We start from the raw sequence: 72,089 nt of genomic DNA on the forward strand, positions 1-72,089 counted from the left end.
CCATGCTTTGGAATGTGATGCTTGAACCAGATGAGATGAGAGCATGAAAATAACAGTGATGGGGGTGTGAAGTAATCCCTGGTAAGTCTGTGAGAGTAATCCCTTGGTGCACTTGGTAACCACTGAATTACATCTTGAGTTGGTGTCGGATCTGGAAGGCTATGAAGCTGTGATAGGAAATGTTTAGACTGAAAGAAGTAGTTCTGCTGCAGAGATGAAGGAATTGTCCACTGAAAATTGGAAATTAGGCTATCAACTTTGACTTGATAGTCCATTTGAAGAATTTCCAACACAGTAAGACCAATTTGAGAAGAAATAGGACCATTTGGGAGCCAGTAGTCCAACCATAAGCTTGTGCAAACCCCTAAGCCAACTTTATGCCTTAGCAGACCCCTTGCCATTCCCCTCAACTTGAGTAGCCTTCTCCAAAAACCAGAACTAAGTGCGGTAGCTTTGACAGACCAAAAACATTTGGACTTAATGAGATATCTATGAACCCAAGCAACCCTAAGAGAGTCTTTCATGTTACATAACCTCCAAATGTGTTTAAGACTTGAAATTCTATTAGACAACTCCAAGCAAGGAAAAGGTTTTGGTGCAACTGATTTGTGCTTGAAAAGGTGTTTTTGCTTATGATTCTCAATGGCTGGTGTTGGATAGTGTATGAAAATGCTAGTGTTTGAAAATATAACCCTGTTTGAAAATGCTGGTGTTGGTCCTCGAGCAATTAAAATGCTGCTGTCAATTTATTATAACCCTGTTTGAAAATGCTGTCTTTTTTTTTTTTTTTTTTGGCTTACTAATAAGGTTTTCTCTTCCGCCTTTCATCTATGTAAGTTAGTTATTTCTTTTTCGCTGCGATGATTATGACTCTTGATTTTGCCTAATATGGTAGATTTTGATGCTTGTTGATTTGTGCGGTTATTTATTTGTTCATAATTGTCATTGGCAGGTTTGTTTGTATTAGTAGTGTATGTTTGGTCGCCATTAAAGTGTTTAGTATTTACTGGTAGATTTTGATGCTTATTGATTTGTGCTTGGAAAAGTTATTTATTTGTTCATATTGTCATTGGCGTATTAGTGTATGTTTGGTCGCCATTAAAGTGTTCAGTATTTATTGGAGTATTTAGGGTTGGAACTACACATTATGTAGAAGAGCTAAGCTTGCATCTCTTAAGCTGAGAAATGGTTTATTTATTTATTTATTTATTTATTTATTTATTATTATTATTTTTCTAATTCTATTATATTTTTCTTAATTATACTCTAATTCTTTCCGGGCACTCTTTCCTAAGCCCGGAATCCATGCTTCTTAATTAAAAAAATCGTAGCACTAATTTTGATTTTTACTTTTTTCTCTTTGATTTTTCCCCCGACTTATGGAGGTTACAACTCTGTTTTTTCAGGTGAAATTTTCTTTTAATTTTCTATTTTTCTAGACATATATTATTTCTGCTTATCACATATTGTTATTAATTTGGAATCATGGGCTTATTGAAGTAAAATTCCTTGTCTATTGTATAATTTTGTTTTTGTTTTGTAGGACATAGTTTGAAAGTACAATTGATTTTGTTCATGTACAAGTTATATTATTTCTTTTAATTTTTTAAAACTGGACTAATTTGATTTGGAGTCTCTTTCATCCCCCCACCCCCCATAGAGTCTACAATCTTCTTCTTTTTTTTTTCTTTTTTTTTTTGTGAATTTTTTCTTTTAATTTTTCACACATATATTATTATATTTTTTGTGTTGCATAAAGGTGTTTTAATTTATACAAACGCAACATAAAAGTACATTTCTTTTCTGCTTTAATTATGTTGTTGCTTTTATATGGTTTTGTGTTACTTGAACCAATAATTTTGTTTTTTATTTTAAGGTTTTAGTTTTAACGACACACTTTGATTGTGATGGATTGAATTTTCATAAGCTCCCATCATATTATATTTTGTTAATTTCTATTGTATTATACTTTATGTATATATGCTCCCTCCCTCCCTCCCTCTTAAATATATAGTATTTATTCTATAGGCATAAAAAATTATTTAGCTTAATTAAATAAATGCAAGTAATTTATTCTTGAGCCAAAAATACCATAAAAATATATATTAAAAAAGTTACTATGCAAGTAATTTTTACTATAATCCAAAAGGTAAAGTTTATGTGCTACTGTTGCGATTTCATTATCCCACTAAATAATATTTAGTTTAGGGTGAAGTGCAAAAAAAACCCCTACATTTTAAAAATGCGTAAATAACACTTCTTATGTTCAAATTTCACCTATGTAGTATGAAAAGTAAGCAAACAAGAGTAAACAAGGACTTATAGCCATTAAATAAAGCGAGATAGGCAAAAATACACAATGACCCTCAATATTCTATTTACAAAAAAGAAAAAAACATAAATAGAAGTTGAAATTACTTAAAAGGACTTGCACAAAATTAGAGAGTAAAATCAAATAAAATATTATGTAAAAAATTAATAAATAATATATATATATATATATATATATATATATATATATCATGTAAAAAATATATATCTCCAAATCCAATAAATAAATTTTATTATTATCTTAATTTATCTAAAAATAAGATGAAATATAATGAAAAATATATATTATATAAATTCAAGTGCCAAATCATATTCCTATGAATAATTACTGAATAGTAATATAAATAAATATAAAAATATTATATATTTTTTGTAAGGAATAAACTATTTTATTTTATATAGATGACAAATCTTTAATGTTTGACCAACTATTTCATTATTAAAAAAGTATATAATAAGTATAAACATTTAAGTGCATATATGTCCTATTGACATTTAGTTATATTATTTTTTTGGTAAATTAATATTTAATTATTTGATCACCTGAATATGGAAAAATAAATTATTAATATAAAATGTAAATCACTTTTATGTTTTAGAAAATCTTATTGTATAAATACACACTGACTCAACATCTAAGACATGGATATGTAAAGAGCCTCTCACACTAAGAAATAAGTAAATTTTTTGAAGAAAGATAAATTTAATTAATTAAATATTTATTATTATTAGTATTAAAGAAATACAATTTACATACGTGGGAGAGAGCTGTTAGAAAGAGACCGAGAATGAGAAGAAGAAAATACATACAAACAGAAATTATAGAGAAAGAAAAAATAAATATATAAATAGAGTATTTATAGAGAGAAAAATAATGAATTTAGGATATTATATATAGAAATGAGGGAGAAATGAATGAGAGACAATTTTGGGAGTCCAAAAGAGTAGTATTGGTATTAAAGAGTATTTTTTGGTCACATGACACTCACATGTCACACACTTTTTTTTTTTCTTTTTTTTCCTAGTTGGGACACACACACGCCTCCACTAAGATTTGAACCCCTGACTTCCCTTTGAGAAGTAGAAGTCTTGTACCGCTAGGCCACAGGTCTGTTGGTTCACATGTCACTTTTTGGGGTTAGAAGTTCTTATTTACTCATTTTTGATACTACAAATGTGGAATTTGAATATAAAATGTGTTATTTGCACACTTTTCAAATTACTTGATGTAACAAAAGGGATACATGTTCACAAGTTAGTTTGAATCCACAAACTATAAGAAAATTCATAAATTCATAAATATTATTGATAAAAGGTTGATTGAATACTATGCTCTCGCAGTACACTATATTTATAATAAATAAAACCCCAAAACTTTAAAGAAAACTAATAACAAAAAAAAATAATAATTGGTTTAAGTTAACTAAAAATATAAAGAAACTACATAAAATAAAATTCTCCCTTAAAAATATATAAAATAAAAAACCTAATTAATACCGTCAAACTATCCTACATCATTAATCTACTTTATTTTTAATATTCTTCGAATTTGTTGGCATCATTTTTCGAATTTGTTGTAATATTTATAGTTTATGTGAAAATTTTAATTAATAGTTCTTCTTGAAATCAATTTTTCTGCTAAAAAAAAAAAAAAAAAAAAAAAAAAAAAAAAAAAAAACCCAAAAAAAGAAGTAATCATACCATCGTAATCACACCATAAATGTTAAATTAAGTCAAATTACACTAAGTCACAAACTCATACTCTATTATTCTAGCTATTCAATTAAGCACTCAACATTGACAGATGGGTAAGTTTAAGTTATATCCACCAATATCACTTTTACCATTAAATTATATTGTGGTAAAAAAGCCTATTAAATTTACCTAGACCAAGAAAAAGAAAAAAATGAAAAAAAGAAAGAAAAATAAAAATAAAAGTAATATTAAAGTTTCACGTTCAAAGCCAAAAAAATAGTTAGAACTATTTTTTATATTTTGTTGGAATATTTTTTAAGAAATTAATAAATTTTTTTCATATGTGAACTTAATACTTAATAGGTTTTACTTTATACCTTAGTATTTTATGTTGTTGACCCTTTATGATCTACAATTATGTTTAATGGTTTAAAATATAAATTTTAACATTTATCTAAAACTACTATATATATCATAGGTGAGAATTATTTAAATGATAAATTTTAATAGTTTTAATTATCCAAAAATAGAAATTATTACCCTTTAGACTTTAATCTTTATTCTTAGAATCCTATTGGTAGCTAATAAATGTATAAGAGGACAACACAGTTGGCTTCATAAATATTTGAAATTTCAATTACTCAAATAAGTTGCAAATTAATTATTTGTAAAACATAATTTATTTTAAAATTTATGTTTAAAATAACTTTTAACCACGTGTAGCTCATGTGTCTTTTACTAATGTGTGTATATATATTTTTTGGTTGGGTCTCTATGTGGTTATTGAGAACTTATTGTTTTTTCAGCACACTCATAACTTATTGTTATTCAAAAGTTATAGAAAAATAACTTTTGAATAATATTGAACTTTGCTTATAAAGCAATGTGATGAATTAATTGGCATGTTTGGTATGGGTTTTGTTTTTAGAATTTCTGTTTTTGTCGTATACGGTAGTCGTGGACAGTGAAAAAACGTGTTTGGTAAAAATTATTTTATCTTACACAGTGTCAAAACATTTTGTGACAGTGGCCTAAAATTGAAACACTAATTTGATCTTTTTATATATTTTTCGTATTGTAGCATTTGGTACTGTAACAATTAACAACAACAATAATTTTTTTAAAAAATATCTCTTAAATGGCATTTTTAACAAACTATTATATTTTTCAAACTTATATTACTTTTTTACAAAATACGTTTTCAAGTTTTTATTTTAAAAAATCTTACAACAAATAAATGTTACCACATATTTTTTATTATTATTCAAAACACGTGGATAGGCGAGTGTTATAAACTCTTTTTTGTGGTGGCCATTGAATTAGAAACATATATGTCATCCATGTGTTTGAACGTCATGTTTGCCACGAAAGGAATAAATTCACCCATTTTCTTATTTGCAAAAATATCATTCACTTTGCTCTCGCCCAACGCCTCGTCAACCGGACTGAAGAAACTACCGGATCTAGCGCCGGAAATTTGTTTGGGGCTACTGCTCATTCACGGTATTCGCCGGATTGATTGGCTGTTAACCGCCATTAACGGATAAACACTCTGTTAACAATGGTTATCAGTTATTGCTTTTGGGTTGGTTACTATTTAGTTTAGATTGGGTTGGTACTTGGGTTGGGCCTGGTCCCTTTGTTTGCCTCAATTGGGCTTCTTTTCCCTTTAAAGGGATATTTGGCCAATTGGCCCACACTATAATTATTAAGTACTAATTTTAAAATTCCTAAAAAAAAAAACAATATCATTCACAATGTCTTAACCAACAACATCATTCAGCATGTCTTAGATCTGTCCCTATAGATTAAACACAACATTAAATTACCAAGTGGACTCTAATAGATTATTTGTTACACATCTTTGTTCTTAATATGATATGTTACATTAATTGCATTGTGAACACAGTTAATTAATTATCATTGTGACAACCCAACAAATGCGACTTTCATTTCGCATTTACCATGTTATTTTTATTCTTACTCCGTATTATTATTATTATTATTATTTTTATTCTTACCATGTTATTTTTATTCTTACTCCGTATTATTATTATTATTATTTTTTCTAAAGTATTTAGGGTTGGTGATCTTAGATTACTTTTATAGCAGGAAGACTTACTGCAATTGTTTATACAAGGTGCTCTTTTACATGAAGAACAATTAAAAAAACAAATTTACTTTTTCACTTTTTTTATTTCCTTGATACTATTACAGATCTGAAAATTGGGTTATTTTCTATAAAAATACACCTGAATTAACGGATTATGTTGGAGGAAATTCAAAGAATGTTGTTACCGTAGCTAGAATGAGTTAATGGCAGTCTTGAAACATATAAGAACGGCAAAGCTGGAACATGAACCAACTACCGAAAAGGGTCTCTCTCTAGGATTAAACAAGATCTCAAAATTAATTTTGCCAAATTTCGAACTCACAATCCAAAATTCGAATTCAGCATCAGGATTTTGATTCTGAAATCCAAAAATCGAATTCACAATGTCCACATACAAACACACACAGGTTTGACATGAATTTGAAAGCAAACACTACCACACTGTGAAAAAAAAAACTATGTAAATCATTACTTCAGTCTCGTGGGGGCCCTTTTTTTTTTTTTTTTTTTTTGGCGTTCGACAAACAAAGTTATCAAGAATCTATCATTGAGAATAAAGTGTTGGTTTTTTGAAACGGAACTTACAATGCTCGAGAATGAACTAAGAACAAATTTGAATCTAATAAGTTAAAGAGAAAATGGTTGAGGATTCGAATCTGTTTAGACTTCTAATAAAAAAAAAAAAAAAAGCAAATATTTTGCCTTCTTCTAATAAGGCGGGAAAGAAACATGATTTTGATGCCCTAAATGACCGAATCTAGTCAAAAAGCACCACGAGCCACTAGCTAAAGCTTAACGAGTTTTAGTTATGGTTGAGTCATTTTCGAAGAATGAGTCTGATCCTTGAGTCGGAACAATGTAATAGTCTCAAAAAGGTTTATAAAACTGTCTTCCATCATGATTTTTCTCGTAATTAAGAGACTGAGAGCATGAGAAGACATTTTATTTTTCTAACTGTGTACGAAAAAATTATTACATGATTCAGAATCATGTGGTCCCAGCCAATCACATGTTAACACACAAATGTGTCACCTTTATTATTATTACTGTTGTTTAAAATATGATTCTAACATATTTTAACAAATTCTCTCTTTGAAACTAGAATTTCCAGGGCAGTCAGTTCCTTCTCCCTATGAATCCAACGATTACACCAAAGATTCATACACCTTGCATTGCATAAACACATTTGATGAACACGTTGAAAGTGAATTCACATTCAGTAGCGTTCACAGATTCGAGTTGTGGATTCGAATCTGTTTTGTTCTAACACTAATTATTTCATATCTTAGTAAAAATAATTATGTGGAACCCATTAATTAGGAAGTCCAAAATTCTTATTAATTCACACCACACTAATCGGTTTATTGATACTTCTCATGTAGTTGTTGGGTTTAGATTTGTTTCAAATATTGAACATGGGGTAGTACGTACATATTTTGTATGATTCTGAGCCTATATATACCTGATGTGTTGGTTTATAGCATGGAGATTAATTTTTGGAGAAAAGTTGGAGCCGTGGCTCCATGTTATATATATATATATATATATATATATATATATATTCTAATTGTTGGACTAATATATATAATGTGTATGCGAATGGAATAAGAGATAGAGGGAAGATAGTGTGTGTAACTCAATCAATTGTGTAATGCCCATCAGTTGGCTGGTTCAGATACATGCGAATGTCTGTGTGACAGCAAAACAAATACAGACCACGCTTGAAAGGGTGGTTTCTGCTGCATATCCTAAGAGATTTTATACGAAGTGTCAGAAAATTTCACTTGTGCAGCTTCAGTATCCCCCATTCATAGATCTTTTAGCTAATGTTATGTCTAATAGGTCCGAATTCGTGCCTTAAATTTGGAATTAGAGGAAGTTCAGTTCAAAATTGGTACTAAATTTTTTTCCAATCCAAGGACCACATGGTCTTGGAACATTGAAACCATGTAAATTACAGTCTTTTGGACTCGAAGATACAAAAGAACAAAAAAATAAGAATACATGGACCCAGCCTATCATAACTCCACACGCAATAAATAGTCTGAATAATACATTTACTTGTACATCGAATTATGGGGAATCATGTAATTTTTTTTTATATCTAACCTTTTAAAAATGCAATGCCACTACAAATTATCCCCAGTATCATAAATTAAAGAACCAATCAATTTGAATGAGGTTACTCTTCCTCCTTTAGCCATAACAAACCACACCATCTTCTTCATCAACATAATAAAGACTGATTATTCACCACACTTAAGCACATCATAATATTTCAAAAGATGCCACTCATTCAAGCATTTGAAGCAGGAATCAACATCCCTTTTGTTTGATTCCACGGAAGGAGGAAATAATTAGATACTACTATCATTTTATCTCTATATCAAAGGTCAGCAAAGGCAAAATGAAATCTACCAAAAAAAAAAAAAAAATGAAGAAGATATTGAAGACAGTGAAACTATATTGTCAAGAATTCGAAAAAATAAACAAACACCAATAAATATGCTGGTTCACGCCAATGGATTGGTTTATCAAACCAACGTTCCGCAAGACAAATCTTGTATGATGTGATTATATAATGGAATGCACCACACCTCATAACTATAATAACACGTGAACATGTGAATGTCCATACTCACAATGTCCATCCCAAAAAAAATTAGTTTATATGGTGTCAGAGATCCCTTAAAAATGTGCAATAGCAGGTTCTCTTTGGACACTACAATACCTTAAAAGCATAACTGTGTCAATCCCGAAAAAAAAGAGTTTATATTACAAGTGTTTGTGTGAAAGTTTGAGTATGGATATAACTCAGTTGTAATCTCCATATCTCCATCCATGTAGGACGCATTCAATATCAAATCAAGGCAGAATATCAAAGACATCACACAAATCAATGTTCAAGACATGGAGAACTACTCGTTCACATTTAGATTGCATGTTTAAGACAACAAAACAGGAGAGTAACAAGATAAAACTGTAGAGAAAAAATGTATCATATACTATAGTATAATTTATTTAAATATTATTTGTAAATATAATATTTATTATAATAATCTATATATATTTATATAGTTTAATATCAAGAAAATAAAACTATAAAAGAACCTGATAAAGTCGAGGCTAGAATTTAATTATATAGCCTTAAGACAGATACGTCCCGCTACGGTGCTAACGGACTCTTCGGCGTCTATCTCCCAAGATACAACGATTTTTCTTCCTTTGGTAGTAGCACTTCAAACCAATGGAATAGGCGAACCAGCTCGGTGAAGTACTCTCAGACTCGGATTCGGACTCGAAGTGAGTGACTAAGGTTCGAACCCAATTAGTTAGGGTTGAACCCAAACAGAATCCCTAAGATTTGAACCCAATTGGTTAGGGTCGAACCCAAACAGATTATAAAAGAAAAAGAGGGAGAAGTAAATTCAGAAGAGAGAAGATTTTGTTCTGAATTTGGTGTGTTTTGAAATGAATCCAAGGAGGGCTATTTATAGGCTTAATGGTGCCTATTCCAAATGGGTGCAACCATTGTGACGTTAGAAAGCCAAAACTGATTTAGGTTCAAAAGGTGCAACCTTTGGTTCAAACAAAAACTGTTTTATGGTTTTTAATTTGAATTTAAACTCAAAAGAGATTAATCCAATCTAGCCCAGTGTGCTCCACCCGCAAGCCCAGTAGGCCCCGCCCCGGATTGGGTCGGGCGGGCGGTGCGCGTGTGTGGTAGTTGGTTCGGATTTAGGCTAGCTTAGGTCCTCCCCCTCTTAAAAACTTGGGTGCCCTTGGGTCCAAACCCAAATCCCATACTAGATATATATATACTCAAGGTTGCTTTGCTACTTTTTTGATGTGGGACAAGCATTTCCCACCTTATTCACACACATTTAGGCTTTATAAATCACTTACTTTGGAGCCAATTTCTCATTCACCCGGAAACGGATTTGAGAAAATAAATATACCACGTTCATCTCCTCGCAAAGAGGAACGCGCTCGTCAATAGATTCGCAAAAAATTCTTAGCGAATCTATTTAAAAATCCTTCCAAAGTTTGCGTTTTCTAATGCTGTTTCCAACAAAAACCAATATAGAAAACTTGAAAGGGTCGTTTCAGTTTACATATCATAAGGGATTTAAACAAATATCTTAAACACAGTATCAGGAAATTTCACTTGTGAAGCTTCAATATCCCCCATTCATGGACCTTTTAGCTAAATGTAAATTGGCACAACACAAAACCATTATAAGTTCTTGTGGATTTTCTTAACATTATTTTGAAAAAATGTGATGTGCACTTGAAATGGTTCTAGTGCTACATATATCATGACCGATGCATAAACAAATTGCATAATCAATTCCATTATCAAGAAACGTTGTATCTTACTTAGATGCTCCAGTCACTGATAGGAAAGTTTATAGTAAGAATAATAGATCACCTTCTGTCATCAATTAGCACAAGAGAGACACGGGAGGACTAATATAACAATAGAATGCAAAGAGCAATTAGCTTATAATCATGGGATACCAATCTAGATACAGAGGTAAAATGAACTCAGAAGGAAAAACAAAGTTGAAGATAATGAATTGTATTGTCAAGAATTAGAGAAAACAAACAAACACAAAATTATAACAAAAAGAAAAACAAATTGAGCGCATATATCTATTTATCAAAACAACATTCTGCCAGGAAAATAAATCTTGTATGAAATTGAATTTGACGACAACCATAGGAATAAAACAAATAAACAAATTAGAGCCAATAGATGTTAATATGCATCGAGGAAAACAATACCAGAAAAAACATTATTGAGTCCTGGAATCTGCATACATACATACTCCTAGTCTTATTTTTCTTTTTCACAATGTGGAGGAGGTGAGGTCAGGTCGAGTTTATTTTCTAAATCCGTGTGAAACTTCTCTCTTGTCCCAGTCTAAATTATTTGATAATTTGACCAAGCAGTATCCACTCAATAACATTACCAACTTAGTATATACAAGGATCCACTCAATAACATTACCAGCATACTAGTATATAAAAGGATCCATTCAATAACATTACCAACATACTAGTATATATAAGGATCCACTCAACAACAGTACCATTATACTAGTATATATATATATAAGGATCTTGCTCTATTTCAAGATAACAGTAAAATTAGTACTTCCGAAAGAAACAATGCATGGCGCCAACAGAAATCGTATGCATACATAATTGTACCATAGATTTGCTAGTATTGTAAGTTAGCAAAATAAAGAAAAGGGCTTCCTTCAAATTTTTTCATTGCTGAGCTGCAGGGACAATCCATAGAGAAGGCAGTTGAATGTCCAAGTCATAATGATAAATTGGAGTGATGCTGTTATCTTCAAAGTTGAAGACACCCAAATCATGAGTATCTTCGAGTAATTCAGCATTGGGACAAGTGAAGTAAATGCAATTCATGGCCAACCCGGGGAAATCAACGGGAGAGACAGAGATAGAGTCATTAAGACCGATGAACAATGCCCTGTCGGGGCCTAAGCTAGGTAGGAGTAGCCAGTCCATGTTAACAAAGTCTAGCTTATACACATCAAAAATAATTGTCTTCTTGGGACGTGAACTATCTTGAGTGATAATTTTAGGTTGGTAGTTGCCGTCATCATCTACATTGTGATTATAGTACCTAACAGCCATCAACAACTCCCCTGAAGACTCCACTAGATAACGATCAGGGTGCAAAGCTTGTCTTAGCCAGTGGTGGTCCCTTATTGTGGGGTGTAACAAAGGAGGCCAATGAGAAATGATGAGAGTATTCTTTGGAGAGGCAGGGTTGCGGAGATCCCAAAGCTTCTACAAATTCATGATGCAAGGCATAGAATTTTTGGTCCTTGCTGAAATATATGACATACCCCTTCTCCTTTTAAGGCAGTCCAAGCGGTGTCCCCAATTTTGCAAAATGCGAGTTTGTATTCCTAGTAGCCTTGGATGGCCATCACAGTGCAATCCGAATCAAAAGAAGAGTTGCTTTCATTAATGTGGTTAGCATTACGATTGATGATGTCTTCATGATGAAGGTGATGATGGGAAGGGAAAGGGGGCGGGGATGAGGATAACACGATTTTCTGAAAGAAAGGGGCCTCACTCAGATTTCGAGATGATATGGGCTTCTACTTTCTCCAAATGTTGAACTCCGTAACAACATTGTTTGTATTATCTATGGATGAAGAAGAAGAAGAAGAAGAAGCAGAGGTGTGCCCATGAGTACTGGAATTGTAGCGGAGACATGACATGATACAAGGGAGGGTTTGAATAGGAGGGAGAGGGAGGTAGAGGAGATAAGAGTGGATGAATGGGTTGAAAAGGTAGAGAGAGCAATTGCGAGGGTGGATGAATGCGAGCCAACCACGAGACGAACCGAAGCAGATGGCCTCGTCCGGAGGAAGTATTTCCCTTTGCCATGGAAGTATAAGCCTAACATTCTTCCTCATCTTCACAACTTTCTTCTCTCTAAAGCTAAAGAATTGGTAATAATTCCTCTCATCCTCCATTTTTACGAGCTTATACCTTTCACCGCCTTCAGCAACCAAACCAGAGCCGGCAGGAAGCATCAGACACGGTGCTGATCGAAGAGGGAGGGGTCCTCTTAGTGCCTCCTCTTCGTCAGCTACTCCTACATCTACATCTTCTGCTGCTGCTGCTGTTGCTTCAGCAGCAGAAAGAGAGAGAGAAGAGAAACAACGGTGAATCGAAGAAAATGACGCACCTGTTTTCAAGACTCCGACTGATCCGCCTCCAAGACGAGGGACAAAATCCTCCGAAGCTGATCGCACGGGACAGAGCAAAGCACCACCAACACCATCGCCGCCACATGTGCAGTGATGAAATCCGGCCGTATTCGAACAATTCCACCGTGTTTTTAGGATTAACCGGTGGCAAGATATTAGACTCCACTTCCGACCGCCAAAACAACCCCAACTACCCATCTCCCTCACCCACTCTAAATATATAAAACACAAAGTGAAAAAGATATTAGATTCCACTTTTTAACCTTTACATTTGAATCGTAACTAAAATGTCAATTCCAATTATAACTTTTCAAAAAAATAATTATAACTTTTTAAATGAGGCAACCGAAGATTTCTTTTCCTTATCCTTAATCTTTAACATTTTAAATCTCTTTTCACAAGACTGAAAAATAAAAAAAAATTTGAATAATTTTTTTACGAAATCAAAAAGAAAAAAAAATTATATTAAATAAATTGTCTCTTTTAATCTGACCAAAAAATAAAAAATAACCATTAAAAATTATTTCTTCTGACATTAAAAAAAATTCACAAAAACATATTTGTTGAAGAAAGTATCTCTTTGTATGAAGATCTAAAAAATACCGAAAAAGAAGAGGATTAAAAAATATATATTTATATTGAATAAATCATCTCTTTTGATAAGACCCAAAAAAATAAAATTATTTTTATGTAAAAAATTATTTCTTTTGACAGGACCCATAAAAAATTACAAAAAAAAAAATGTTTAACTTTGTTTAATAAATATCTCTTTTCGATTATACCAAAAAAAGAAAATCACTATGGAATAAATGATCTCTTTTGATTGTCAAAAATAAAATTATTAGTATGGAATAAATTATTTTCTTGGGACCTTCAGAAAAAATAAAAAGAAAGAAAAAAAAAATAGTAAAGAAGGTAGGGAAAAAAAAAAAAAAAAAGAGTTAAAATTGTATAAAGGGTAATTATGACATTATAATTTAAGGGGTGGTGCATTAATGAATTCAAAGACCTTTTTGTTATTTCCTTTAGAAGAAAAAAGAAAATCGAGTGCAATTGGACAAAAATGGAGTGCAAATATCGCCTCCCATTGAAAGATTCTTACAAAGTTAGAAGTGTAATTATGAAAAGATTACATTTAATTTGGTTGCCACAATCCAATTTCAATGAGATTTTGTTTATTTTTATTTTTTTTTTGGGTGGGGGATATTGAATCAATTTCGAAAAAAAAAAAAAACAAATTATATACCAATGATTATTCTTTTTTTCTTTTTTTCTTTTTTTCTTTTTTTTAAATATCTTCTATATATTGTATATTACAATTATTTGACATTTTTATTTAATTTTTATTTTTAATAGTATTGGTCAACTCAAATATAATCTATCATCATTTTTGTTGATATTGATGCTAAGGTTCGAATGCTACCACATCCAAAATTATTTGTATCATTTGAAAAGTGAAAAGCAAAAAAAAAAAAAAAAATGTTATCTTTTTATTATTACCTTTTTAAATTTTTTAAACTTGATAATATACATTTTAAAACTTAATAGGATATTTTTAAAAGTGACAATGCATTAATTGCATGTTAATTAAAAAAATTTAAAATAAAATGTGAACACCTAATATGAAGGGATGGAGTAATTGACATAAGTTTCCACACTTTGTCACATTAAGTGCATCCAATTTTTTGGCTCAAATTTTTGAGAGTTTGCTAAACTCTCAATCAATTAAAAATAACGATCCAAACTATTCTTAAAGTGAACCCATCAACTATTCAAAACTCAACATGAGACTCACATCAAAACTAGGGGTGACAAATTACGACAGGACGCTTAAACGACACGAATTTTGGATGAGGATCTTGGTCCAATCCAAACACAAGGTTAGACACCTAAACTATTGTTAAACAATACCCCTTAATCTGGTGTCATGTCAAATGCCACCATAAAGATGAGAACGTTGCAAATTTGGGCATGGATAGAAGAGAATGTTAGATATTTTTGTCACTCTTTACATTAAGACATCATAGATAATTAGATATTATCATTTAATTATTTAATAAGAATATTCTTATTACATCTCAAAAATGATGATGATACAGAATTGGTGTATTGAATTTTTGTTTCTCTTTTTTGTCAAATAGAGTAATCAAAAGATAAAAACTTTTAACTAGGCATGTATATTTTAGTAACAAAAATGACTTGAGTTGCTAAGCCAGTATTTTATTACTCCATCAGGTGGGGGTTGTGAAGATTTATCTGACCTGAAGCAAATTAAAATTGGTCTAAGTTGCACTTATAATACCTCGTAATTTTATATGGTTTGGACTGGGCCTTGATTTAATTCGTATACATATTTGGTTGGTTTTGGGCTTACTAGGCCCAACTAACTCCACTCAATGTGCAGTCCATTAGGCAATGTTACTTGCAATATGGACTTAATGATGAGAGGTCCGAACATTAATCCTATTGTTGTCACGGACCTCGTGACAACCACCCATCCTGGTATCTATGGATGATTGAAGATTATTGAATTCAAGAAAAATGATTACACTTGTGCAATAGATAACAATGTATCAAAACAACACAGAAAAGGATGAACACAGTTATTCAAGCAAAATCTCCACTGAGATGTACGAAACAGTCATATTTTCACACACTGTCAGGAAATCTTTTTAACATGAACTTAACATCTTAACATACAACATAGCGCAGGGCAATTACAAAGCATAACCAGTTCCACTATGGACCATATGTTCTCGGCGCCAGTTTAGAACAGAAAATAGGACGAACCGGGAACAGATGTGTGATTTTTACCAAGGTTGCACCCCGAAGGCACTCCAGATCCATCACCTGAGAGTGATCCACAAAAAGGTTCACCTGAAATCCAAGCCAATAATAAAAAAAAATGTTACAAACATCAGAGAGATAATAACCAAATGCCCCAACAGAAGAAAGCGTTGAATGGAAAGAGTAAACTACCCTGGGACCATATTGTGTAATGAACCACTGAGGTTTTGGAATTTGATGCTTCAAACATCGTCTTCTCAAGTCCAAGACGCCCAACAATCTTTGCAATAATATCTGCCCGTACAGAATCAGCTTGCTTGCAGACATCATCGGCATCAATCATTATCATGTCGGCTCCAGGCTCCAGGCTCCAGGCTCCAAGCATCTCCCGGCCATTCTGACCAAAAGATCAACATCCTCAACTATTTCTGAGGGCAAAAGGCAACAACCATCAGGTACATAAGCATGGACGTAGTCTGTTACTTTAGTCTTGTATTTCCCTCTCTTTTTTTTTTTTTTTCCTTTTTTTTTTTCCTCGTAAGTATTTTGTTCCCCTGAACAGGAAACCACGTGGACTTGAATGCATCTCTCTTCTCAGTTCTCTCTTAACAATCTATAGCAGTGAAGTCATCTTCCTTCTCCAGATTTCAAAGCATACATCCTCACAAAAGTATATCAAATTTGTTCCATAAAATTGCAAAAGATCTAATAACTTCTTGAGCACTTTTAAGTCATAAATTTAGGTGGCCCAAGTGTTTAATAAGCCCCATTTCCAATGCCCTAACTTGGTAAAGTGGCATCGGTTGCCCAATATTTTTTTTGTAAATTGATCAAGGTTTACACCCTACCAATTTTAAATGTACTGTAAATATTTAGGATTAAAAAAAAGAACATGACATGGAACTTTGAAATGTTCAAGAATTTTCGGGACAAGGACCTTCTACATCCCATTATACATGTGTTTTGTCTAATGCATGGCGCTCTAGAAGCTCTCCGAGCAACAATCAATCAATCACTCCATAGCATTTAAAACAACAATGTTAAAAGCACTGAATATGGTAATCACAAAAGGTAATCCCATCACGACACAAGACAATTTCAATTTCATCTGTGAGATGCAAACTCTAACTGCAGCTACTGTTTACGCTAGCACGCATGGCATTTCAGAAACATGTTCACCAAGTACCTGAATCACCTTTTTTACTCCACCTATAATTACAAAAATCTTTTCAGCATACTTCTACTAACAATAAAAAATGAATACAAAATACGACGAGCTCATCTGAGCATATCTACCTCATCCATGACCTAAAATAAGGATTAGGCACCATCTCAGAATGTTATCAATCCAATCATAAAAAAGGTTTAGGTTCCTACTTTCCCACACACTGGAAATCAAATTTCATCTGCAAACAAAATATTACAAAATTTTTTAATTTATGTCTCAGCAAGGTCAATTGAAAGATACAAGCAAGTTACGACTGTGAATACCATAATGAAAAGAAATTGGTTGCATACCAGAAGATCAAGGTGCTGGGACCACATAAGCCCCAAATGCTCGGTCACCATTGGCGGGGATATCAGACCTGTTGAACTTCACTGCAAATTGGGGCTTGGCTTTCAGGCCACCACTCTTAATCAACCGCACAGAGTTTCTTCAGGAACTCCAAGTGATCCCACGTTAATCTCATCTGTATCAAATCCCAATTGCTTACATTCCTGGAGCAACGATATTTTAAAAGAAAAAAAAACCAATTCAGTGCCAAGGGATTCCGCAAGTGTCACTAAGAAAAGATTATAACTTATCTTGTCACACCTCTATGTACTCTTTGAAAGCCGATGGACCTTTGCGAAGTAAATGTTCAGCCCAGTCACCCGTACTGACATATATATTGTGTTTGTGGGCCATATTAGTCACGTCTTTAACAAAATCTTTCTGCATCAAACTATGAGAGCCTCCGGTAAACTTCAACCCATCAACAAACTGTCCCATAGACTCAAAAATATCCTGTAAAACATAACTAGTATAGTTAGAAGAACCAATCAACTATGTATCCTTTCTCAACCGTCTTAAGAGTGTAACATAAATTTAGCTCTCATAAACCATCTTTTTAAAACCCATATCTTAAGCCCAATAATAGTAAGCTTTGCTTGTGAAACATAACATGACTATCTTATACCAGATAGGAAACAGTGTAGCATTTAGTAAGTGATATATTAGCTAACTGCACGAATAACTAAAGAAATATGGAAACAAACATAATATTAACCATAATAATTAACGTTAGGTAGATAAATAATTTGCAGCAAATTAAAATAACTTATTAACAAGAAGCTCCAAATATGGATGGAGTACAACACGAACTTGGAGAACACAGTAGAAATCTCCTTGATATGCAATCTGTTTTAATTGAACAGTCATTTTAAGAGCATAGTGTCATGTTCCGATTCCCAACGACGCCATGAGCATAGAAGACATGCATGCTAGTTGGCTAAGAACATTCATTGACTGGGAATAGTTCCAGGGAAGGGGTGTGCAGGACTACAGGATGGTACCTCTTCAGAGTTTAGGCAGGTCGACTCGGTTCAGTTCGAAGTGCTTGTCGCTAGTCGCGAACTTGACTATGAAGAAGGGAGTTGGCCATCCCTACACAAACTGGTCGGGAGCTGAAGCCGTTCCCTTGACGAGGCCATGGCAGGCCGAAACCAGTCAGCATGTATCCTTAGGAGGGCAGGTCTTGGTGGCTGACCAGGGTGCTTGCGTGAGTTGAAACAACACCTTTGTGCCGCACGGGCCGTGCCGCTGCGCCAAATCTCTAGGCCCGTGACAAATGGTATCAGAGCAGGACTTAGGGAAAAGCACAAAGGGGTGCCCCCTTGTCGATCCGGGGGTCTTGAGAATGAAGTGGGTGCACTAAAGCGTCGGTGGGCAATCAATACTATTGGAGGCGAGCCTCCATCTCCCCATGAAGATGCGTCCTTTGAAACCGGAGGGCCGCGCGCACCAAAGTTCTTGCAAGTTCAAGAGGCGTGCAAACCGTTGTGAAGGGCGGGTATCAAGTCAGCCGGAGGGCCCTTGTTTGCTCGGGGTGTCGCGGAGGCGACATAACGTGGGGTTGCGTCCCGAAGAAGTGGGCATCCCTTTAGCCCGAAACCCTATCATTGGGCGAGTGCAGCCAGGGGTTGTACAAAGAAGCGATGGTGGGCAGGCGAGCATTCCACTTGGAGGAGAGAGACTTTGGAATGTTGGACGCAGCGGAGTCAACACCACACTGCGACGAGGGCGTCGCAGGATTGGGTGGGGGAGAATGTCACGTTCCGATTCCTAACGACGCCATGAGCATAGAAGATACGCATGCTGGTTGGCTAAGAACATTCATTGACTGGGAATGGTTCCAGGGAAGGGGCATGCAGGACCACAGGATGGTACCTCTTCAGAGTTCAGGCAGGTCGACTCGGTTCAGTTCGAGGTGCTTGTCGCTAGTCGTGGACTTGACTATGAAGAAGGGAGTTGGCCATCCCTGCACAAACTGGTCGGGAGCTGGAGCCGTTCCCTTGACGAGGCCATGGGAGGCCGAAACTAGTTAGCACGTATCCTTAGGAGGGCAGGTCTTGGTGGCTGACCATGGCGCTTGCGCGAGCTGAAGCAACGCCTTGGTGCCGCACGGGCCATGCCGCTGCGCCAAATCTCTAGGCCCGTGATAATAGGCTAACCATTTAGCAGACAAGGACAATGTTCCAAATTTTAGAACACAATAAAATACTATTAAAAATAAAAAAAATAAAAAAAAAACAAAGAAAAATAAATAAAAAGATAAAATAATTCAGATAACCAAAGAAAAGCATCCAATTGATATGAAGATTATATCAACTGATAAAATTTTGGAGAATGCCCCTTTCTTTTCTCACAAGAAAAAAATATAGCTTTGTAGTTTGGGCCCTTAAAACTCGTCAGTCTGTGCAATTATTAGTACACACTGAATGCCTTTTCAGGAAGCAAAACAAGTTTGTGTAAAGATTCCTTCTAGTAGGAATCCAAACAACTATTGGAAAAAGAACAATTTCATTCATGTTAATATTAAGCTTCATACATTTAAATTTTTCTAACTCAAGATTCTTTCTAAAATCTATAGCAGATATCACGACGACCATTTGAAATGAACAACTCTACTGAATTCCACCGAAGGATGATAAATTCACCAATGAGCAACACAATTTCGCTCTTATTGACCATCTATTTCCCAAAACATATCTTATTTTATCTGCATTGTTCAGATGTTAAACTTTTATTTATTGGTCTCTTCTTTTAAACTCCACCAGCTAGTTGTCAAGAACCTAATTACTTCATTTATTTATTTATTTATTTTCCATTCTTACATCTAATAGCGCTTTGATCATTTTAGATATTTGTCTAACAAAAAATATGATAATATGAGGTTTGACTGAGATTATGAGCTTAGATAAAGAGGAATGGCGAAACAACATTCATGTAGTTCACCACAAGCAGTTGAGAAAAGCTTTTTGTTGAGTTTAGTAGCTCTCCAAAGATAATATTGCAAGTTTATATCTTCCTACTAATGGAAATAAAAAATAAAAAAAAGTCTATCCACCTTACAAGTTCATGCTCTCTTTGTAAAAGGTGTTACCAACTGCAGGATTAATTTGGATTGTACATTCTTGGATCACATGTCCTACCACACTCATCAGCTAAATTTGTATTCTAAAATTTCTGCACAAGATTGGAACTTCTGGATCCCCTTCTCCCGAAAATACACTCACTCTATGAAGTATTACTCAAATTCATCAATATACATCAGTACATCATGAAGGATATCTGGTGGAATCCGCAAACACACACAATGTGTGTGTATTATGTGTCCATGCATCATTATTATTACAACATAGTTATCATGTCTACTTGTCTGCACACTGAATACCTGATAGAGTTTAAAGCCAGATTTTATAATATTAATACAAAGCAATGCATGATTTAAGGAAGATATTATTGGACATTAAATAAGCCGAGCTAAAAAGAGACCTTAAAGTGGACAAAGTCGGTTGACCGCTGAACAAGAAAAGATAGAAAACATTAATTGAGGAGAAGCTTAGAGGAAGACTTCCTATCATAGTTAGTCATTTTGGAACCAAGATCACTGACTACACCTGTAAAGAGGATCTATTTAATTCATTAAGATAAGATACAAGGACCAGGGAAAAAAAATGAAACGGGCTGCAAAGGTCACAGAAAATAATCAATACCTGATAGTTTATGATCCAATGGAATATAGCTTTCAAGCTGAATCAAAAAATAAAATTCATCCAACTCACCCCAAGACTACTACATGGTTTTAACCGTCAGAATGTTAACAAACAGGCACACGGCAGAATGAACAAAGTTTTCTTTTCCTACACCCCGAGTGAGCTGGAGTATCTATATAACATATTATCACCAACAAAGAGTGTTTGCCCACTTTGGAAAATTCCTTTGTGTAGGAAGATGTTAAGAAAGCCAGTTGCGAGTATCCAGTTAGCAAAATATGTACTCAGTATGTCTTTCATTTTCTTTTTCTAGGCACACCTTTCAAGTCCAAAAAGAGATGTGATTGGCACATATCATATTCAGCCCAACCATGTTGTATCCAACTCAAGTACTTCAGATATTATGTAAAATCCTTTCAATTAGAAAGTACAATTTATTACTTTAGGAATAATCTTCAAAATTAATAAATCCAATTGACAAGCAGAAGATATCCTGATATTCAGCATTCTCCTGTAATAACTACAGAAAAAAAATGCATTATAAACCAAATTTTGAATATTAAACAGGGGCACAACAATATGATAACATTTTTGAGCAAATACTGGCAAACAATAATGCTAAGTTTGGATATTCTAGCTAAATTGAATATATCCTTTGGGCATTAGAGATTGCATTTCTGTGTGAAACCAATCGTCCCCACTGGACCAACCATTAGAGAAAATGGCAGGAAGCCGAAGAGTGGTGGTAGAAGAACTGAATTGTAAAAGAGCCTAACATTCATCCAGAGTTTCGGTTGTAAATATAAATCTCCAATTTTCTTCAATGTTCGGCAAATTTATGAACAATGTCACCTTCAAATGCCAAATGAAAAACACAACCAGGGAGCAATTTTAAGTTCCACTAGACATGAACATGCACCCTGAAATAGTAAAGATGACGCAGATGAAGTGCATCCAACAATTTGGATCACCGCTAGCTCAATTTGTTTCATATAAGACACAATTATTAAACAAAATCAATTTCTCAATTTTCAAATTAAGTCACACAATTAGATAATCGTCTGACAACATCTTATGCTGGCATTATTGCAAAATTGAGACCACTAACAATGACGAATCCATCTCAAATCTAGAAATAAAAACCCTAAAATTTAAGCTTGATAAAGGAATCTAAAGAAATGAATAATTAAAGAAAGTCAAGTAATTAAGAAACACATCAAACAAAAGCCATATATAGATATAGATATAGATATAGAGAGAGACCTGAATGAGGTTTTGGCTTAACAGGGTGTAATGGGGGCCTCTCATCTCAGTGACACCGAACCTTCTGGGCTTCTCGGGACGATCTTCGTCCTCGAAAAAGCTCTTCCATCTGTATGCCGACGACATCTTCTTTCTTCTTCACACAGAAATTACGAAGAGACACAATATTGCACACCGGAAGTAACTCGTTTTAGATGCACAACGATACATATAAATGGCAGCGTATATAAGCTCTGGTGTGGGCACCATTTTCAAGAAATGTTGGGCAGCTTCTAGAAATTGTTCCACTGTTCTACTCAGAAATAAGGGCGACCAACTAATGCACTTTTTTATGGGACATAGCCCATTCTAATTTTTTAGTACAGTGAATTTTGTTAGAAGCCTCAATAATATTAATAATGTTTTAAGATAATTTTTTTTAAATAAAAAAATAACTATAAAAAAGTAGTATTTTGATGGATAATATTTTTATTTGTGATATATTTACTACTGTCCGCGAGGAGTGGATATATATATATATATATTTATTGAAAAAGAGCCTTGCAGTATAAAAACTAAAGGATTATAGACGGGATATGAAGAGTCCACTGATGAGAAAGACCAATATTATCTCCGGAAATTTTCAAATATCCACTGCAAATAAGTGGTTTTTTTTTTTTTTTTTTTTTTTTTTTTTTAACTCCAAAACCATTTACTAACAGCATAGTATATCAAACAGAAACCTAGCTGGCAATGGGTTAGAGGTTAGACTTTGAGAATAGATTTAAATTCCACAACTCTTATTATATTTTTAGAGGGACTTTTCACATGGGAAGTCCTTTCAGAGCCTTCCCCAAAGCTTCAGTAAATACATGCAGTGTGTCTCATAGGAACCTATAGTAGCAACAACTGAATTAATCATGGTACTCGTCGTCTAGGATGAGAAGGGTCTTTTAGAAATAAAATTGTTACAATGTTTTTGTGTAGACTTAAAATCTCCACTTTAAAATATATATATATATATATATATCTTTAGGAGTGGAGGTATCTCTAAGTCGAATGCATTGATAATTTCTCTTGCATTGTTACTAAATCTAATCAATCTGTTGTTTTAGTACGATTACTGCATTGTATCCGGTAGTTAATTAAAATTGCATGATCAACAGTGAATCTCATTTATCAATTCAATCTCAACCACTGGATACAGTGCAAGACTCCTCCAGCGTTGGAGAAAATTCTTGTCCTTCATTATATTAACTATTAACTAATTTAATATAAAAGATGTGTAAGTTTTTTTATTTTATATTAAATTAGAAATTTTGAACCACAAAAGTTAAAAGATATAACAAAAAACTTGCTTGGTTTTTTATATAAAAATCTAAGATGAGTAGAGTTCTAAATTTCACCTGTGTAATGCCTTGTTTAAGAGCATCAAATTTTCTAACTACTTCTTTTTTCAATTTCAATTCCAACGACCAGATTAGCACTCCCAAACTCAAAGCATAAATTGCATTGGAATCGTCATACTTTGTTGCAATGCTTGTGAAAAATAATGGAATCCAAGTTTCTCCCAACTTTAACAGTTGGAGAGATTTGAAAAATAGTTGTGAAATGGCTACTATAATTGGGGTCAAAATCAACTTTTATCATTGAAGATTTGGGAAACACTGGAAATTTGTCTAAGCATCATGGTTAGCAAAATGAGAGCTGGCATTCCTATGAAACAAGAACTTGAGGTGGAGTGAAATTTATCATGTATGGAACTTTTTGTGTGTTTATAACATGAACATGGATTTGATCATATATCATCATATGTAGTGACAGTTTTCATTTTCTGACTCAGTTCTTCTGGTATTTATTGCCTTAAACAAATATAGTCCAAGTCCTAGAATTAGTGAAAAAGACCCTTCTTTAACTATAAATCAACAGAAGATACATGAAGTAACAGGAAAACATAACTTCCTCAAAAGCCTGAGTTGGATATTGAAATGCATGGTTGGGCAATATTTCAAACTTTAAGCTGCCCATGCATTCAAGCCAGTAGTCATCCAATCAATTCCGTCCCGTCCCTTGCCGGTGATGCCCTGCTTTCCTTCTCCCCCATGAAAGGAATCCAAATCAAAAGGCAAAGGCAAAAGCAGAATAAATAAAAAAGTTACCTAATGTCATGAAAACAAATTGGTGCAACTGCACTTAGTGTCTTACACTAATGCTATAGATAACACAGTAGAAAATCCCAGCTAAAATAGAATTTCAGGGGAAAGATTTCATCTTTGAATCAACGTGACGGTCACTTGGATGTTTTTAATAACTATAGTAGGGTACATAAAGGAACTTTGAGACCATTTGAATAAATTTTAAGGTATAGTTAAATCGAATTGTATTAAATAAGTTGCGAGTCAAAATCTACATTAGCGACTACCATACATTACCATTTTTGGTAGGGAGCAGCAAAATCAACATTAGAAATGAAAGGTTATCCTTCGCATTAAATCTACATGGTTTGCAATAACATCAAGAAGTTATTAACATCAATTAAAAGAGACCTCTCAGTTCATTAGAAATTCTATAATGATAGTGTAGTTTATGTCTTTGACTTCAATCATCCAGAGGGGTAATGGGGTGAAAGATCTCATGTAAGATTTACATGTCCTGCACGTCAAAATGATAGAGCTAGATTCTGAATTTCAAAAATTTATTACATGGTTTTGGATTTTTTGGTACGACCAATCACTAATTAAAGATGATGCAGATGAAACGTACCATGGAGGAGTAAAGATGATGCAGATGAAATGCATGCATTAATCTGGATCAACGCAAGCTCGTTTTGTTTCAAGTAAGACATAGTAGTAATTATTTAACTAAATCAATTTCTCCAATTTCGAATTAAATCATATATTCATAATCATCTGCCAACATCTTATGGTGGCATTTATTGCAAAAGTGAGACCACTAACAATGAGGAATCCATCTCAAACCTATAACTAAAATCCATAAACCTTAAACTTGAAATGGGAATCTAAAGAAATCAATAACCAAAGAGAGGCATTTCAAGGAATTCAGAACATATTTTGGTGGTGAAAACATAATCAATCTTTAATTTTTCTCTTTTAGCACAGCTTTCCAAATTTATTATATATATATATATATATTAACATTACTATGAATGTTTACCTTCAAAATTTAATTCTAGGAGCAAAAAAAATATTCTGTAAAATACTTACTTGGAAACTAATGCTGGCAAGTTTTGTTTATCATATGTGGAGGGAACGCAACAACAGGGTCTTCCGGAATCTGAGTGTAACTCCAGTAAAGACCTTTGGTGTAATTGTTAATTCAGTAAGGTATAAGTTATTCTCCATCAAAAAGTGTTCATATTCATGCATGCTAAAGAAATTGCAAAGAATTGAAACTGATAGGGAAAAATATAAACCTACCCTACCCTCGATAAGATTGATTAGATTTCATTATCAAGGATAATGAAATCAAATCTGATGTGGTTCAACAGGTAAGAATAATCCTACTATAACTGGAGGAGGTCAAAAGGATTAAATCATATCCCCGACAAATTTGGCAATAAATCTCCTATGATTTCGCACAAGCGGAAAATAAGATCAACCATCGACATCGATGGAAAGATTTTGATTCCAATCGACAGCCATAAATAGGGCATCAAGCCATTAAAGAAGGTACGACGTAAAAACTATTATTAATCCCTGCCTTCTTTTTAGACCTTCGTGACTAATTTGATCGTCGGAGAGCTCTTGGCAGGCACCACACCGGTGCCGTCAAGATTCGTCGATCTTCTCCTCTCTTCCTTGCAGGAAAACAGTATCGTATCGGACTGCGCAAATTTCAGCCTCAACAGAAACCTTCCTAGCTCGTTCTATGAACCATCCCATTCGAACCTCTTCTTCTCATTTCCACAAACCCTACCCACACCCCAACTACAACCACCATAGCCATTGCTATAGCGAAACAACCACCCAGAATAGAGACATTTTGGGAAGCATGTTGATGAATTCCCGCCCATGATTATGGACTGGGTTTTGAGTTTTATGTTATTCACATTGGGCCAATATTTTGGACAATATGGACTTGGATTACTTTTTGTTTATTTTCTTTGGACTCGTTTTCTTTTTCTTTTGCTTTTGTTTTGACAAAGGGGCACATGGCCCAACCCTGAAAAATACCCCTTGTATACTTGTATTTTTCTTTTCTTCTATGCATGCTTATTTACCGGGAAAAAAAATTGGAGTCTTATTCAGGAGCTCCAAACAAAAATAAAAATTAAATGAAATAAGTGCTATGCCAATATAAAGTAGCTTGTCGAGCTTCATCTTCAATACACCCAAACAAAAACGTAACAAACTGAAATCACGAGATCGACAGGAACAATGCTCTTATAATCATATCCTTTCCAACTATGATTTCAAAACGTACTAATTAACTACAGTATACAAGACCAAGCATACACTAATAAACACCGGCAAATAATATTGATAAGGAAACAAAAAAATAAAAACTAACACTAGTAAGAGAACTCTATCATGATAAGAGTCACAAACTCCTTATTTTGGTAAGTATAAATTTTATCATTTGACTTTTTACGAATTTTAAAAAAATTGTCTTTGTGGTTAAATGTAGATACTTATGAATTGAGAGAGCCCTCTCAATAGCTTTACGCAAAAGTAATAATTGAAAAGTCAAGTACAAATTAGTTAGTATCAAAATTTAGAAGATTTTTAACCATTGTCTATATATATATATATATATATATATATATATATATATATATATATATATTTTGGTATAAATATGATATGTCATAATAGATTTACATAAAAAATTTAAATTATTTAATTTTAGCTCTAGCAATTATTTTATACCTACGTGTCCCTACTTAATATACCGTTGATTCGTTAATGGAATGAGAAAAATATATCCCCAATAACAATCAACTACGTGTCATGCCAGGACTACTTAACTTTTACAAACTTACTTAATATGCAGTTGATTCGTTAATGGAATGAGAAAGAGGAAGGAGAAAGGAAATATGTTATTGTGGCTGTGTAAAAATATTTATAAAATATACAATAATTTACACATTGGTAATGTGCCAGTGTATCTTAACAGACTATTGGAGATAAAAAAAAAAAAAATTAACAGATTGCTGAAGATAGTCTTATAACATCGTATACCATTGTATTACCATTGTTGTCATTTCGGCATTTTTTCATTTTTCGGGCCGGGAGATCCCAAGTGGAAGCCATTATCGAAGTCGTTAAGCATGACTATTTTATTTTGAGTTCATTGCATTTCATCCATTATTATTTGATACATGTTTATGTGGGTACATGTTTAGACATGTGATTGTGGTGTGTTAAGTATATGCACATATATATATATATGTGTGTGTGTGTGTGTGTGTGTGTGTGATATTTTATGTCATGGGACCCACAGTTATTTCTTTTGCCATTATAATGACCATTAGTCATTATACAGCAATTACATTTTGCCTATTTCTTGCGCCACTTTCCTGCTTCCTTCTATTCTATTCTTTTTTTATTTTTCTTTTTAAGCTTAGACTTTTCCACCCATTTTCCAACTGATCGATTGGGTTTCCGATCTTGATTTCTTGACGGAAAACGTTCCTCTCGTCGTTCTCTATCACATAGTCAAAAGATTTAATTTTTGGAGGAGTAGTGATTATTTTACGAATTTTTTAAGTTTTTGGATCTAAGGTTTCGAAGGAGGTTTTGGGCTGCACAGAAATAGATGCTATACCAACATAATCAAAGTCTATGTAGTTGTTAACACACATCCTTTTTATTATGGTTCAATAACCATGGCCTTTCTTCCACATGTCCTAAGCATCCCACATCTTGAAAAAAAAAAATAATAATAACAATAAGAATGATAACAATAACAATAGTTGTTCATATTCAATACATGTGAGGACAATTCTCGTAGTGATTATTTCTTGCATCCTGTCTACTTTTTTCATCATACGGCGGGAATAGCTTGCCGTAATACTCACAAGCAAGCTTAGTGTTAGTATAGTGATGTAGGTTTTTGCACTTTTTCTTATTGTTCTTGAATGTCATAATGTTTTACAACTTCAGAAGTAGTATCAAATTCTGTTTCCAATTTTGATCGGTGTTTACGCAGATCACTCATGCATCTAATGCATGCAGTGGTAGTGTAATGATCTTGATTTCTCCTTTTTTTCATTTTCTGGATTTTTTTCGATTTTTCTCGATTATTTTAATCCTCGTCTTGTTTTACGTGTCGAACACCGTGGGGTGTACCAGGTATGTTCCAAGGTTGGTTGGAACATTTTCTTTAATTCAGGACTCTTGAAAATGCATTGGTTATCATTTCGACATTTTTTCATTTTTCGGGCTGGGAGATCCCAGGTGAGAGCCGTTATCGGAGTCATTAAGCACGGGTATTCTATTTTGTGTTTATTGCATTTCATCCGTTATTATTTGATATATGTTTATGTGGGTACATGTTTAAACATATGGTCGTGGTGTGTTAAGTGTATGTGTATATATATGTGTGTGTGTGTGTGTGTGTGTGTGTGTGTGTGTGTGTTGTGTGTGATATTTAATGTCATGGGATCCACAGTTATTTCTTTTGCCATTATCATGACCATTAGTCATTATACAGCCATTTCATTTTGCTACTTTCCTGCTTCCTTCTGTTCTTTTCTTTTTTATTTTTATTTTTTCTTTTTAAGTTAGATTTTTCCACCCATTTTCCTGCCTATCGATTGGGTTTCCGGTCCTAGTTCCTAACGGAAAACGTTCATCTCGTCGTTCTCTATCACACAGTCAAAAGATTTAATTTTCGAAGGAGTGGTGATTATTTTACAAATTTTTGAAGTTTTTGGATTTAAAGCTTCGAAGGGGGTTTTAGGTTGCACAGAAACAGATGCTATAACAACATAATTAAAGTCTATGTAGTTGTTAACAAACATCCTTTTTATCATGGTTCAATAACCATGGCCTTTCTCCCAGTTGTCCCAAGCATCCCACATCTTACAAAAAATAAATAAATAATAAGAATAAGAATTATAATAATAACAATAGTTGTTTATATTCAATACATGTGTCGACAATTATCGTAGTGATTATTTCTTGCATCCTGTCTACTTTTTTCATCATATGGCAAGAATAGGTTGTCGCAATACTCACAAGCAAGCTTAGTGTTAGTATAGTGATGTAAGTTTTTGCACTTTTTCTTATTGTTCTTGAAAGTCTCATAGTGTTTTACAACTTCAGAAGCAGTATTAAATTTTGTTTCCAATTTTGATCAGCGTTTACGCGGATCACTCCTGCATCTGATGCATATAGGGATACTGTAATGATCTTGATTTTTCCTTTTTTTTCATTTTCTGGATTTTTTTCTATTTTTCTGGATTATTTTAATTATCATCTCGTTTTACGTGTCGGACACCGTGGGGTGTGTCGGGTATGTTCCAAGGTTGGCTAGAGCATTTCCTTGAATTCAGGACTCTTGAAAATACATTGGTTGCCATTTCGACAATTTTCCGTTTTTTGGGCCGGGAGGTCCAAGTGGGAGCCGTTATAGGGGTCGTTAAGCATGGCTATTTTATTTTGAATTCATTGCATTTTATCAATTATTATTTGATACATGTTTATGTGGGTACATGTTTAGACATGTGGTTGTGGTGTATTAAGTGTATGTACATATATATATATATATATATATATATATATATATATATATATATATGTGATATTTTATGTCATGGGAGCCACAGTTCTTTATTTTGCCATTATGACCAGTAGTCTTTATACAGCCATTTCATTTTGCCTCTTTCGTGCGCCACTTTCCTGCTTGCTTCTGTTCTTTTCTTTTTTATTTTTCTTTTTTCTTTTAAGCTTAGACTTTTCCACAGATTTTCCAGCCGATCAGTTAGGTTCCTGATCTTGGTTCCTGACGAAAAACGTTCCTCTCGTCGATCTTTATCAAATGGTCAACAGATTTAATTTTCGGAGGAGCGGTGATTATTTTACGAATTTTTAAAATTTTTGGATCTAAGGCTTCGAAGGGGGTTTTGGGCTGCACAGAAACAGATGCTATAATAAAATAATCAAAGTCTATGTAGTTGTTAATCAACATAATTTTTATCATGGTTCAATAACCATGGTCTTTCTTCCACTTGTCCCAAGCATCCCACATCTTGCAAAAAATTAATAAATAATAAGAATAAGAATGATAATAATAACAATAGTTGTTCATATTCAATACATATGTGGACAATTCTCGTAGTGATTATTTCTTACATTCAATTTACTTTTTTCATTATACGGTGGGAATAAGTTGCCGCAATACTCACAAGCAAGCTTAGTGTTAGTTTAGTGATGTAGGTTTTTGCACTTTTTCTTATTGTTCTTGAAGGTCTCATAATGTTTTACAACTTCAGAAGTAGTATCAAATTCTGTTTCCAATTTTGATCCGCGTTTACGCGGATCACTCATGCATCTGATGCATGTAAGGGTAGTGTAATGATCTTGATTTTTTCGTCTTTTTTTTTTTTCCATTTTCTGGATTATTTTTTATTTTTCTAGATTATTTTAATTCTCGTCTCGTTTTGCATGCCAAACACCGTGGGGTGTGACGAGTATGTTCCAAGGTTGGTTGAAGCATTTCCTTGAGTTCAGGACTCTTGAAAATGCATTGGTTGCCATTTCAGCATTTTTTCGTTTTTCGGGCCGGAAGAACCTAGGTGGGAGTCATTATCAGAGTCGTTAAGCATGGGTATTTTATTTTGAGTTCATTACATTTCATCCATTATTATTTGATATATGTTTATGTGGGTACATGTTTAGACATGTGGTTGTGGTATGTTAAGTGTATGTACACACACACACACACACATATATGTATATATGTGATATTTTATGACATAGGACCCACAGTTATTTATTTTGCCATTATAATGACTACTAGTCATTATACAACCATTTCATTTTGCCCCTTTCCTGCACCACTTTCCTGCTTTTTTTTTTTTTTTTTTTTTTTTTTTTTTTTTTTTAAGCTTAGACTTTTCCAACCATTTTCCAGCCGATCGGTTGGGTTTACGGTCTTGGTTCCTTGACGGAAAACGTTCCTCTCGTTGTTCTCTATCACATAGTCAAAATATTTAATTTTCGGAGGAGCGGTAATTATTTTACGAATTTTTGAAATTTTTGGATGTAAGGCTTGGAAGGGGGGTTTTGGCTGCACAGAAACAAATGCTATAACAACATAATCAAAGTCTATGTAGTTATTAACAAACATCCTTTTTATCATGGTTCAATAACCATGGCCTTTCTAACACTTGTCTTAGGCATCCCACATCTTGCAAAAAATAAATAAATAATGAGAATAAGAATGATAATAAAAAACAATAGATATTCATATTCAATACATGTGTAAAAAATCTCGTAGTGATTATTTCTTGCATCCTGTCTACTTTTTTCATCATACGACGGAAATAGGTTGCCGCAATACTCACAAGCAAGCTTAGTGTTAGTATAGTGATATAGGTTTTTGCACTTTTTGTTATTGTTCTTGAAGGTCTCATAATGTTTTACAACTTCAGAAGAAGTATCAAATTCTGTTTCCAATTTTGATCTGTGTTTACGTGGATCACTCCTGCATCTAATGCATGTCGGGGGAGTGTAATGATCTTGATTTTTCCTTTTTTTTCATTTTCTTGATATTTTTTTATTTTTTGAATTATTTTAATCTTCGTCTCGTTTTGAGTGCCGAACACCGTGGGGTGTGCCGGGTATGTTCCAAGGTTGGTTGGAGCATTTCCATGAGTTCAAGACCTTTAAAAATGCATTGGCTGCCATTTTGGTATTTTTTCGTTTTTCGGGCTGAGAAGTCCCAGTTGGGAGTCGTTATCGAAGTCTTTAAGCATGGGTATTTTATTTTGAGTTCATTGCATTTCATCCAATATTATTTGATACATGTTTATGTGGGTACATGTTTAGACATGTGGTTATGGTGTGTTAAGTGTTTGTATATATATATATATATATATATATATATATATATATATATATATATGTGATATTTAATGTCATTGGACCCACAGTTATTTCTAATGGTCATTATACGGCCATTTCTTTTTGCCCTTTTTCCTGCGCCACTTTCCTGCTTCTTGTTATTCTTTTCGTTTTTATTTTTCATTTTTCTTTTTAAGCTTAGACTTTTCCACCCATTTTCCAGCCGATCGATTGGGTTTCCGGTCTTGGTTCCAGACGGAAAACGTTCCTCACGTCATTCTTTATCACATAGTCAAAAGATTTAATTTTCGGTGGAGCGGTGATTATTTTACGAATTTTTGAAGTTTTTGGATCTAAGGCTTCGAATGGGGTTTAAGGAGAACAGAAACAGATGCTATAACAATATAATCAAAGTCTATGTTGTTGTTAACAAACATCATTTTATCATGGTTCAATAACCATGGCCTTTCTTCCACTTATCCCAAACATCCCACATCTTGCATAAAATAAATAAATAATAAGAATAAGAATGATAATAATAACAATAGTTGTTCATATTCAATACATGTGTGGACAATTCTCGTAGTGATTATTTCTTGCATCCTGTATACTTTTTTCATCATATGCCGAGAATAGGTTACCACAATACTCACAAGCAAGCTTAGTGTTAGTATAGTGATGTAGGTTTTTGCACTTTTTCTTATTGTTCTTGAAAGTCTCATAATGTTTTACATCTTCAGAAGTAGTATCAACTTCTGTTACCAATTTTGATCTGCGTTTACGCGGATCACTCCTGCACCTGATGCATGTAAGGGTAGTGTACCGATCTTGATTTTTCCTTTTTTTCATTTTCTGAATTATTTTCAATTTTTTTGGATTATTATAATCCTCGTCTCGTTTTACAAGGTTGGTTGGAGCATTTCCTTGAGTTCGAGGCTCTTGAAAATGCATTGGTTGCTATTTCGACATTTTTTCATTTTTTGGGCCGAGAGGTCCCTTGTGGGAGCCGTTATCAGAGTCGTTAAGCATGGGTATTTTATTTTGAGTTAATTACTTTTCATCCATTATTATTTGATACATGTTTATGAGTGTACATGTTTTGGCATGTGATTGTGGTGTGTTAAGTGTATGTCCATATATATGATATTTTATGTCATGGGGCCCACAGTTATTTATTTTGCCATTATAATGACCTTTATTCATTATACAGCCATTTCATTTTGCCCCTTCCTGCGCCACTTTCTTGCTTTCTTCTGTTCCTTTCTTCTTCTTTTTTATTTTTTCATTTTAAGCTTAGACTTTTTCACCCATTTTCCAGCTGATCGATTGGGTTTCCGGTGTTCATTTCTTGACAAAAAAACGTTCATCTCGTCATTCTCTATCACATAGTCAAAAGATTTAATTTTTGGAGGAGCAGTGATTATTTTACAAAATTTTGAAGTTTTTGGATCTAAGGCTTCGAATGGGGTTTTGGGCTGCACAGAAACAGATGCTATAACAACATAATTAATGTCTATGTAGCTGTTAACAAACATCCTTTTTATCATGGTTCAATAACCATGGCCTTTCTTCCGCTTGTCCCAAGTATCCTACATCTTACAAAAAATAAATAAATAAGAAGAGGAAGAATGATAATAATAACAATAGTTGTTCTTATTCAATATATGTGTGGACCAATACTCACAAGCAAGCTTAGTGTTAGTATAGTGATGTAAGTTTTTGCACTTTTTCTTATTGTTCTTGAAGGTCATATGATGTTTTATAATTTCAAAAGTAGGATCAAATTCTGTTTCCAATTTTGATCTGTGTTTACGCGGATCACTCCTGCATTTGATGCATGGAGGGGTAGTGTAATGATCTTTATTTTTCCTTCTTCTTCTTTTTTTTTTTTTTTTTTTTTTTCATTTTTTGCATTTTTTTTCTATTTTTTTGGAAGATTTTAATCCTCTTCTCGTCTTACGTGCCGGACACCGTGAGGTGTGCCGGGTATGTTCTAAGGTTGGTTGGAGCATTTCCTTGAGTTCAGGATTCTTGAAAATGCATTGGTTGCCATTTCGGCATTTTTCTATTTTTCGTGCCGGGAGGTCCTAGGTGGGAGCCGTTATCGGAGTCGCTAAGTATGGGTATTTTATTTTGAGTTCATTGCATTTCATCCATTATTATTTGATACATGTTTATGTGATATATGTTTAGACATGTGGTTGTGGTGTGTTAAGTGTATGTACATATATATATGTGTGTGTGTGTGTGTGTGTGATATTTTATGTCAAGGGAGTCACAGTTATTTCTTTTGCCATTATAATGACCATTAGTTATTATACAGTCATTTCATTTTGCCCCTTTCCTGCGTCACTTTCCTTCTTCCTTCTGTTCTTTTCTTTTTTATTTTTCATTTTTCTTTTTAAGCTTAGACTTTTCCACCCATCTTCTAGCCGATCGGTTGGGTTTCCGGTCTTGGTTCCTAACGAAAAACGTTCCTCTCGTCGTTCTCTAACACATAGTCAAAAGATTTAATTTTCGGGGGACCGATGATTATTTTATGAATTTTAGAAGTTTTTGGATCTAAAGCTGCGAATGGGGTTTTGGGCTACACAGAAACAGATGCTATAACAACAAAATCAAAGTCTATTTAGTTGTTAACAAACATCATTTTATCACAGTTCAATAACCATGGCCTTTCTTCCACTTGTCCCAAGCATACCACATCTTGCAAAAAATAAATAAATAATAAGAATAAGAATGATAATAATAACAATAGTTGTTCATATTCAATATATGTGTGGACAATTCTCCTACTGATTATTTCTTGCACCCTGTCTACTTTTTTCATCATACGGCGGGAATAGGTTGCCACAATACTCACAAGCAAGCTTAGTGTTAGTATAGTGATGTAGGTTTTTGCACTTTTTCTTATTGTTCTTGAAGGTCTCATAATATTTTACAACTTCAGAAGTAGTATCAAATTCCGTTTCCAATTTTGATCTGAGTTTACGCGGATCACTCCTGCATCTGATGCATGTAAAGGTACTGTATTGATCTTGATTTTTCATTTTTTTCATTTTCTAGATTATTTTCAATTTTCTGGATTATTTGAATCCTAGTCTCGTTTTACGTGCTGAACAATGTGGGGTGTGACGAGTATGTTCCAAGGTTGGTTGGAGTAATTTCTTGATTTCAGGACTTTTGAAAATGCATTGGTTGTCATTTCGGCATTTTTTCGTTTTTTGGGCCGGGATGTCCTAGGTGGGTGCCGTTATCAGAGTCATTAAGCATGGGTATTTTATTTTGAGTTCATTGCATTTCATCCATTAGTATTTGATACATGTTTATGTGGGTACATGTTTAGACATGTGGTTGTGATGTGTTAAGTGTATGCACATATATATATGTGTGTGTGTGTGTGTGTGTGATATTTTATGTCATGGGACCCACTTTATTGGGCAAATTTCTGTAAACCCCCAATACTATCAAAAAGTGATCAAAAAACCCCAACCAGTTTTTAAAACCCCCAATAATATAATAAAGTTATCATTTTACCCCAACTCTGTCAATTAGGCGTTAAGGGTATATGAAATGACTAAATTACCCTTATTACATTCTTTTTTATTTAAAAAATTAAAAAATCATATTTTTGAAATTACAATACTATCCTTTAGGTCAAAACGACCACGTTTAGTGTCAATACTATCCTTTAGGACAAATTATTGTATGAACCATTGTCGCTTTCACTGGAGTCTTCCCCTATTGTCACCAACGCCGATCTCTGTTCAACGCTGATCATTGGCTTCGTAGTATAGCTCCGCCATCGCCCGATCCCAAAATTGACGATGTGAATCTTCATCGTTCTGTAGGTGGCTTCGAAGATTGCTTGGTTTGCCGTCAAATGGGAGAATTTGGAGTACGGTGAACTAGAACGGGGAGGGAATCTGCAATTACCTGAGAGGGCTCGCCAGAGATGGAGACTGTGACTTGGAGTGGTGCTACCTCATACAATAATTTCTCATCCTTTAGGGCAAATTTCTGTATATTCTTGCTCCGGCGCCAAATATCCCAAAGTCCCCACCACTCTTGTTGTGTTCGGCACCTCCCCTTGCGTATACAACTTCGCTAGACAAAAATCAACCAATCGACCTCTCATGTCAGACCCCAACAAAATGTTGCTCGACTTAATGTCTCTGTGAATCACCACTTGGTCCCAACCATGGTAGAGATGGTCCAAGCCCTCTGCAACGTCGGCGAGGATTTTTCTCCGATTATCCCAACCCAAAAGCGTCTTGGGTTTGTCGAATATCCATCGATTCAGGCTACCATTCGGCATATAATTGTACACAAGCATCAATTCGTTGCCCTTTTGACACCAACCTCGCATTTGGACCAAGTTCTTGTGTTGAAGACGACCCATACTCGAAATCTCCGCCATGAATACTCTCAAACCCTGCTTCGAATCATGGTTCACGCACTTCACGGCGACGACTGTGTTGTTGGGTATACTTTACCGAACCCACCAGTCCCGAGAAGCTTATCTTTGGAGAAGCCATTGGTGGCCTCACTAAGCTCTTCGTATGAATATCTGTGCGGCCAGTATTCGAGCTCCCAATCTTCAATCTCATCCTCTTCTTCTTTCGTAGTCTTTCACCAAAATCAGTAAAAGCCAGATAAGCAAACAATGAATACAACAGATGCAATCGTAATTCCGGCAATAGCTCCGGGAGAGAGCAAAGAGGATGATGATTGAAATTTAAAAACCGATAAATTCGTAATGAAGTTAACTTTGGTAAAACGTGAAGTTAACTTTGGTGGGTTTTTACTATTACATAGTTGGGGGTATTTTCGGTATAACAGATTTAAATACACATCACTTGTTTGGCACATGTGATAGTAGGGGTATTTTCGTCACAAAAGTCAAATTGTCAAAGCAATTGTTAACCACGCGCTGGGTTAACGGCCCTAATTAACAGAGGTGGGGTAAAATGATAACTTTGTTATATTATTGGGGGTTTTAAAAACTAGTTTGGGGTTTTATGATCACTTTTTGATAGTATTGGGGGTTTACAGAAATTTACCCTTATTTATTTTGCCATTATAATGACCATTAATCATTGTACAACCATTTCATTTTGCACCTTTCCTACTTTCTTCTGTTCTTTTCTTTTATATATATTTTTTTCTTTTTAAGTTTAGACTTTTCCACCCATTTTTCAACCAATCGGTTGGGTTTCCGGTCTTGGTTCCTTGATGGAAAACGTTTCTCTCATCGTTCTCTATTACATAGTCAAAAGATTTAATTTTTCGAGGAGTAGTGATTATTTTACGAATTTTTGAAGTTTTTGGATCTAAGGCTTCGAAGGGGGTTTTGGGCTGCACAGAAACGGATACTATAACTCAAAGTCTATGGAGTTGTTAACAAACATCCTTTTTATCATGGTTCAATAACCATGACCTTTCTTCCACTTGTCCCAAGCATCCACATCTTGCAAAAAATAATAATAATAATAATAATAATAATAATGATAATAATAACAATAGTTGTTCACATTCAATACATGTGTGGACAATTCTCGTAGTGATTATTTCTTGCATCTTGTCTACTTTTTTCATCATATGGCGGGAATAGGTTGCCACAATACTCACAAGCAAGCTTAGTGTTAGTATAGTGATATAGGTTTTTGCAGTTTTTGTTTTTGTTCTTGAAGGTCTCATAATGTTTTACAACTTCAGAAGTTGTATCAAATTTTGTTTCCAATTTTGATCTATGTTTACGCGAATCACTCCTGCATCTGATGCATGTAAGGGTAATGTAATGATCTCGATTTTTCCTTTTTTTCATTTTCTGTATTATTTTAATCCTTGTCTCATTTTATGTGTCGGACACCGTGGGGTGTGACAGGTATGTTCCAAGGTTGTTTGGAGCATTTCCTTGAGTTCAGGACTCTTGAAAATACATTGGTTGCTATTTCGGCATTTTTTCGTTTTTCAGGCTGGGAGGTCCCAGGTGGGAGCCGTTATTGGAGTCGTTAAGCATGGGTATTTTATTTTGAGTTCATTACACTTCATTCATTATTATTTGATACATGTTTATGTGGGTACATGTTTAGATATGTGATTGTGTTGTGTTAAGTGTATGTACATATATATATATATATGTGTGTGTGTGTGTGTGTGTGTGATATTTTATGTCATGGGACCCACAATTATTTCTTTTGCCATTATAATGACCATTAGTCATTATACAACCATTTCATTTTGCCCCTTTTCCTGCGCCACTTTCCTGCTTTCTTCTATTCCTTTCTTTTATCTTTTTAAGCTTAGACTTTTCCATCCATTTTCCAGCCGATCCGTTGGGTTTTCGGCGTTGGTTCTTTGACGGAAAACGTTACTTTCATCGTTCTCTACCACATAGTCAAAAGATTTAATTTTCGGAAGAGCGGTGATTATTTTACGAATTTCTGAAGTTTTTGGATCTAAGGCTTCGAAGGAGGTTTTGGGTTGCACAGAAACATATGCTATAACAACATAATTAAAGTCTATGTAGTTGTTAATAAACATCATTTTTATCATGGTTCAATAACCATGGCCTTTTTTCCACTTGTCTCGAGCATCCCACATCTTGCAAAAAATAAATAAATAACAAGAATAAGAATGATAATAATAACAATAATTGTTCATATTCAATACATGTGTGGACAATTCTCGTAGTGATTATTTCTTTGATCCTGTCTACTTTTTTCATCATACGGCGGGAATAGGTTGTCGGAATACTCACAAGCAAGCTTAGTGTTGTTATAGTGATGTAGGTTTTTTCACTTTTTCTTATTGTTCTTGAAGATCTCATAATGTTTTACAACTTCAGAAGTAGTATCAAATTCTGTTTCCAATTTTGATCTGAGTTTACGCGGATCACTCTTGCATCTGACGCATGTAGGGGTAGTGCAATGATCTTGAGTTTTCCTTTTTTTCATTTTCTGGATTTTTTTCTATTTTTCTGGATTATTTTAACCATCGTCTTATTTTACGTATCGAACACCGTAGGATGTGCCGGGTATGTTCCAAGGTTAATTGGAGCATTTCCTTAAGTTCAGGACTCTTGAAAATGCAATGGTTGACATTTCAGCATTTTTCCGTTTTTCGGGCCGGGAAGTCCCAAGTGGGAGCCGTTATCGGAGTCGTTAAGCATGGGTATTTTATTTTGGGTTCAATTCATTTCATCCATTATTATTTGATACATGTTTATGTGGTTACTTGTTTAGACATGTTGTTGTGGTGTGTTAAGTGTATGTACATACATACATATATATATATATATATATATATATATATATATGTGATATTTTATGCCATGGGACCCATAGTTATTTCTTTTGCCATTATAATGACCATTAGTCATTATACAGCCATTTCATTTTGCCACTTTCCTACTTCCTTCTATTCTTTTCTTTTTTCTTTTTCTTTTTTCTTTTTAAGCTACTTTTTCACCCATTTTTTAACCGATCGGTTGGGTTTTTGGTTTTGGTATCTTAATGGAAAATGTTTCTCTCGTCGTTCTCTATCACATGATCAAAGGATTTATTTTTCAACGGAGCGGTGATTATTTTACGAATATTTGAAGTTTTTGGATCTAAGGCTTCGGAGTGTGTTTTGGGCTACTTTGAGTCAGATTCCGTAGGCGCGCCTTTGGAATAGTAGAATCTCCTCATCGTCAGCTACGTTCCTACCGAACAGTTTTCCATTCCGCCGCCATTAACCGGCATTGATCGAGTTGATCGGCGTTGACTTTTCCGGTCAGGGATGCATTTTGGCTACTTTTGAGGTAGGGATGTCTAAACCATTAAGTTTTGACTTTATTTATGTTCGTTTACTTGATTTCTTATCAAGCATGATTAAAATGATAAATTTTAAATTTTAAATGTTAATTATGTGTTTATGTGGCAAAGTATGCTCTAGATGATATTGATTGTGTATGCGTGTATATATATATGTGTGTGCTTGGTTGCAAAGGTGTTTAAAGAGCATACCTTACGTTGAAATGTTTTCTTGAGGTTATATGTATATAGATGATGACAATGATGAGTATGTATGGCTAAATTGATGAAATGCAAGCATGTGTATCTCAATTTCATTCATGCATGATTCCATTCATGGCATGGGCATGGTTTGGGAAAAGTGTGGTTGAAATGATTTTTTTTAAAGATATGTGCTTGGAAAGGATTGTGAGGAAATGATTTAGAAAAGAACTGAATTTCGCAAGTCCGGGGCTAGCTTGACCTAGAAGGAGCGCGACCCGGTATAAGGCGTGAAAAAGTTGATACTAGGCCTTTTAACAGTTGCCAGGCTTTGCCAGAATTGGAACCGGGGATAGCTATCAACCACGCCTTGGTAAAGTCAATTATCGTGTTTTCGAAAAGTGAGTGTTGGGTTGGTATAGACCAAGTTTGGGATATGATGCATCACACTTCATATCATGTGCATGATTTTGAAGAATTGTGATATGTGACTACATGTATTGATTGTTATGTTATAAATGTTGTACGGACGTTAATTGCATGACCCCGGCTTCTTTTTTATTCCCGTTTTTTTGTTGTTGGCTCAAGGGAGTCCAAAACTGGTGTTTTAGGCATTACCTATTGAGTTGTTGAGCTAACCCCTTATCTTAACATTTTCAGAAAACCGGAGTATGGATGTATGACTTGTATTCATGGACTTAGACGCTGCTGCCATTCTACCTGCATTTGTGAGTTTTCTGTAATGTTAGTGATATGATGTACTATGAGTCTTGGGATGACATATATATTTTATGCATTGATATAGGAAAGGACAGTAATGTCTTAGATGACCTCGGGTTCGGGTAAGGACCTAGTAAACGATTCGGACCCCCGGGTTCGGGTCGTTACAGGTAGGACGAGGGGTGGGTCTCTGGATCAACATCTGTTACCCCGTACCCAGGATGCAGTTTCAGTGTTACAAACACTATTAAAATATTATATATATATATATATATATATATATATATATATATATTATATTCGGGTTCATTTCTTTCCTCCTTAATTTACTTCTTGATTTATTCCTTTTGTTTCCCTTCTTTCCTTATATATATATATAATATATATATTATACATATATATTCTATTCGGTTTCTTTTCTTTCCTCCTTGATTTACCTCTTTAATTTATTCCTTTTGTCAACTTTATTTTTTATATATTGTGTATCAATACAATGTAAACATATCAAGAAATACAAGCAATAAGAGAAATGTAGCCTCAGTGGCTCTTGATCCATGGATGTAGGCTTTAGTATCGAACCATGTATATGCTGGTGTTCTTAATCTTTCTCTGTTTTATCTTCCTATTTTATATCTTATATTTCCATATTATAAAGTTAGCATGGTATCAAAGCAACGATCCTAGTTCGTTTGCACCAAAGTTGTCATTTTTTATTTATTTATTTTTTTTCTTTCTTTCTCATTTCCTTTACTGATTGTAGAGAGCAGTGAAAGAGAAGACCAGTAAAATATGATCTGTTTTTGGTTCAGATTTCTCTTTGTTTTCTTTGTTTTTTTTTTTCATCAACCACGCGCTTCGAAGAGTTGTCCCGCATCGTCACGCCCCGACGCTCCTGCAAAGTAGATCTAACTTGCGCTTCACGTGACGCACGCTCCTGTGAGTAGATCTCACTCACGCTACTCGCGCCCACACACTCCTCCTTCACCGACGGTAGTCAACGCTCCGAAGCTTTGTTCCGACTATTTCCCGGCTTTGTTCCGGTATTGTTCCAGCCACTTCACCGGCTTTGTTCCAGGCCATTTCTTAGCTTTGTTTCAACTGTTCCGTGGCTTAGTTCCGGCCTTCTGCTGGCTTTATTCCGAATCTTTTTCATTTCTCAGATGGATTACCCGGATGTCTCCCAGTGTTGCTCCGACCCATTTCTCGACTTTGTTCCGACCCATTTTCCCAACGTTGTTCCGGCCATTTCCCCGACGTTGTTCCGGCCTTTCAGATGCTTTTCGTTCCTCCACCATTTTCAAGATTTCATCTCCAAACTCAAGTTGGTTTCGAGAAACCCATCTTGAGTTTACGGGAGAATATTGAAATATTTATTCTATATATATATATATATATATATAATATTCGGTTTTCTTTATTTCCGCCTTAATTTACTTCTTGATTTATTCCTTTTGTTTCCCTTCTTTTCTTATATATATGTATAAATATGTATAATATAGTATTATATATTATACATATATATTATATTTGGTTTCCTTTATTTCCTCCTTGATTTACCTCGTTAATTTATTCCTTTTGTCAACTTGATTTCCTATATATTGTGTATCAATACAATGTAAACATATCAAAAAATACAAGCAATAAGAAAAATGTAATCTTAGTGGCTCTTGATCTATGAATGTAGGCCTTAGTGCCGAACCCTGTATATGCTGGTGTTCTTAATCTTTCTCTGTTTTATCTTCTTATTTTACATCTTATATTTCCACATCATAAATTTAACAACAAACACTTTCCCATCTTGAGCATCCCAAAACAAAATAGGAGTATGTAAAAAGCAAGTTATCAATCTAATTAGATAAAATTGAGCATCCTACTTTCACATACATTGGCTGCAAGTTTGATCCCCAAACAAAATTCTTGCCTTGTTATATTACAAAAACAAATAACAACATATATATTTTCCTTTTTCAGGTCAATACCCTTGAATGTCCTTAACTCATATATTCTAGGACGTATATGGGGATTTCAATTCAATTTAGATTTTGTTTCAACCATGCTATATGCGTGTAATGTTGGGAGAGAAAACAATAATTCAAATCACAACACAAGATATATACGTGGTTCACCCAAAAGCTGGGTTACATCCACGGATGGGAAGAGATTCACTATATATGTAGAGATATTATAATAGTAGAAAATTTCAACACCGGACCATGCACACAAACTCTTGACCGAGTTCTCCGTGTACTTCACGAGACTCCCTCTCGCCATCAGTGTTCACTCTACTAAACCCGTAACTCACTTCTACCATCAACGTATTCCCTCATGAGGCTACATCTTTTTCAACTCATCACTCTCAACAATAGCCTAAGTGTCTATTTATAGAGTCACATACCCAATTCCTTGGTAGACAAGGATTACAATTTCTTAGAGCCCAATACATGTTTCTACAAGAAATTACCATAAAAAAATACACTCTAAAATAGAAACTAATAATAATGAGAATTTGAGACATAATTCCTAACATGTAAGCACAAAACTATTGAGTCATCTAATTTTCAAGTTGCTAAAAAATTGTTATATATGTAAAGGGCACACTCAATTATGGTTCAAACTATATCCTGCACAAACAGTTTGGCACTTTGACATAGTTTGATGCAAATGACTCCACCTATTTTTAGATTTTTGAGCTTACAAGCCTACAAAATTCTCTACAATTTTAAAATATTCTAATTTCAACAAATATTTAAATTTTCACCAAATCTAGAATCTTTGAACCCTCTCCACAATACTCTACAACTCGGTGAGATTCTAAGACTTCTACCATATTCTACTCTTCTCATTCCATGCAGATGTCTCTTTAGCACACATATGTTGCCAGCGTCGGGTATGATTAAAATTATTTTGTTGAGTGGTCATCAAAACCGAATTAAGCAAAATAAATCAATAATAACATGTTTTGAACTCACCAGCAACCAAAATCACCCGTAATGTGAAATGTCAATGGGTGTATCTTTAGTTAATTGTGTGAATTTTTTTTTTTCAAAAACATGTTATAGTTTTACCTTGATAATTGAAATAAAATGTTTAAAGCAGGGGGTATTACTGCGAAATGATGCTATTAGAATTGAAGTAAATAGATACTTGTGTTCATTGAAAGGAAGTAAATAGATACTTGTGTTCATTGAAAGGTAAAATCTTACATGTTTGTGTTTAAAGATCCATACCAGGAATGTTACCCAAACCCCCCCTCCCTAGATGCCGAAAATGTCCGTATGGAAAATAGTAACAAAAAATAATAATAATAATTTTTTGAAAAAACATTTTAGGAGTTTGAATAGTAGGAATAACAATAATAAATCAGGCTGACTATATATATAAATTTACAATTTTAATTCCAAAACGCCATTGGTAATTTATTTATTTTTTTAATTTTGTTTTTCTGTTAATTTCTCTAAGCTCCAAAACTTCATGATATAAGTAATCTCTAACTTGTCACCATTGTTGTGAACCACTGACATCCCTTTGAAAAGTAAGGACCTGATACCGTTAGGTCATTGGCATGTTGGTTGTTGTCTTCTTATTCTTGTCACATTGTAATGAGATCCGTAAGTCAATTTGTTTGACACATTGTGATTTGTTAAGCATCACGAAAATAGGCTTTTGAAGCTTCCGAATCAACAAATTAAGCTATGCTTGTTTTGACGTAAAATATTTTTTTTAAATTTTTTCTTCTTTTTCAGATAAAATATTTTTTTATTTTCAGATAGGGCGTGTAAAATAACTTACCAAAAATTGATGGGTAAATTTTTTTTTTTTAGATTGTAATTTTTTTTTCTCGTAAATATTTTACAACAACCAAACACGAAAAAATAAAAAAATATTTTACATCTAAACAAATGCAAAATTTTTTACAGGCTTTTGCTGCATTTAATTTGTTAATTTGGAGCTTCATGTTATTAGGCTTTTGAAGTAAAAGCCTTATAATCTCTTTCAAAAATAATCATTTTTGAAAAGGACATTCATACCAATTGGAAATTCACATAGAAACATTTAATTAATTGATGATGATGATAGTGGGAAAGGGTATTAATTAAACCAGGAAGTGACTCTGCTTAAGACATGGACCAAATATGTTAAAAATCTCCAGCAGAAAAGCCATTATACCGACCAATTTTCTTGGACAACCACATGAATCAAATAATTTGTAATTCTTAAAAAAACAAATTTAATTTTAAAACAAGTAGTTATTCATATTGTACGTTCAATACAAATATCCCGTCCATGTGTTCTTTTCTCCTCTAGTTTGATATACCTAGTTAATCACTCAATCTTAATCACACCTCTTTCATGATTTCTTAAGAAATTATAAACCCCGTTTGCAGTTTAAGATTGTAACTAAAATATAAAACATTTCAAAATTAATTCAAGAAGAGACAAAATGGAATAAGAAAAGAGTAGAGAAAACTAGTTAGATCTTATATTGAAATAAATCTGCTTCATCATAGTTAAAATCAGTTTTACAAATATAAAGAGCGGGCTCATACATATAGGCTGAAGAGATCTATTTTGCTGATTAATATGCATACAAACATTAACACAAAGATACGAAAAATCAGAAATCTAATACTCAGATTCGAATCCATTTACACATCCGCACAAAATGAAACATAAAAATATGAAATCGATAAATTAATACCACATAAAGCTTTGCAACGAAGTGCCATGCTTGGGATTGGGATGGTTTGAAGTAGGTTGTTGCATTTTTTCAAGTTGCTAAAAAATTCTTATATATGTAAAGGGCACCCTCAATTATGGTTCAGACCATATCCTGCAAAACAGTTTGACTCCATCACCTATTTATAGGCTTTTGAGTTTACAAATCTACAAGAATATTCTAATTTCTACAAATATCTAAATTTTCACCAAATCTAGAATCTTTGAACCCTCTCCACAATACTCTACAACTCGGTGAGATTCTAAAACTTCTACCACTCTCTAATTAAGCCGATGCCTCTTTAGCACACGCATGTTGCCTGCCTGGCGTCGGGTATATATGATTAAAATTATTTTGTTTAGTGGTCATTAAAACTAATTAAGCAAAATTAATCAATAATAACATGTTTTGAAATCACCAACCAAAATCACCCGTAATGTGAAATGTCAACGGGTGTATCTTTAGTTAATTGTGTGAATTTTTTTTTTTTTTTTTTATAAAAAAAACATGTTATAATTTTACCTTGATATTTGAAATAAAATGTTTAAAGCAGGGTATTACTGCGAAATGATGCTATTAGAATTGAAGTAAATAGATACCTCTGTTCATTGAAACGTAAAATCTTACATGTTTGTGTTTCAAGATCCATTCCGAGGATGCTACCCAAACCCCCTCCCTAGATGCCGAAATTGTCCGTACGGAAAATATTAACAAAAAATAATAATAATAAATTTTTGAAAAAGCATTTTAGGAGTTTGAATAGTAGGAATCATAATAATAAATTAGGCTGACTATATATATAAATTTTCAATTTTAATTCCAAAACGCCATTGGTAATTTTTTTTTTTTCTTTTAATTTTGTTTTTCTGTTAATTTCTCTAAGCTCCACAACTTCATGATATATAAGTAATCATGAACCTTTTTTTTTTTTTTTTTTTCGTAGTTGATACTTACACACCACTCAAATCACTGACATTCCTTTGAAAAATAGAGACTTGATACCGCTAAGTCACTGGCATGTTGGTTATTATCTTCTTATTCTTGCCACATTGTAATGAGATCCGGTGTCAAACATTTTGATTTGTTAAGCATCAGGAAAATAGGCTTTTGAAGCTTCCGAATCAACAAATTAAGATGTTTTTGTTTTGACGTAAAATATTTTTTTAAAAAAGATTTTTTTTTTTAGGTAAAATATTTTCTTTATTTTTGCTTTTTATATATTTGGCTAGGTCGAGGTTGAAGTAGGGCCCATTGAATAGAGCGTGTAAAATAACTTGTCAAAAATTGATAGATAAATTTTTTTTTTGTTAGATTGTAATATATTTTTTTTCTCCTAAATATTTTACGACAATCAAACACTGAAAAATAAAAAAATATTTTACAGGCTTTTACCGCATTTAATTTGTGGATTTGGAGTTTCATGGTATAAGGCTTTTGAAGTGAAAGCCTTATAATCTCTTGCAAAAATTTTGCGGCAAAAATCTTTTATTTAATCATTTTTTTTCTGCATGTGAAAAGGACATTCATACCAATTGGAGATTCACATATGACCGGAAGGATGCTCCTTGAACAGTGAAATTCTCAAACTTATTCCATTCCAACACATTGTTATTTGACATTATATATTTATTTCAAGAAATATCAAACTAGTGCGGAGGAAAAATTTTCACTAGTAAAAACGCGACACTTGTACAAGGCATTAACGAACCACAGAAAAATACGTGCTCATAGTAATGTGAGATTGAAGGACACACGTGGCTAGCTGCTAAGGAAGTCGATCGTTCCACCAAATTAATTCAATGATAGATGAAAATATCATAGAATCAGCAAATAATCATATTAAGATAAACATGACTCAATTAGTTGTGTGAAATCAAGTTCGGTTCTTGTATAAATTCAGGCAACAGAACAGAAAAGGGGATGGAAAAATAGTGACAAAAAAAGGGTTATACCAATTCTCTATTAAAAGATTCTTAATCTAAGCAATAGCATGAGAATCTATAAATTTGTTGACGTTGGGTTTGGGAGTATGGTGCTTTGAATTTGGGATAAGAAAAAAGTTAGTTTAAAATTTGTACTATTGTGGTTCAAATTCCACATGAAATGCTATGTTTAGAAACATTGTATCAAGTCTTAATTGTTGTTTTTCTTTTTTTCTTTTTTTCTTTTAATTTTATTTCCAAAATGCCATTGGTAATTTGGTACTCTCAAACTCAGCCAATGATTTGTTTTGGGATTGTCCAATATTGAATTGTCATGTCGCTAAAAAAAGGGAATCCAAGTTACTGCCCCAACTTTTATCATTGAGGATTTGGGAAACAGTGTGACAATTTGTCTCAGCAGCAGTCAGTAAAATGAGGCTAGCTGGAATTTATCATGTATGGAACCTTTTGTGTTTGTAAAACATGACCATAGATAGTTTTCATTTTCTAACTCAGATGTTCTTAGCGTAGTTACCTTAACTGAATATATATAGTAGGTGTGTATTGTGCGCCCATTTGTTATTAAGTTGTCCTTTCCGAATGGGAGGTTTAGTATTTGAGCATGGTAGATACGTACAAAATATAATAAGTGAGCGCATTTGCTTAAACTTTAGAAATATAAACATAAATACACACACGCATACCCGGGCGGGCCAGGCAACATGGCCATGGGTTCAAGCCCTAGAACTAGAGCCTCCTTTATAACTGTAAATCAGCAGAAGATACATCAGCAAACTGGAATTTTTAAATGCGTGTTTGGGGGAATATTTCAAACCCTGAGCTGTCCATGCATCCTCGCCAATAGCCATCCAATCAATTCCGTCCCTTGCCGGTGATCCCCTGCTTTCCTTCTCCCCCATGAAAGGAATCCTAATCCAAAAGCAAAGCAGAAGCAGAAGCAAAAGCAGAATAAAGGAATTTTTTTCAATACAAAAGAAGCCTTTCCCTCCATTACCACAGCTAATCTTGTTCAGATATGGTATTAGTCTACATACACACTTCTACTTTATTCAGATTCTCTCCTCATGCAGGACTCAAGTTAAAGGCCTATGCTAATAAAGAGAGACGTTCCTTATATAAGACTTCTCCAAACATCTCCTCCTCAAACATCTCTTTCAGAGCTCTCAATCTGCTAAAATGGCAAAACAGATAGGCCTTCTCATTTGTCTCTTGATCATCGTATTGGATGTCGTGGCAGGTGTACTTGGCATTGAAGCTGAGGTAGCGCAGAACAACGTACGCGTCCAAAAAACTTTTGCATAACAGAATGGGAAACAAGAATTTTGTTGCTGCTGGTAATTTTTGGTTCTTGTGGCACAGGTGAAACATCTAAGGCTGTGGATATTCGAGTGTAAAGATTCGAGCCATCAGGCTTTCAAGCTTGGGTTAGCTGCTGCAGTACTTCTTGCCCTCGCGCACGCCAATGCCAACTTGTTTGGTGGCTGCATTTGCATTTGGTCCAAGGATGAACTGAATAAAGCATCTCCCAACAAGCAACTAGCTGTGGCCTCACTATTTTTTTTTTTTTTTCTTAGTTGATACTCACACACATATATCTCTTTTGAGACTTGAACCTTGACCTCCCTTTGAAAAGTAAGAGGCCAACACTGCTAAGCCAGTCCATTGGTTGCCTATTTTTCTCATGGTAATTTACTGTTTCATTTACTATATTTTGGATTCATTTGTGAGTTTTATGGTAACATTGTCTTAATTGCTTCAAATTTTGAGCATGTCATAAGATTTCATCTGAATTCGTTCGATTCATTAGGATTATACTAGCCGTTGGATTATCGATGCTGGGTGGGACATTAGAGAACTCAAGATCAAGAAAATCATGTGGGCTATCACACCATCGTGTTCTATCCAAAGGAGGGATTTTGTGCTTCCTTCATGGACTGTTTTCAGTTGCTTACTGTGTTTATGCCACTGCCATTGGAGACGATGAAAAGAGGAATCCTCAGGGAACCCATGTTTGATGTTTTTTCTTTATTTCTTAATTTTGTTTTTCTGTTAATCTCTCCAACACCACACCTTCAAAATAGAAGCAATCTTTATCTTGTCACAAACTCCTCTATATATCGCCATTGTTGACTTATTTTTCTTTGCCACATTGTGACCCTAACTCTATTTGTTTGAGACATTGTCATACGTTGAGTTCATGTAACTCAGATTTGTTTGAGACCGACGACATTGTTATATGTTAAGTTCACATTGTTACAAAATCATGTGCAATTTTATTTTATTTTTTTGAATGGTCCTACAATGCCTTTGAGAAGACTCAATCCTCTAAAAGGAGAGGAGATACCTCTCATCACATTTATACATTAATTATTTATTTCAAGACATACCAAGACTGTTAAACATTCTATTTTGTTGCTATGCTCCCAGCGTTGAGAATTGAAGGCAAGAAAATATAAAGGAAAACCAAGGAGACATTATTAATTTATATATTTTATTCAATTTTTATTTTAAACTAGAAAATAATAAAATCCCTCTCTCCCTTTCTCTCTTTTTTTCACCAGCCAAACCAAAAAACTATGAAGTAAAATCTTATCGACAGCTATGAAAGCAACTAACCAGCATTGCCAATAGCCTTCTTATGTTGCTTCAATGGTGGTGGTGACAGGAAAACACTACCACATGACTAATCAAGCATCTATTCCAAGATTGCAAACAAGGCATTCATTACTAAGGGCGCTGTAGCAAGGCTAGTAGTATCACCTCTACGGATATAACTCTCAAAAAGGTGGAGTTCAAGTCTTCATAAGAGCTAAAATGGGTGCCTGCGCTTCTTGCCAAAGAAAAAAAAAAAAAACACAAGGCATTCATTGGGTAACTAATTGAAAAGAAAATAATAATAATAATAATAATAATAACAGTAATAATGATTATACCAAGCCATTAGCACGACGGTATGAGCTCTCCTCTCCAAATAAGAGTACTAGTCCCAAAAAACTCAATAATCTTGGTTACACGCCAGATTTGTCTGATCACCTTCTCCAGGTCTCAAGACCCTTCTAGATTTTTCATTATGGGCATCGTAAAATTCCAAAGTTCCAACATATTAAGTAAACCAACAATAACCTAAGATCCAGCAAAATTAATCATAGCAGTTGCAAACTACTACTATTATTATTATGATTATTATTATTATCAAGTTGTTGTTGCATGATGATGTGCCCTATGCAAACTTCTTATTATCATTAAACTCTAATTAGTGTCATATCCCATGATAAACGACATGCGGTTGTTCCTTCCCTATTTCCTTTACCAACATTCTATCTAAACCCACCATTTTCTTTTATTGCCTTCAACTTGAACTAAATCACATCTCCCTACTGGTTCAGTCAATAAATCTTTACACAAGTGGAAAATAATCTAACCTTCAATCACACGGCAACACTGTTTCAGACAAAAAATTTTAATTTTACCTTAACCTCAATCACTGCTACAAGAGCTTTAAAATTAATTATCACTGATTGAATATTATATGCATTGCCAAATGCTCTCATATACCTAAAGAAATCTTATCTGAGGAAAGGAAAAATATTGTCCCATATTTCGTATATAACGTGCGTATACCTTATCGAGTTCTTATAAAAATTTCCTGTTTTAACAACTGTTCAACTAACACAACAATATAAAAAACCCTCATCAGTTTCTACAATTAAACTGCTGGACCAAGTGTTCTTCCCCTTCAGAGTCTCCCAAAAAACTCTCATCATCTTGCAATAGTTCTAAGGGTGATATTCTCTAATTTCTTCTTCTCTTGCGGATGTCATCGTATCAATTGCAAAAGGAAATCTCACATTTAGAAATTACCTTTCCTGCAATTTCTAAAATTCTTCATTTCTATGCTGACATCACTAAGACTGGATTTCATATGTTCTTAACAATATTGCTACGTTTAGTGCGTAAGAATGGAATAGAATAGAGTAGCCATTTCAACCATTCCTTTGTCTAGTATGCAATTTAAAGTGGAATAACCATGGAATGAAAATCCTTTCATTGGAACGAAAATCATTTCCACAACAAAACGTATGGAATGCCCATTCCATTCCTAATAAAAAAAAAATTAAAAATCAACTTTCCGGCCACCTTTCACTACCACCACCGCCTTCCACCACCACCGACATTCACCAATTTTCACCACCACTGCCGCCACCGTCTTTCACCACCAACACCGTCTTCCTTTGCCGTAACCACCACCACTACGGTCATCGCCATTGCCTTTCACCACCACCACCATCTTTTACCACAGCCACCACCATCCACCACCACCGCTGCCACCATCTTTCACTACCACTACCTTTCCCCGCCACCGCCTTTCCCCACCGCTACCGCCTTCTACCGCCTCTACCGCCACCACCACTACCACCACCGCCACCGCTGCCTTTCACTACCACCACTACCGTCACCTTTCACCACCACCACTACCACCTTCCCATCGCCACCACCTTCTACCACCACTGCCGCCGCCGACACCACCTTCCACCACCACCAGCGCCACTACCTTCCACCACCTTCCAACAGTGCCACAACCACTGCCTTCCACCACTACCGTCACCACCTTCCACCACCGCCGCCGCTAACTCCACTGCCTTCCACAACCACCACGATCACCTCCATTAGCTTCCACCACCACCACCGCCACTTACACCACAATCTCCTTTCACCACCACCACCATACTACTGCCACCGCCTTCCACCAACACCACCGCCGCCACCTACACTACAATCTCCTTCCACCACCACCACCACACCACTGTCACCGCCTTCCACTAAAACTGCCGCCACCTTCGACCAACATCGTCGCCACCTTCCAACACTATTGCCCACACCATTACCGCTTTGCACCTCACCACCATCCACCACCGCCACTGCCACCATTTATTTTTTTAAAATTATAAAAGAATGCAATTTTGTTAATTTAATTTATTTGTTACTAAAAGGGATATTTTATACGACTCAATTTGAAATTTATTCAATTTTAAATTGGTCCAACCAAACACTAGAATAGTTATTATCATTCCATTTCTACACATTCATATTTACAACCAAACAATTGAATGAGAATGGTCAATACATTCTATTCTCATTTGCATTTTATTTCATTCATGCACACCAAACGCATCATAAGAGATTCATATGAAACTTGCTATTAATAAATTTTGCTCATAAATGGATTTTGACATTGAAATTTTTTTTTTTTTTTTTTCCCTAGATTGAGGACACTTGCAATTATGATTCGCATTCGCGGTATTATATGTGATCGTAATATAATAAATTCGAGCAAATATCAATATAAATCGATGAAACCAGTCCCGATACATCCTTGAAATATAAAATATGAAGGCTGATAAATACCCAATAATTACAGGTGAATGGGATGGGTAGTTATTGGGACACTAGGACAAATCAGCATTTTAAGGCATTTGGTAGTAAAAGGGGTTGGTGGGTAGCTGAAACATGATGGATGCCGTCACACTTTTCGTTGTTTTAAATCGATGAAGGGCACGTGTACAACAACATGGGCCGTGGGCCCAATATTCTGTTTTGGACCTTAAAAGGCCAGAGACCAGTCCAATATTGTGTTACGTATTAATTAAATAAGGAGTTGGATTTGGGCCTGTTTAATTCTTCAAATCTTGAAGATACAGGAACATGAATAATTACTCTACTATATAAATCGATTCAATCTATTTTCTCTCATCCTATTCAATTTGGTTATATCTTATTACTATTTATTGCGATACATGAGAATTCTATTGACACAAGCTAGATTTGCAGTCTTGTAGAGTTTCTTTTGTCTACAAAGAGATATTTAAATAGGGAAAGTACAATTTTATTTAGAACAAAAATTCTAACTAAGAAGACTAGCAAGGGATTTATATGCATGGGATGCAATTTAAAACGAACACTAACGATAATGCTACTCAGGATTTTTTACCTTTCATATTCAATTCTGAATATGAGTTGAGGGACATAAATATTATTTTAATGTTAAAAAAAATAGGCGGGAACTAAATTTTTTATTACGTTTCCTTTTCTATTTATAGGTAAATGAAACTATTATTTATGTGAATAATGTGGAAGTTTCTGCTGATATTGTGGGAATGGTTTTTAAAAGGGTAAAGGATAGCAGAAACATATGTAGTCATTTACTGTTTCATTTACGATTTTCTGAAGGGAGTTATTGAGAGGTTTATTTTTGTCTTTCATTCTTAGCGAATGGAGACCTTCCACTTTCCAGTGTGAAAGCACACCATTAATGGTTCACTTTCACTCTTAGAATTTTTAAAATGGCACTCCCGCTATATATAGACCATCCTCCATCTTAATGATTACAATAAATAGTCAAGATCTTCTGCAACTCTTCACTTAAATATCTACATCTCTACAAAGCTTACTCTTCTAAAATATGAGTCCATAATTCCATCTTTCTGTAATAATCCCTATTTCTTTCTACCCTTGTAAAATATATTTCACTCTACAAATGTTCGGAAACTCTCTAATATTTTAGAATATTCCAACTTTATCTACACCTCACAATTTGCAAAAGCCTCTTTAGCTCTCGCGTGTAGATAGAGCAAATAGCCCTCAATTTTTATATTCCACTAAAAAGAATGACATGAAAACATTATATTGTATGTTCATATATTCTTAAAGGTAGTGGCTCTTGTTTTGTGTATCACTTATTTTATTAGTGTTTTTGCTAAAAGGGGTTTTCCTTAAGTATCAGGAAAACAAATTTTTGCAACTGCGTGTCTTACACAAGTGTAATAGTAGAAAATGCCTGTTAATTAAAATAGAATTTCAGGAGAAAGATTTCGTCTTTCAATCAACCTGGCTGTTGCTTGGATGCTTTTAATTACTAAAGGGAAGAGAAAGGAACTATGAGACCATTTGTATAAGGTCTAAGGTATAGTTATATCGAACCGTATTACTAAATAATTTGCAAGTCAAAATCCACATTAGCACCGACCATATATTACCATTTTTGGTAAGGAGCAGCAAAATGAACATTAGAAATGAAAGGTTATGCTACGCATTAACGCTACATGCATGGTTTGCAATAACATCTACATGTTACTAGCTAATAGCGTACTAATACTGAAGTAAAAGAGACATCATTTCACTAGAAATTCTATGAACAAAGGCCAGCTTTTTATCAGAACAAGTTGAACACAGTTATTCGAGCAAAATCACCAGTCAAATGCACGAAAGAGTCATATTTTCACACACTGTCGGGACCATGTATTTAACATGATCTAAACATACAAAATAGCACAGGACAATTACAAAGCATAACCAGCCCCACTATGGGCTATATATTCTTGACGCCAGTTTAGAACAGGAAATAGGACGAACCAAGAACAGATGTGTGATTTTTACCAAGGTTGCACCCCGAAGGCTCTCCACATCCATCACCTGAGAGTGATCCACAAAAAGGTTCACCTGAAATCCAAGCCAATAATAAAAAATGTTAAAAACATCAGAGAGGATAAAACCAAACGCCCAATGGAAGAAAAGGTTGAATGAAAAGAGTAAAATACCTTGGGACCATATTGTCTAATGAACCACTCAAGAGGCTTTGGAGTTTGATGCTTCAAACATTGTCTTCTCAAGTCCAAGACGCCCAACAATCTTTGCAATAATATCTGCCCGTACAGAATCAGCTTGTGTGCAAACATCATCGGCATCAATCATTATCATGTCGGCTCCAGCTTCCAAGCATCTCTCGGCCATTCTGACTAAAAGATCTACATCCTCAACTATTTCTGAGGGCAAAAAGTAACAACCCAGAACCTTAGATGCTTTTCAGAAAAGGGGAGGGAACCGCTGTAGTATAGGCAAGACTCCCACCCCACCAGCAAGTGCTCAGTGGGTCCTGTGAAAGGGTTCAAGTGGAATCAAAGAACTAATAGAACAGGTACATAAGCATGGAGGTAGTCTGTTAGTTTTACTCTTGTATTTCCCTTTATTTATTTATTTTCGGTAAGTATTTTTATTCTCCTCAACAGAAAACCACATGGACTTGAATGGCCTCTTATCAATTCTCTCTTAACAATCCATAGCCATCAAGTCATCTTCCTTCTCCGGTATTCAGAGCATACGTCATCCCAAAAGTATAAAATCTTTCCAATAACTATTGGTAGTTGATATGGGGATGCCCAGTTGCTAGAGTGCATCCTGAATGAAATGTGGCACCTTTAGGTTTAGTTTGGTGCATTTGGAGGGAAAATAATAAGAGATTCTCTTGAGGTGAGGAGTTGCAAGGCTCCAAGTTAAACTGTAGTTTTTATTTGTTCTTTTCATGTTATTTGGGAGGAAAATTCTAGTTGTATAATTTTGAAATCCATGTTTTTGTTTTTTAATGATTACTTTGGCCTTTTGAGTATGCAGTGATGTATATTTCAAGTATATTTATGTTGCATCCCTTTTGATGCTCTTCATATGAATTTATCAAAAGAAAATATGTAAACTTCTGAAAGCTCCAATAATGGAATCTAATTCCCATAGTATGTGTAGCACCAACACACCAGAAATTGCAAAAGATCTAGTAACTTCTAGAGTACTTTTAGGCCGTAAAATTTAGATGGCCTAAGTGTTTATTAACCCCCATTCCAATGCCATGAGTCTGTAATGTGGCTCGGTTAAGACCAAAAAAATGCCATGACATGGAACATTGAAATGTTCAAGACAGAGGATTAACCATCTCTTAAGAGTTTCCAGGACAAGGATGTCCCACTATACACGTGTTTTGTCTAATGCAAGACGCTGTAGAAGCTCACCAAGCAACAATCAATCAATCACTCTACAGAATTTCAAATGACAATGTGAAAAGCATCGAATATGGTAATCACAAAAAGTAATCCCATCTTGAAACTGAAAATTTTCATGTGTGAGATTCTAACTCTAACTGCAGCTACTGTTAGAACTAGTACACATGGCATGTCAGAAACAGGTTCACAAAGTACCTAAATCACCTTTTTTACTCCACCCATGATTATAAAAATCTTTTCAGCATACTTCTACTAACCATGAAAAATGTATACAAAATACGACAAGCTCATCTGAACACATCTACCTAATCCATAACCTAAAATAAGGATTGGGCAGCAGCTCAGCATGTTATCAATCCAGTAATAAAAAAAATTAGTTGTGTACTTCCCCACACACTGGAAATTAAATTTTATTCAAAAATAAATAAAAAATCTTATGAAAATTTTGAATTCATGTCTTAGAAAGGTCAAATTGAAGACTTTGCATACTCTAATTAAGAGAAATTGGTTGCATACCAGAAGATCGAGATGTTGGGACCACATAAGCCCCAAATGCTCGGTCAACATTGGCAGGGATATCAGACCTGTTGAACTTCACTGCAAATTGGGGCTTGGCTTTCAGGCCACCACTCTTAATCAACCGTACAAATCACAAGAGAGTTTCTTCAGGAACTCCAAGTGATCCCACATTAATCTCAACTGTATCAAATCCCAGTTGCTTACATTCCTGGAGCAATGACAATAAAAGGGGGAAAAAATATATTAAAAAATAAAAAATAAAACAATTCAGTGCCAAGGGATTCGGCAAGTAGTCACTAAGAAAAGATTAGAACTTATATTATCACACCTCAATGTACTCTTTGAAAGCAGATGGACCTTTGCGAAGTAAATGTTCAGCCCAGTCACCTGTACTGACATATACATTGTGTTTGTGGGCCATGCTAGTCACATCTTTAATGAAATCTTTCTGCATCAAACTATGAGAGCCTCCAGTAAACTTCAACCCATCAACAAACTGTCCCATAAACTCAAAAATATCCTGTAAAACATAACTAGTATAGTTAGGAGAACCAATCAACTATGTAACCTTTCTCAAATGTCTAAGAGTGTAACATACATTTTTCTCTCATAATCCAACCTTTTAAAACCCGTATCTTAAGCCCAATAACAATACTCTTTGCTCATCAAACAGAACATGACAATATTATACCATATGGGAAACAGTGTTGCATTTAGTAAGTGAATATTAGCTTACTGCATGAATAACTTAAGAAAAATGGAAACAAAAATTATATTAACCATAATGATCACCGTTGGCTAGATAAATAATCTGATATGCGTGGACTTCATATTCCCTTATTGAACATATACAAATGCAATAAGGTCTTTGTAATCTGAACAAAGAATGACTTCATACAGAGATATCACAGCAAATTAAAGGAACTTATTAACAAGAACCTCCAAATATGATGAAGTACATTACTGCCCAAGGGTCAATGAGAACTTGGAGAACACAATAGGAAAATCCTTGATATGAATCTCTTTTAATTGAGCACTCATTTAAATTCTTATAAAAAAAAATTAAATAAAATAAAAAATTGAGCAGTCATTTGAATAGTATAGACTAACAATTTAGCAAACAATAATAGAGTTCCAAAATTTAGAGCACAGAAGAATAATAAAATAAATTGAAACAATTCAGATAACCAAAGAAAATCAATAGATATGAGGATTATATTAACTGATAAAATTTTGAAGAATGTTCCTTTCTTTTCTCATAAGAATAGAATATAAAAGCTTTGTAGTTTGGGCCCTTAAAACTCGTTAGTATGTGCAATTAGTAGTATACACTGAATACCTTTTCAGGAAGTAAATCAAGTTTTTGTGAGGATTCCTTCTTTTAGTAACCCATACAACTATTGGAAAAAGAACAATTTATTTCATGTTATGTTAAGCTTCGTACATTTAAAATTTTCCTATCTCAAGATTCTTTCTAAAATCTATAGCAGAGATCACAATGACCATTTGAAATGAACAACCCTACCAAATTCCTCGAAAGGATGATAAATGCTCCAATGAGCAACACAACTGAGATGATAAATGCTTCAATAAGCAACACAACTGTGCTCTAATTGACAATCTATATTACCAAAAAAATAAAAAAATAAAAACTTATTTTAGACCACTGTTGAGATGTTACACTTATAATTGCTTGTTTCTTCATTTAGGTCCCACCACCAAGTTGTCAAGAACCTAATTACTTCATTTCCTTTTATCCCATTCTTACATCTAATAGCACTTTGATCTTTTTAGGTATTTAGCTCTTAAAAAATATGACAATACGTGGTCTGGCTGAGATTATGAGCCTAGATAAAGTGGAATGGCAAAACAAGATTCATGTAGTTCACCCAAAATCCCTCAGAGTTGAATCCATATCAGCCGTTATATTCCACTATTCGCTGGTAACAGCCATCAAAGAGACCTAAAATTCAAGTTTGCCAGCTAAATAGGTCAGTTCCTTGCAATCAATCAATCAATCTATATAGGGGTGTAGAGGAGAGAGATGGAAATCAAGAACTTGAAGTTGTACTTGGAGAACTAAAGCATCATTAACGAGAACGAGAAGCTGAGAAAGAAAGCTGTTCTTCTTCTCACCAAGAGAACCGCAATTACAAAAGCAATCCTTTCCTCATAACCACATGCCTCACAACAACAAAAAACACTAACAGAAATATTGATTATATACCTATGCAGAAGAAGAAGACATAGGCCTTAGATTCGTTGGTCTTGTTGACATTACCATTTTACCTTTTGTTTGAACTTTGATCAATGTCGAAGTACTTCAATTAACAGGAAAAACAAGGACAAGAGGGTTTTATTCTTTTTATGGCTAGAGAGAGATAGAGAGAGAGAGAGAGAGAGAGAGAGCACATGTTGGGTTCTTCAGATATAGTAGTATTATGTATTAGATTATAATAATCTGTTTCTAGCTTAACCTAAGTCTTAAATCCCTTCCTTACAAATGCATGCAGTTCAAGGTTCCAGTCCCCAATGAGATAATTGCTGGGCAATTATAGGCACTTATGTATGACTTATCTACCCAAAAAATAATAATAATCTACTTCTGAATTTCATACTCTAGCAAAGAAAACTGGTAAATACCAAGGACATTGTACTTATCATTAAAAGAGGTTATTCAATATGGCACACAAAACAATTTCCTTTCAAAGGTCATCATGCTTCATTAGAACGCCAGTGAAGCACGGAAATGGATGCGACACGACACAGACATGGCGACACAGTAAAACCTAAAACATTAGGAAACAAAAACACACACACACACACATATATATATGTATGTATATGATGTTTTACCTAGGAAGCACGGACACTCCAAAATGGGTGAAGAATCTATGTCCGACACGTGTCGGACACGGATACGCGTAGGACAAGCCCCGACACGTGTTGGACACACCAAAAAACGTGTCTGAAATTTTTTATTTTCGGACACGGCACAGACACTCTGCATGTTTGAATTTTTTTTTTGCTAATATGTTCTGTTTTTTGTTTTGTACTACCCTTTTGGTACTGTAAATGGTAAAAGTCCTAGGTCAAATGATGGATGGGAATAGATGATAGTACACTAACTTGTTTTTGTATCTTTTTTGGGGACTAGCGTTTAGGTTTTTGTGAATGTTAAGTGCTAACAGTAACGTCCTGAATGTTAATAGTCCTCTCTATCTATACTTTTGTACTTGGAGTAAAGTTGCAATGATGATTAAATGATACTAGTTATTATTCTAATGTCTTATTTTTTATTTGGTTTTATAAATCTGGAACATTGTTCTTTTATAGTTTATTAGTTACGAGTTATGATTTGTGTTTTTTTTTTTTCATTGTGAGGTGGATGAAAAATAATAACACTCAGTAATTTTTAAAGTACTACATCATATGTATATATATACATTATTTGCCATGTCTCCGCCATGTCCGTGTCCTAATTTTTTTGGATTTATCGTGTCGCCGTGTCCGTGTCCGTGTCGTATCGTATCCGTGTCCGTGCTTCTTAGTGTTTTACTTTAAGAAACTAAGAGTAATGTTATTTTTTATCAACTTAATTATGAAAAAAAAATAAAAAATTGTTTTTCTGGGAAAAGAAAGAATGATAAAAGGAGGTTTAAGAACGTTTTTTTTTTTAAAAAAAAAAAAAAGGGAGGATTAGGGTTTTGTTAGAAAAAGAATTAGGGCTTAGTTAAAAATAAAGGTAAGAATCCATAGAAGAGCAAAAGTTCAAGGAAACAAAGAGGAAAAAATAAAAAGAGACATAAAAAGAATTTTATTGTGGAAGGAAAAAAAGAAGTATCTAAGCATAAATATCTGATTGTCTTAATGTAAAACTGTTTTATAAAACAAATTTTAACTAATTATTTAATGACTAGGTTATTAAACAAATCCTAATACTTACACTTCAACCTAGCTTTCTTTCTAAAACTTTCTTAAAAATCCCCAAGAATGCCTTGTAAAAAAATTAGAAATAAAAATAAAAACAAAATATTTCCAAGAATGGGATACGCGTGTCGGCATGTGTCGGTGTCCGACATGCACTCTTTGCCCTTTTAGGTGTGTCCACGCTTCCTAAAATGCCACATTAGATGAAATCTATAAAGATAAAGAAACCAAATCCACTAGTATATCCCTTTCAATCATAGTTGCTTATTTTGGAACCAAGTCACTACTCCTGTAAGTTGGATCTACATAATTCACTAAGATATGATACAAGGACAGCAGCACGGGAAAATATGAAACGGGCTATTGAGGGCACAGCAGACCTGATAGTTTATGATCCAAACAGACATGGCTTTCAAGCTGAATCAAAATTTAATTCATGTAGCTGAACCCAGGTACTACTACATGGTTTAATTATTTATTTCGTTGTTCTTGCTGTTGTCATAAACCTTTCTCAGTACCTATGGTGCGTGAGTGCCAGACGCAGATACAAATTTAGGTGCAAATTATTTCAACCTCCAAAATGTTAACCAATGGATACACGGCGACGATCAAAATTTTCTTTTCCTACATCCTAGAGTGAGCTGGAGTGTCTATATAACATATTATTACCTACAAAGAATGTTTGCCCACTTCGGAAAATTCCTTTGTGTAGAAAGTTGTTAAGAAAGTCCAGGTGTGAGTATTCAGTAAGCAAAAATATGTATTTCTTTCTTTTATTTTTCAAGGCACAACTTTTGAGTCCAAAAAGAGATGTGATTGGTACATATCATACTCAACCTACCAGGTTGTATCCAACTCAAGTACTTCAGATATTATGTAAAATCCACTCAATTACAAAGTACAATGCATTACTTTAGGAATAATCTTCATAATAAAGAAACCAAATTGACTAGCAGAAGATATCCTGATATTCAGCTATCAAAGAAAAATGCATTAAAGACCAAAATTTGAATATAAAACAGGGGCACAACAATAGGATAGCATTTTTGTTAATTTGCTTGACAAAATACTGGCAAACAACAACGCCAATTTTGGTCATTACAGAGAAACTGGATATACCCTTCGTGCATTAGAGATTGCATTTCTACATGAAACCAATAGTCCCCACTGGACCAACCATTACTGAAAATGGCAGGAAGCCGCGTAATAAAATAATTGAATTGTAAAAGAGCCTAGCAATCATCTAGGTAAATATAAAACTCCAATTTTCTTCAATGCTCAGAATATTTATGAACAATGTCACCAAATTCCTCACGAAAACACAACTACTGAGCAATTTAAAGTTCCACTAGACGTGAACACCCACCATGAAAGAGTAAAGATGATGCAGTTTAAATGCATGCAGCAATTTGGATCACCACAAGCTCAATTTGTTTAATGTAAGGCATAATTATTAAACTAAATCAATTCCTCAGTTTTCGAATTAAGCCATACAATCAAATAATCAGCTGGCAACATCTTATGCTGGAATTATTGCAAAATTGAGATTAAAACCCTAAAACTTAAACTTGATAGAGGAATCTAAAGAAATGAATAATCAAAGAAAGGCATTTCAAGAAATTCAGCGACACATCAAGCAAAGCTATACATATATATAGATATAGATATATATAGAGAGAGACCTGAAGGAGGTTTTAACTTAAGAGGGTGTAATGGGGGCCTCTCATCTCTGTGACACCAAACCTTATGGGCTTATCGGGACGATCTTCGTCCTCGAAAAAGCTCTTCCATCTGTATGCCGACATCTTCTTTCTTCTTCACACAGATTACGAGGGACACAAAATTGCAAAGCAAGAACGAGAAGGAACTTGCTTTAGACATGCAAAGCTACATCCAATGGCAGTGTATAAGCAGGCTTGGTATGGGCATTCCATTTTCAAGAAATGTTGAGCAGCTTCTAGAAATTGTTTCGTCATCATCTTACTCAAATAACGGTACCCCTCACATAGCCACCCGAGTAAATAATTAATTGAGTAAATTACACTCGTACCCTTGTTAGATCATATTTTACTTAAATAAAAATTTTAATTTTTACTTATATTTGAAATAATGAGTATTTTTTAGGTATAAAATAACAGTGTTACCTTTGACCCCTTTATTGACTAATTACCATACTATAGGCATGGCCTTTCCTCTTCTTCTTCAAGTCCACCCATCAATCATGTTCATCCCTCACCAATCTCCGATGCCCCTTCCACCGGAGTACCGCGACTCACTGTATTCCATTGAAGGCCACCACGAACCCATCGCCGAACCACCACGGACGTCGTCGGCAGCGGCAGAATCGTCGTCCGCGGCGGCAGAATCGGCAGAATCGTGGCGCTGATCTTTTCCATTGTTCACTTTGTCTCTTTCCACTTAAAGGAATGTTCCCAGATTTTCAAGGAACGATTACAGTTTATATATACTCCATATAATTATATATAATGATTAATAAATAATTTCCTCATTGTTATCCTTTTTTCTATTTGAATCGTCGTCGGCGGCGGCAGAATCGGCAGAATCGTGGCGCTGATCTTTTCCATTGTTCACTGTGTCTCTTTCCACTTAAAGGAATGTTACCAGATTTTCAAGGAACGATTACAATATATATATATATAATGATTAATAAATAATTTCCTCATTGTTATCCTTTTTTTCTATTTGAAATTGTATGAGCTTCTGAATTGATATCTGCGATAATATTTTATAAATCCAAAATTGATTTGTTCTATTTATTTATATTAATCTTATTTACTGTCCAAACAATATATATATATATATCACACACATAACTCCTTTTTTTTCTTCTGAATTCTCACAATATTATTTTCAAGAAGTTGATTTTGATTTTCATTAATTTTTTCTTCTTCTTCGTCAGAATCGTTACGGGTTTATTTAAGTTATATTTCCCTTTTTTTATTTTTGGGAATTAATACTTTAGCAATTGCAAGCCTTTAGAGTACGGTTTGAACGCTGAATTCCCAATAATTTCTGCAGTGTCTTCTGCTCTTTTCAAGAATTTCAATTTAAACCCATTTTCTTTGAAATAAGTTTTCTTTTTACCTAATATTTTCTTCAGCAATTTTTCTTTGGGTCCTGATATTCTTCTTTTCAAGCTCTGAGATAAAACCTTTAGGTGGTATTTCTGAGTACATATTAAAAGGTTACTTTTTATAGAAATGGGATCTACTTTTTTACTTCAAATCATCCCCAAATAATAATAATAACAATTAAAATAATCAGTAAACAAATAATGAAGAAAAAAAATAAATAAATAAAAAATAAAAAAAATTTGAAAAGTCTTGGGTAGGAAGTTGATTTTGGCAACCATTTTTTGGCTCATTGATATGGATATAAACAACAGGAAATTTTTGTCCGTCAACGCCGCAATCAGGTAACGAAATTCTCAGCCTCTTTACGAGGTGGATCAAGAAAACATATGATGGATGGATGCCTAAATTGGTGGGAACTTGGTACCTAAATTGGTGGGATCACCAAGTCCGAGGTCTAAACTCTATCTCCTAAAGACAGCAATGCCTTCAGACGAAAAAGTGAACGCTGAAGTAGAAATTATTTCTGGAAAATTCAAAGAAATCATTTCGATTATGTCAAAGCTTGATGGGGCCGGGAAGGCCGATTAGATCTTAGAGTTCTTGAATATATATATAGGAATTTTTTTATCATTTAAGATTATAAATATTTTGTATTAAAAAATTGAGAGTAAAATAATCAATTCGCATGTCTTAAAGGTCAAAAAGTAAATTGAATTGTACGTGAAAGTTAAAATTAAAATTTTCATATAGCTGAAAAAATAATCTAACCTCAGAGGGTCTGAATATAATTTATCCTAATTAATTTTAGTCAATTGAATACGGGAAAAGGAAATAAATAAAATAAAATTACTCTCTCTGTCCCACAAAAAGTGTCGTCCAGTCCGAGGACTCCAAATTTCATGAGATATTCTTAACCAAGCTGTAAGGGATCTATGAAATCTATGCTCTTAAAAAAAGTTAAATTTAATAAGAAATATTTTTTTTGTGAGGCAGAGGGAATAATCAATTGAATATACTAGTTTTTTTTAGGGTAAAGTGTCAAAAAAAAAAAATCCTAAACTATGTTTGAATTTGTAAACCCCCTGAACTATATTTTGTGTATAAAACCCTCTTAACTATCACATTTTGTTGTAATATTCCTTAATGCCTATACTATAGTTCATTAAATGACCATAATGTCCCTTCTTATTGAATTACATTTAATATATTTTTCTTATCTAAATAAATTATGAAAAAAATAATAATAATAATTTGATAACATATTCTGCATTAAAGTTGCATCACTTAACCTTTAATTTTTGAAATTAATTATTTAAATAAAAAAATTTAGTATAAATAATTAATTTTTAAAATTTTAATGAATATATTACATGAAAAGAATTTTTTTTTTTAGTATTTTATTAATTTTTCATCAATATATTGTATGAAAAAAGAAGATATGTTTTTATGATAAAAATGTTTAAATTGGTTATAATAAGTTTTATTACAAATAATAATGTTTTAATAATAAGTTAATCAATTTAGAAAGTGGTGCTACAAATCTATTTATCTTTTCTTTTTTTATTTTTATGATAAATTGATACTATAATAAAATTAAGGTAAATAGTATAATTAATATTCACATAAGAGAAAAGATAATAAAAATAATTTAATAAGAAATAAAAATTTTATTGAGAAAGGGTAAAATAGTCTTTTGTGATAAGTTTGACCTTAATTGCAACAAGTCAATGGTTCCGGGCAGCAAAAAGGGCAATAGTTTAGGGGTTTTTTTTGCACTTTACCTATTTTTGATAAAGTATAGACAGTGACCAAGTCAAAATAATAAGATAAAAAAGTTTTCAAGATAACTTTTTTATAAAAATAATAATAAATATGAAAAATAATATTTTTGTTGATGATATTTACAACTGTTCGTTAGAAGTATATAATTTTCTTTTATTATTATTTAGGGTTTTTACGTATTTTTTTAGAAATTGTAATATTTCAATAAACAAAAAATTAGTTGAAAAAGAGCCCTGTAGCATAGGAAAGCAGGAATGATTATAGATTGAGATGAAGTGTCCAATGATGAGAGATAGAAAGGGGAGATTAAATTTGAGACTAAGGTTTTGTTTATTTGGGTGTAAAAAATATTTTTTTAATATTTTTTGATGTTTGGTAATTTCAAATTCAAAAAATAAAATTTACAAAATAAAATAATTTTTCAAAACTTAACCAGAACAACTTTACCAATTATTCATCCAAAAGTCGTTTTAGGAGCCTATCAATTTCACTCTCAATTTTCTTAACAAAAGCATATGGCATCTAAACATAGAGAGAGAGAGAGAGTTACATAGTGATCAAAAAGCAGTCTAGAAAGAGAAAGAAAGAAACCCATAAATAAAGAGTTCTTAGAGAGAAAGAGATAAGACTTTTTACCAGAAACGAAACAACTCTTCATTTAATAAAGAGAGTTTTTAAAGACAGAAAAAGAGGAGCCCTTGTACATGTACTATAATGATTAGAAACAAAACAACTATTAAGATAATAGCCAACAAGCACAATACTTATTATGGACCAGAGGCACTAGGCCAATCTTTTTATTAACAACTATCATACAATTTTCTATTTTGTTAATTTCTTCAATTTCCTTTTATTGTTATATTTGATTTTTTGTTCATCATTATTAGCTTAGTGATTAATCTGTAATATTATTTTCTAAAACCTTAAAAAGTGATACGTCAAAAAAAAAAAAACTCACTTGTTGCATTTCATGATAGAAAGAGAGTTGTTTTGGTTTTATTATCATTTTTTCAAAAATCAATTGATTATTTTTTTATATTTTTGTCAAATAATTATTATTGTTGGTATAAAAATAATTGGATCAATTGATAGTAAAAGAAAATTTGAATAATCAATAACTCAAATAAGAATTTTAATTTTAATTCTAAAATACTTTTAGAAGCCACACATCAAACAAAAAATTCTGAAAAGTATTTTCAAAACACCAAAAAATAAAAAATAAAGAAAATATTCTAAATAAAAAAATATTACATAGAAAACATTTTACAAGAAAAATATTTTACGCCTCAAACAAAGGGAGCCTAAAAATTAAAAGCATGGAATAATAATAAAATTTATAGAATTCTAATATATATATAAAAAAATTAAATGGACAATTTTAAAATTTTACAATCCGTATTTGAAAACAAATTTGAATTTAATCATTACAAATTTACAATTCTTGTTGTAGCTGTTGAGAGGATACGTACAAAAAGAGCCTTCACTCCTATAAGAGCACCCAATTACGCTAGAGTTCCTTTACATTCTACACTTTGCATAAAGTATAGTGCCACATTAGCAGTTGTGCTAAGGTGGCTCTACACTTATTTTGAAAGATCTTTTTTTTTTTTTTTGTCAAGGCAAGAAAGATGACTTCATTGATTCAAAGGAAAACACATTACAAATGTTGGTGGTCCACTGAGGATGCTTCTTGAATCACCCTAGGAATAGCAAAATCAAACATAATATCACTCTTCTCTTTCAAACCCAGGTGACTCAATACATAAGCTACCCAATTAGCATTTCTACTAACCCAATTCAAGGATATCCTTTGAAACTGGGTAAACAGAAAGCTAATATCTTCCCAAATGGCAGTAATGCAACTTTGAGGACTCTTGGAATCAAGGAGAACTTTACAATCACCCTCGACAATTAAATCAGTAAAGCCCCACTCCAAACTCCATTTGATTGCCTTCTTAGTAGATGCAACTTCAGCCATTAGAGCATATGACATATTTGGTAATGAACAGATGGCAACTTTGACAATGCACCCTTCTGAATTTTGAACAACAAATTCTCCGGCTGCTTCTCCAGAATAAGCAATAAAAGAAGCATCAAAATTCAACTTATGAACTTCAATGGGTGGAGGTTACCACGCCACTGTTCGAATTACGACCGGGCTGTTACAACGCATAAACTGATCATCCATAATTTATTTATATTCATCCCACTGCTTCAAAGCAAGAGAAAGAATCTATTGCTCAGTCACATTTTCTTCATAAATATAAGCATTTCTAGCTTTCCACAAATACCAAACAATGTAAGCAATTAAACTAAACGTATCCATCCTCATGTTAGAGTGTTGAAGCACTACAACAATATTTGAAAACCATGAAGACCGTGTAGTGCAAGAGATTTGTTCAACCAACACCCTCAAAGGACTCAACTACCACACGTTTTGAGCAAAAGGGCAAAATAACAACAGGTAGTCGACACTTTCAATGTTAAGCCCACATCTTTTGCAACACTCATCCTCTACTATGCTCATTCGTTTCATCTTGGAGAAAACTTGAATATGACCATGGCAAGAAGCCCACAAAAAATGCCATATTTTTTCCTTTGCTCGAATATTCCTAAGGCTTTTCCACACTTGAGACATAACATCTGGATCAGAAGGAGGAACAACATGGAAAGGATGAATGGGACTACCTTCCTTGAGGTGTAATGCGACGTAATAGGCTGATTTGACAGAGAAAGAGCCGTTACTAGAGAACACCCATAACTTTTTATCCGAACTAACAAATTCACTAATAGGAATTCTTTGGATAAGCGTGCAATCTTCAATGCCAAAAAATTGATGCAATAGAGAATAGTTTCAACTCTTGGTATTAGGATCAATAAGGTTATGGACCATTTAAAGCTCACAACCCACAAGACAAGGAGTTTGAACTTTGAAATCCATTGATTCTGGAATCTAAGGATCTGTCCAAATATTAATACTTCGACCATTACCCACATTCCACCGAAAACCTTTAAGAAGGATTTCTTTACTTGAAAAAATACTACGCCATGCCTAAGTAGCCCCTCATTTCATACGAAACTGCATAAAGGAAGAATCGGGAAAATATTTAGCTTTGAACACCTTTGAGAACAAAGACCTTCTTCCACTTCCAATCTCCACCCCTGCTTAGCCAAGAGAGACAAATTAAAACTTTCTAAGTCTCGGAATCCAAGGCCACCCTCTGCTTTGTTTTTGCACATAATGTCTCATTTAGTCCAATAAACACATTTGTGATCATTGGATCCTAACCACCAAAAATAAATGAGTTTGCTTCGTAATTTTTTACAAACGCCCAGTGAAATTTTGAAGCAACTCATAGTAAAAGTTGGAATGGCTTAGAGAACAGCATTAAGAAAAACTGCTTTCCCCCTAGTTGAAAGGTAAGAACTGTTGGAGAAACGGAAGTTTATAAAACTTTATAAGGGATTTTTAAATAAAGATCTTGATTCATGTGTAGAGACAAGTTTTATGCATGAAAAGCATGGTAATACATTCAATTTAAGGATAGAAAACTTACATCAAGGTTTGAGTAAACCTTAGATTTTTTCTCTAAAGTGAATGTTCTCACTTATTGTAGATCCCTTTTGCTAAATGCATATTCCATGGATCTCCATCTTATTGGTAATGACGTTGCCTTTAGGAATCACCCATAAGCCTCCATAAATGACCTTGGAAAGCTTAGCATGTGAGAGCCTCCATTAGATGAGATCACGAACCCTGAAATCTTAGAAAGAGAAAATAATTTCTTGTCTTCTAAAAATTATTGCACAAAAGCGGTCCCTAAAATATAGATGAACCCCATGTATATATAGGCAAAATAAAAATAATAATTAAAGACAATATATTTTTCTCAATCTCTAAAAGTAACGTGATATCTCAAATCTAATAGGATTCCAATATTAAGTTAGGCTATGAGTGAGAATCCTTTGGGTTTATTATTTTCTTGGCTACAATGAATTAATAATTGGCCTATCCATTATACCGTGGACCCAATTTAATTAATTCATAAATTAATTTCTACTCCACTAAAAGAAATTAATTGAACTCCAATTAAATAATAAATAACCTCTAAGTCAATGTAGCACTTTAACCCTTCTATGCATAATTAGTTATCGGATAAATAAAGCCATCAATCCGACTACTTAATTAATATATTTATTTTGGTACATTTGATTATTTCCGGCTTGATCACAATAAAATATTTGTTTGACAAAAATAATAATTTAAATAAATAAATATATAATAAATCATTTTGTATAAAAACACACGAACGCCTTCGAATTTAGTTTGTAATCAACCATAATCAATACAAAATAAATACAAGTAGCAATGATGCAAATATTGAAAATATAACCCTCTAACTATTAATTACATAATTATCCACCCAAAGTGTCGGTCTAAGGATTCCTAAAAATCCGCCGAACAAATCAAAGTGATTACTAATTAATAAAAGAGTCTATACTTCTCTTATGCTTAAAAGTCAAATGCCATGACAGTGATAGGGAGCAATTGCATATGACGGCTCTCGCAATATATCTCAACCTAACGCGGAACTAGTTCAAGTCTTAATTAATAATGAGTCCATCCATAATTACCGACTATGAACTATTTATGATTACTATTTATATTCATGTATTGATCGTCATCACATACATATATAAATATCTCTTATAATCAAGTGGACACTATCAATTCCATAATGAATCGAAACTTAATACATTGAATTCGCCAATTATATAAATCATAAATATTTTAGATATGTCAGTAACATACGTCACTTTAATTTAAATAGGAATTCGCTATGCTAGAGCATATAAATCCCACAAATTGAAAGGTAAGAACGCCTCTAACTTTGAATCCTAGCCTCCATTTTATCTTCAATAAATTGAAAATTTTCCTTTTTAGATCACCCTATTTTAGGTGGTAGGCTTAAATACTTCTTATGGTTGTTTGCAAAGGAAATTCCCAAAATTCTGCCCAATTCTTCTTTCTCAGTCCTCGTGACATTTGCATTGTATATAATTGAAGATTTTTCTAAATTCACTTGTTGGCCAGTCAATTTGCCATAGAGGTGAACGATTTGTTTTATTTGTCGGACCTCACAAACTCTTGCAGCTTGCAAAAAAGTAAAGAATTATTAGCAAAAAGCGTGTGGATAAGCAAAAGGGTTGTTCGACCAACTTTAACACCAGAGAGGACGCCAGTTAATGATGTGTGGTGTAATAATTTTGATAGACCCTCTGTGCAAAAAAGAAAAAGATAAGGTGAGAAGGGATTACCATGTCTCAAACCTCGCTTTGGTGTGAATTGCTTTCTATGGATTCCATTTAACACTACTGAATATGAAACAGTAGTAATACACTCCATAACCACCTTCACCCATTGACCGGCAAAACCCAATTTGAGTAACACCCGCTCCAAATATTCTCATTCCACCTTATCATACGCCTTAGCCATGTCCAATTTCACTGCGAGGCATTTGTTGTTTCTCCCTCTCTAACATTTAAGATAATGTAACACTTCATGGGCTACTAAGATATTGTCAGTAATCAACCTACCGGGAACAAAAGTACTTTGTTCCTGACTAATGACGGATGAAATTAATAGTTTCAGCCTATTAGCCAAGACCTTAGTAAATATTTTAATAACAACATTACATAGAGAGATTGGGCAAAAGTGAGAGATTTTTGTTGGTACCTTTACTTATTTTGAAAATCTTAAAGAGTTGTTATGCACCATTATTTGCATTTACACTTTATTAAATATAATCACTTTTATTATTTTATATACACAATTACACTACCACACACTATCACTTTTCCGTTTTATACACACAATATGTACCTTTTTGCATCTGTCAGACGCTACTTGGTTATACACATTTGGAATAGCAAATGTAGAGGGATCCCAAGTGTACAATGCACACAAGAGAAGCATTGGTTCCCTAATGTTTCGCTATAGACTCAGATATTGTACAAATAGACCATGAGCTAGGGATGCTCTAAGTATCACCTAAGTTTTTGAAGTTGAAATTAATTTCTATTTTCTAAGTTTTTGAAATTTATTTTTTTAAAAAATTGAACTAAACAAACTCTCTTTTCTTTAAATTTTTGTCACTCATATAATTTTTTGCCATTGTAAATGAGCTTGTGCCCATCTCTTAAAATCTCTCTCTCACTCGTAAAGGTTCTCACTCTTGGACACTCCTCACTCACTCATTTATAGGCTTTTAGTTTACTCGTACATTCTAGACTCTCCACGCATTCTATGTATTACAAATCTAAAAAAATCACTATAGA

General features: G+C 33.8%; 2 protein-coding genes and 3 pseudogenes across 2 annotated transcripts in view; 1 reads left to right on the top strand and 4 right to left on the bottom strand.

The window, feature by feature from the left end:
* The window catches only part of LOC132278053 (uncharacterized), a 759-nt gene extending 235 nt beyond the window's left edge, over window positions 1–524 (bottom strand). Inside the window, exon 1 of the mRNA XM_059779885.1 lies at window positions 1–524. This exon is cut by the window's left edge and continues 235 nt beyond it. Within this exon, the coding sequence (XP_059635868.1) occupies window positions 1–524 (524 nt within the window).
* A 15,000-nt stretch (window positions 525–15,524) lies between these two features.
* Window positions 15,525–22,367, bottom strand: LOC132307441 (protein HEAT-STRESS-ASSOCIATED 32-like; annotated as a pseudogene).
* Window positions 22,368–36,219: 13,852 nt separating this feature from the next.
* Window positions 36,220–42,019, bottom strand: LOC132278064 (L-type lectin-domain containing receptor kinase S.1-like; annotated as a pseudogene).
* A 6,756-nt stretch (window positions 42,020–48,775) lies between these two features.
* Window positions 48,776–49,614, top strand: LOC132278074 (protein DESIGUAL 2-like). Its single transcript, XM_059779904.1, has 3 exons — window positions 48,776–48,874; window positions 48,959–49,095; window positions 49,407–49,614. The coding sequence occupies exons 1-3, from the start codon at window positions 48,776–48,778 to the stop codon at window positions 49,612–49,614; spliced, it is 444 nt and encodes a 147-aa protein (XP_059635887.1).
* A 5,189-nt stretch (window positions 49,615–54,803) lies between these two features.
* LOC132307449 (protein HEAT-STRESS-ASSOCIATED 32-like) lies at window positions 54,804–62,833 on the bottom strand (annotated as a pseudogene).
* Between the last annotated feature and the right edge of the window lie 9,256 nt (window positions 62,834–72,089).

This window comes from Cornus florida, unplaced genomic scaffold (assembly GCF_030987335.1).
Source record: "Cornus florida cultivar Cherokee Brave unplaced genomic scaffold, ASM3098733v1 CherokeeBrave_3.0.0_Hap2_Chr01, whole genome shotgun sequence".
Lineage (NCBI taxonomy): Eukaryota > Viridiplantae > Streptophyta > Magnoliopsida > Cornales > Cornaceae > Cornus > Cornus florida.

Coding starts and splice junctions, on each gene's coding strand:
- LOC132278074 (XM_059779904.1), top strand. CDS start 48,776: ATGGCAAAACAGATAGGCCTTCTCATTTGTCTCTTGATCATCGTATTG. Junction 48,875..48,958: donor CTGAGGTAGCGCAGAACAAC/GTACGCGTCCAA, acceptor CTTGTGGCACAG/GTGAAACATCTAAGGCTGTG. Junction 49,096..49,406: donor GGTGGCTGCATTTGCATTTG/GTCCAAGGATGA, acceptor TCGATTCATTAG/GATTATACTAGCCGTTGGAT.